Genomic DNA, 72089 nt, shown 5'->3' with positions numbered 1-72089 from the left:
ATTTGCAGGCGTGTACGGCAGGTTGCCTGCGTGCGCGAATTGATGCTGGAGGCGGCAATGAGGCTGATGGGTGGCAGGCGCTACGCCTGACGTCACCTTACACTCTAAAAGAATGTAAATCCTACACTTCCTTTCTACGGAATATCGTATCTAGATGTTTACAAATCTATGCGATACAGTACTAATGCTTCATAAAACGTGATATCCCATTTCATGTCAACAGTTCAAAGTAAGTACGTAGGTTGTAAAGCTCTATGCATCGCGTTATGCTTATCTGCTTCTACCCTTAAAAAGAATGTGAACACTACACTCCCTTGCAGAGGGATAGCGCTTTTAGATGTCTACTTGCCTAAGCAATAGAGTTCTATTGCTTCATTCAACGCGATGTCGCATCTCATTTCAATGTTTCATGATAGGTTGTAATATTCAATGCAACGCGTTATGTTATCTCCACCTGCACTTCAAAATAATGTAGATCCCACACTTCCTTGATACGAGATAGCGTTTCTAAATGTCTACGTATCGAAGTAATAGAGTTCTAATGCTTCATAACTCCAACGTTTCAAAGTAAGAAAGTTGTATTCTTCTATGCATAGAGTTATGCCTGTCTGCTTCTACGATTCGAAAGAATGTGAATTCTACAGTTCTATGCAACTAGATGGCGTTTTATAGTGCCTGCATGTCAAAGCAGTATATTTCTAATGCTCCATGCAATGCAATAGCACATCTCCTTTCAGCGTTTCAATGTAAGTAAGATGGAATCCTATATGCATAGCACTAAGCTTATCTGATATTATACTTCATTAGAATGTGAAGTCCGCCGTCCATGCAACATAATTGCGCTTTAATGGGTCTACTTGTCAATGCAATAGAGTTCGTAACCTGCATGCAATGCGATAGCGCATCTCTTTTTAACGTTTCAAGGTAAGTAACCTGTAACCTTATATGCATAGCAATATGCTTTTATATGCTTCTACACTTTTAATGAATGTCAATAGAAGGGATCCATAAAGCGGGATCGCGCTTCATAGTTTCTACGTGTCAAATAAACGTATTTCCTTGGTGGTATTCCGTATTCCGAAGGTGGTAAAGTATGTAACATGTTATCTTCTATTCATGTTATTATACTCGTGTGCTCCTACACAGCAACCGATTGTGAATTCTGCTGTTTCTTCCAGCGGAATGGGGTTTCATATTGTCTGCTTCTCAAAGCAACCTAAAGATACCTAAAGCATTACACCATGCGATTGCACATCTCATTTCAACGATTCAAATTAAATAAGCTGCAAGCAATTATGCAGGGCATTATACTTATCAGCTTCTATGCTTTATAATGCTTTGGGATGCGAGGAGAACCTCAACCCCCCCTTAATTACCTAAAGAGAAGTCAAAAATCCAGCGGCCCTGCAGGTGAGACACCCGAGTGGACGAGAAGAGATGATCGCCGAAATCCACTGATCGATGGCCCCGAACAATACCGAAGCGTACAGCCCGTCCCACCAAGGAGCCCAGAGGAGGATTCAGGAGACCTGAGGACCACCAGCGAATTCAAGGAAACTAAAGAAGAAAACGTGAGAGCCCATTCACTAAGTATCCCGCGACCCGAGTGTGTGTACACGGCTAGGCGTAATCGAGAGGAGTAGAATTACGAAGTTTCGAGCATTGTTTCGTCCCAAGTTTCCCGGGGTCGTGTAGTCTATTTCTTTGGTGCTTTCTGAGCAGCTGGCGCCCAAGAAAATATAGTTTCGCAGTTTCGAAATACCTCCCCGTTTCGGTGATTATTTTTGCGTTCGCGAGCCCGCGAAATGTTGTACGTGAGTGGATACATTGTAACGATAGATCGCTTTAGATTGAGGTACGTTTTACACCTTAATGCATTTGAAGAATTAACCGCTACGAGCTTCCCTGACTTACTGTAGATAGGTTTCCGTCACAACTGATAGGGACCATCACTTTACATAGATATGTAGAACACACATAGCTCTAAACGTAGAACTGAGAGTTTGAGAACTTCCTTCGAAACGTTGATAGTGAGGAGATCCATCGGATTTTATAGAACTTCAGAACTTACTTGCTATGAAATGTAGGCAGATAAGGGCCATCGCGTTACTTAGAACTTTAGAACTTGCTTACTTCAACAAAGATTTCTATTGGCTTCGTCCGTTCTTTTAGAAGAGTTTTTGATAAACCACTTACTTTTCACGTTTGCAATATTTTTAAAAGTATGTGAGGTGTAATCGTTTAAGTTTTAAAATGATTACTTAGTGTTGATTATTATTTAGTAACTCGGATATAAACGTGTCTGCATAAGATTTAATCTATATGTTTATAAGCCTGAAATTTATGCAGTTTTTTGTTAGTAACTTATTGCTCAAACGGCAAAGATTCAGACCACTTCAAAATGGTTGACTTTCATCAATTTTCTTAAAAATTGAAATAGTGTCCAACTACTTGCTTTAAAGACTGTAATTAATGTTTTCAGAATATTTTAACCCTTATAGATGAATTCTGGAATTGAAATTGAATGTTTGATTTATCTAACTCCTGTTTAGAACATCTTTCTTTCGGAATGTTCAAGTATTTTTCATATTCGTAATTATTGAAAATGTTTTGCTTCGTTCTCTAATTTAATATTTAGAATTTCCTCGGAAATATTTTTTATCGTAGTGAACTATATAATTGCAATTAGAATTCTTTATGAAATAATAATAACAGGGAGGTATGTATCCATTCTTGTAGTTTGGTAAAGAGTATTTAATCTTACTATTTAAAATGAAACATTGAGATTTGTTTACAATATAATGTAATTTAATTACCTTTTGATTTAAGTTCACAATGACAATCCCCCATATTTCAACAATTTTGTGAGCTGTCCTGAGGAATCCGCAGCTCAGTACTTAAAAAATGGACGACAAACGAACAACCTAACCAAACGTACTCAAATCGATTTTTCAATACTAATATTATCATGTTTAACTTATCCTGCAAACTACTAAAATGCCCTTCGAACAGTGTTTATTCACTTGCTTCCACCACTGTTTACAATACGTATGTTTAATTTACCATCAAAACTGTAAGTATTATCGTCTTCTTTATTTTTTGTAACCTTCAATGGCTTCATGTTACAGGTCGTTGAACTCATTTTAAAATGCTCTATCGTATTACGGAAGAATGAACATACCAATTCATTTTAAAAAATGAAGGTAACCATCAAATGTCCAACATACCTCCACTTACAAAAAAACTATTTTCATCAACGGATGGGCGCTTTGTTCTGTGCAATTTTATATCAACAAAAATTTCTATGAAACTTATAGCTTCAAGGATATCTGAGGTGCTAATTATTATTATCCCACGCAGCATATTGTTATGGATGTGTCCAACAAGGCAACGATGAACAAAGTTAGATTTAATATTATGATGTCTAATATATTCCTTATAATGTATTTGTTTTTCTCTAATTTAGCTATAAACAGTGTTCCCGTTGTCAGCAGATAAATATATTTGCTTTAGAATTACAAGAGCCGACAATATCGAAAGTAGAATATTTCCTTACTCCGCTGACCGAATCACTGGAAACGTTAAATAAAGTGCGTGCCTTTCAAAACAGTCAGATGCAAATTACGATACAACGTTTCGAAGAAATGGCACGTGTCACTCTTCTTTAATTTTCGTTTTTTTAATCAAAGGAAATTTAATTGAAGTATCCGCAAAATTTAAGGACAAAAAAGTTATTATAATCTTATGTAACATATATGATGGTGATAAACGATAAGTATATGGACCTGAGAATAGAAAGTAGTGAGCAGAAAAAGAAACTGATAGAACTGCAAAGTAGATCGATATATCTCACAAATGATGCTTCTACGTCCATAAAATCTGCTAAATAAAGACTTATTGCAAATACCAGGTATAATCAATATACTTCTGCTCAAAAACTATAACAGAATTGGACCGAAATGGATATAAAACAGGGATTTATATATTCAAAGAGAAAAAATGTATTACTTACAAATTACTTATGTTTGCAGAGATCTCACTAATTCAGGCTTCTTATCTTGCAGAACTAATCATTCATTTAACATGGGAAGGGGTCGAGGTATAGTAAAATATTCTCATATTTCATAGCCTCGTTCGATACGTCAATTGGATCATGTAAAACATCGGACACTAATTGCATCTACTACCTTCAGACCTTAAATATATAATTACAACATATTTAATACCGTTTTAATAACATTTTCCTATTATTTATATCTATGCCTAATAAATATATATTAATCGAATAAGTTGCTTTACCAAAGAATAAGAGAATCTGAGGATTATAAATCTGAGCATTACATAACAAACGTGCATTACATATATAATGTTACATATAAAAAAAGATGAAGACCAAAAAGATCGTACATATGTTGAATCCACAATACGGTAACAAAATTCAAAAAGGAGGGGGGGGTGAAAATCCATCTCCTTGACGATGATAAGAAACAAGTCTGCCACGTGCACTACAATATCTCAAACAGCCAGCGGTTGGCACGCCAATGACAACGGATAGAAAGAATTACGTGGCAGAATAGTAAGTGAATAATAAGAAAAACATATTTATTTGTTAGATGTTTATAAATTCAAATTTAAAAGTCCAAGTCGCATTTAATATACTATTGTTTAACAAGATGATTTAATGTTGATTCAAATAGGCGTGGAGAACTAGCTGGTACTTCTGTCAATGTAATTTCATTTCTGCTGGATACAGTAAAAACACATTTGCTATTTAAGCAAGGTTTCACTAGATCTGGCGAATTTTCCAAATTTTAGAATGGGATGATGGCAGTAGTAGTTGGTTCAGCGCCATGCGATAAACATATACAACAAGCAAAGTAACGTAAACGGTTTAAGATGTTCAAGATTATATAAATGAAACTATTACACTTTTATAATCCATGTACCGTTTCTGTTCTTTGTAACTTACAAAGAGTCTTAAGAATGTAACGCAACGTAAAGAAGATTGGAAACAGAGAAAGCAGGCCTTAAAGGATAAAGGAACCTTGGATCTGTTAGGTATCGTGGTTACTGGCGTGCTATGTTAAGGGATATGTCATTCAGTTTTAATTTTCTGAACGAGAACAATTCAAATAAATTTGGAGTCGACACATTGGAAAAAAATTTCTTCCAGTGAAAAATGCTGTATGCAGTGCAATAGCAACTTAACATCCCCTTGATATTCTACAGAAAACTTTATGTCATTTTCCTCGATTTACTAGAATCGAAACTATGAAATCTATTATGTAGTTTTTCTGCAACTGCTACCATACACACACACGCACGCGCGCATACACACACACGCGCACGTACATACGAAATCCATCAAGATTAAAGATACTCTATATCTATTGGCTATTGCATGGATAAATTGTAGAATTCCATTTGTAATTGATAATTAGATTATAAACATTTATATGCTTTTATCAGAAATTTAAATACGTCAAAATTGCAGCGCGCAGATGTGTAAATATCACTTTGCGATCTCATTTCATTTTGGCAGTTATACTTATATATGAGGATCCATCCAGGCATAAAGCTTGATAATCTTTCAACTATAAAATAATTATGGAGCATTAGACTTTTTACTAGCGTTGGTCCATTTTATCATTTTCGGAACTTATGAAGCAGCTAGAACTATAATAACAATGTACTTTATATCTTTTCTCATTGTTTCCAAAGAAAATATTAGATATGAATAACTATGTTCATTTTATTATAAATGTATGAGTAAAGTTCAATCTACATAAATAAACGTTTTCAAACGTATTTATTTAATTTTTATCATTTAGCGTTACAAAATGTATTACAAAAATATATAAAAATATATTTCACTTTAGTTTTTTCTATTATTTTAAATATTTTATATTATCATATCAAATTTTACAAAAAGTAACAAAATTTTTAAAAGTAGGAATAATTTTTCCTTAATTAGTTAATATGTCGGTTCTTTTTAAGAAGACGGTATTTAATTTTTCAAAGAAAGTTTCGACTTTAAATTGACCATTAATTTCTCTAATTTCATTACTTTTCGTAGATCACCGCTAATTTTCAACTTTTCCATTACAGCTTTGTCCATGCAAGTTTTAATTCTCCGAAAGATATATAATATTATGTTATTAGTAAAATTATTTTGCATTTCTAATTAATTTAAACGTAAAAAATATATTTTTTTTTATAAGAAAGCATTGCGAGAAAATTTTGGGAATCCATTGCTAATGTTGTACCTAGTGGTTGACTAGGTTCTCCCCTCGCTGCCACACCCTTTACTATTTTTAAGATCCAAAAACCGTGTACCAACTTTGTCACCTTTAAAATTTACGAAATTTACATATTGCGAATTTTGCAAAAGTGATGTTAATTAACTCTTGAATTATGGTTGCTTGCGCGATTAATCAGACTGATCTATGAGAAGCTGTAATGTACGAGGACTAATAAATTTTCTTTTAACATAATGAACAATACAGTATTTGAGCTTACACTTTTGTTAACAAACTCGCTGTTCAAATTAGTTTGGATGACAATTAATATTTGCATGATCTTTTCCTCTGATTTATCTGTATAATTTGTTCGTTCTTTTCAATTGTCATATATAATTATTAAAATCTATATGTTCTAGGAAGGAATCAGGCAACAAGTTAACTTATCAATAATATTTATATTCTGTAAAATAAATTGATTTGTTTACTAAAATATAAATTATACATTCATGTATTAATTGTAAACCTTTAGTTAATTATTCACACCTGGATTACATGCATAATGGGTAAAATCAGACATTCCTTCAGTTTTTCAATATTGTCTCATAGAATAAAGACTTATTAGTAACAAATTTACTGTCTTTGCAAAATAAAAGTGTACATTGCTTCGCCCATTATTTCCAGCTTCCTACTATAATTTTGTGATTCTGGCTGGTGTTACTTGTTGTTAATAATCCATGAATAATCGACGACTGGAGTTACCAACAACCGATAACGTATGATATCACACACGAGTGGTGTAACCAATAGTAGGTAACTCAAGACTTATCAGCGACTGGAGTTTCCTGCGGTCGAAAACTCACGACATATGGACAGTAGGTTATGCATGAGGTCGATAACTCATGATATTATAACGGCCGGTATTACCAATAGTCGGTAATTCAAGAACTATCGACGGATGACATTGCCAATTATCGATAATCCCTCTCTTACTTGGCATAACTTAATCTAACATCATCTAAACTTAATTTGAACCAAGCTAACCTCAGTTACACCTAATCGGACTTAACCTGCCTTCACTCAAATCTAGCCCAACCTAGCACAATCTAACTTTACCTCTTTTAAACATAAACCAATCAAACCAACGCTTTCTTAAATCTAATCCAACATAACTGAGCTACATGCAAACATTCCCAAATATAACCCAACCTAACCTAACCTAGCGTAACCGAACTAAATCAAACATAATCACACTTCCATCTCGTTTCAGAAGCAACCTCCGCAACTTTCCCAGGGATAAGGCTATGCAGTAAGCCTTCCGCAGTAACGGAGTGATTGAGATCCGCTCCGATTGAACGCTCCGTTTATTCACGTAATGTAATGTAATTATCAGCGGGTTCAATCGGAGCGGGTCCGCATCCGCATACAGGAGCGCCTTTGGCGAAATGAAAACGAACAGACTGAAAAGAATAAAACTTTACTAAAAAATCGTACGGAAATCCGATATATCTACGCGTATCTAATAGACATCTAACTAAAACATAATTCGAAAAATACAAACGATAAGAGGGAACATTCTCCAATATATGACATATATAAATCAACGGATGCAAAAGAGAACACTCGATCTCGGGGTAGCGAGACCGGGGCGCTATCCTGAAGTAATCGTATAACGTCGTTTTCGGGATGGTGCAGTGAAGAAATGTGGAGGGTAGAGAGCATAAAGTAACAACAACGTAACTAAAGAGAAGGGAAAGGAAAATTTGTGGAAACATTGCATTCATTAAGAGGAAATCCTAGAAATTTCAGACAACAGATTATATACCATACTGTAAGGGCCTTGACGTTGTACCTTGGTACAAAGAAATATGGCAGTATCGTAGGAGAAATTAAAAAATCGAGAAACTAAAAAAGAATTATATTGGTCGCAAAAGGATATATATATAAACTTTATATTGATACTTAGATATTTTCATTTCACCAACATTTTCACGGCAATGACTGGACCGTTTGTATAAACTCAGAATTATTGTTAACGAAATTTGCCACACTTTCAAAATTACTGTTAACCTCTGCAAAAATATTGCAATCGACGAAACCATGGTTTTGTGGCGAAGACGCCTTAGTTTTTGCCAATATATCCCAGGAAAGGGCATAAATATGGTATAAGACATTGTAAACTGTACCTTCCGGATGGATACACCAACAACATTCTTATTTACGCCGGAAAAAATGCAACCAGAATAGTTAGAGCACATGTGCATGCTGTAGTTATGACCTTGAAGGTTGAATTATCATTTGGACGCCGCGTATTATGCGCAGATAATTTTGATAGTAGTGTCCCATTGGCAAAGAACTTTTGCATGAAGGAAAATTTATTTGTGGTACAGTAAAAATTAATAAAAAATTTCTCCCGCTGCAGGCCAAATGGAAACAGCAACGGGGTGGCTTTATGTATTTTCAAAATGGGAACGGATTTAAATTCTTAAAATGAACGGATAAGAGGCCGGTATGCATGCTAGCCACTTCTGAAAACCACAAATGTGTTATTGTCCAGGGTAATAATAATAAGTTAATGCCGGTCACAGTGTTCCTTTATAACAAAGCTACGAAGGGGTTTGACCATCCGACCAGATGTCTTCTTATCACAGTTGATTACGCAGAACAGTAAAGTGGTATAGAAAAATAGTTATCAAATTAGTTTGCGCGACTTCTCTCGTTAATTCCTATTGTATACATAGAAAATGAATTGCCAAAGGTATGAAAATATTGAACATTTTCTGCTGTCGTTTCAAGAACGCACGATAAAAACGAGACAGTGATGTAAAGAATGTTTTAAACATATATCTAGAATAAATCGTGGGCAGTATGCCGCGAATAAGATGACAAAAGCAAAAACCTATTGCAACAAATGTAAGGGTCAACCGGAACTCCACCCAACATGTTTTGAAAAATTACATAAAAAAATTAAATAATTATGTTAGGTTTACAATATTGAATTGTTATATTTTAAAGATTGAATGTCTGCTTATAATGTTGGAAACTATTTTCTGAAATACAAGTGCGACACAACATGATGCACACCGGATCACAAAATAGACGCGTGTGACCAACCAGTGATGCAAGCCGCCCCAAAAATCAGATGCGAGTGACCCACCGATGATGCACACCGCCCCACGGAACACACACGTGTGACACACCTGTGATGCACGCAGGCGTCAATGTGCTAAAAGTAGAAATTGGATGTGCCATCGTATCGCGTGGAGCATGAGATCACTACGGCTTTGACAAGCAGACAATATGAAAACCCATCACGTTGCAAGGAACAGTGGAATTCTCAATCTTTTGAAGCGTAGAAGTAGGTAAGGTAAGTAGGTAACGTAAATTCAAGGATAATGCGATACATAGAACATTACAACGTTATTGCTTCCGAACGTTGAAATGAAATACACCACTGCACCGCATGCAGCATTAGAACTCTATTACTTTTACACGTAGACACTATGAAACGCCGTCCCGATGCATATGTCTGTAGAATTCATATTCTTTTGAAGTGTAGATGCAGATAAGCATAATGCTATGCACAGAAGATTATAGCTCACTTACTTTGAAATGTTGAAATGAGAAGTGCTATTGCATTGCGTGGAGTAGTAAACTCTTCTGCTTTGACACACAGACACTATGAAGCACTATTCCCTTCCATGGAAATGTATAATTCACAATCTTTGAAAATGTAGAAGCAGATAAGCATAATGCTTTGCTTAGAAGTTTTAGCTTACTTACTTTGAAAATTTGGAATGAAATGCGCCTTTGAATTGCACAGAGTATTAGACCTCTTCGGTTTTGACAAGCAGACTCTGTGCAGTGTCATCCCGTTGCATGGAACAGTAGAATTTACAATCATTAGGCATAATATTATCTTTTGGTCATGATTTCTGTTGCCCTTCCAAGATTTTTCATCAAACATGGTTTTTCGGGTTTTATCATGAACATAAGCTGTGGAACCGAAAATTCGTAAATACTTTACTTTTGGCTTTTTATCAAGCCACATTTCAAATGGCGTTTTACTTTGTTTTAAAGCCTTTGTTGGGCTCAAGTTTATTAAATACGTCGCAGTTAAAGCTGCTTCCCCCTCAAAACACTTTATTCAAACTGGCACCACTTATAATCGTGCGTGCCTTTTCTGTTATAGTTCTGACCATTCTCTCAGAAACACCAATTGGGAGGTTCGCCGAACTGTTAGATGGTAACTAGTACCTTTTTCTACACAATAATCTTTCATCTCGTTTGACAGATATTCTCTGCCATTATCGCTATACAAGTGAACAACTTTTAAATTAAAATGAGCCTCGCTTCTACTTACATAATCTTTAAATGCAGAAAATACTTCTGATTTATATGTAATCAGATATGTTACACAGTAAAGTGTATATTCGTCCACAAATAGGAGAAAATAATTTTTTCCGTTAATAGTTGAAGGAATAATAAAACCACATACATCTGAATAAATAATAAGCAATGGTCACTTTACATGCTCCATATTCTTTACCTTTTCGAGTGATAATCGTGCTTTCTTACCTTTAATGCGAGCCTCACATAAATTATCATTCGGCACTATCATTTCAATATGACTTACATCACTGACCACATTTTTGTTCTTCAATTCTACGAATTTTGATCTTCCAATGTGGCCCAAACGCTGATGCCATAGTTCGTAGTCATTATTTACTGCACTATGAATCTGGTGATTAATCAATGTTTCACCATTTTCCATTTGAAAAACAGTAATAGATAAGTTATTTTTTCCCTTACCTTTCATTATTTTCTGACCAGTTTTCATTACCTCAGCGTTTCCATCTATCACAAATACGATGTACATTCCTGCTTCTTGCATCCTTCTAACGGATAGCACCTTTTTGCCATCAAAATCTTCAAGGGTGTACTCAATTCCTCGAATGTCGGAAAGACATTGTCACGTTTGATAATGTGATCCGACGCTCCGCAATCCAACAGAAACTTTAATTTCTTTTTATGGTCTTCCCCATTTTCATTGTACCCCGTCATAAAGGCAAACGAGGATGTCCCAGCCTTTTCAATATCCAATTCTTCTGTTTTTCGAGCTGCCTGGGCGAATACCTTTTTCTTTCCCGCGTGCTCAACCGTTCTTAATAATAAAAACGTTCTTTTATTTTATGCCCTTTCGTCCACAATGATGGCATTTTATATTTATCGTTTCTTTGGCCATTTAAATTATCCCATTTTGTCGTTTCTATTGGTTTGTCTTTTATGTACTTTTGGATTAAAATTGTCTCTATCTGTATGTATCTTCTGAGTATGTAATACATTCTCGCTTGTCGAGCAGCCTGTTCGTAATTTTACATCGTGGACCATTAAACGAGTTTTTATAAACGCTGATGTTAGGTTGTATTCGGAAAACGTTCTATCGCCGTAATTACTCGCCATAGCACGTTGGAAGGGTTAGCAGTAAATGGAAAGCTTTATCCGTTTCTTCTAATTTTACACACGCTGCTAAGAGTTCCGTGATTATATCGTTGAGTGTTGTAAAACATTTGATCAAGGGCTTCTCTGCCTGTAGTTTTAAGCTTAATAGTTTTTTTCTAACAGCCAATTGCGTGGCTAAACTCTCCCTTTCATATATGCCATCCAATTTCTGCAAAATTTCAGCTGCAGTCTTCGCATTATTTGCGAAGCTCAAAAAGGAATCTGCCAAACATTCAGCAATGACACCTTTCGCAATCCTCTCTGCTTTCCTCCAATCTTCAGATATTCTTACTGGAAGGGGTTCATCAATAATTATTCAATTAGCTTAACCGTGCACCAATTCTCAATTGCCACATACTGTAGCAATCACCATCAAATTGTTTAATGTTTCTCTTGGTTTTTGCACTTTCCAGATTTCTCCTTTTTCTTCTTAAAGAAAGGTTTATATTCACTAACAATGTTTCTTCTACAATTTAATCACTTATTTATACTTCTGATATTACACATATAATCACATAGTCACATACAGAAAAGTTATCATTGAAAAGAATATCTACTAAAGTGTTACTACTATTAAAATACGTAAACTAGGCCCATAACCTATTGAATTATGGGTAAATATAAATGAAAAGCTGTCCAAAGTTTTTTATAGTCTGCAACTTTATTCTTAAGGTTTGAAGGTACGTCTTTACGTTTTAAAAACTCTAATAATTGTGTGGACTCCGCATAGGAAATATAGTGTCCCCCTAAAGAAATAGACGACGCAAACTCTGCACGTGCTTTCCTTTCAGGCCACAAGGTATAAACAGTCGTGAACCCTACTCGAACCGACAGAACTCTTTCATAGTTTATATACTGGATTCTATTTCCTAACTCAAGATTCATTTTTGTTTCTCTGTTGACATGTGAAATAATCCAACGGTAGTAAGCTGTTATGCATAGCATTATACTCATCTACCACTACACTTCAAAAAAATGTTAATTCTACATGTTCATGCAACAAGATGGCCCTTCATACAGTCTGCCTGTTGGAACAACAGAGTCTTAATGCTTCATGACATGCGGTGGCGAATCTCACATCAATGTTTCCGAGTAGTGTTCCGAGTAGTAGTAGTGTTTCTGTTCCATGCAACAGGAAGGAGCTTCATAATGTCTACGTGTCAAATGAGGAGAGTCCTAATGCTCCATGCAATGCGATGTCGCATCTCATGTCAACGTTTTAAAGTAAGGTGTAATCGTGTATGCGTAGCATTATTCTCATCTGCTTCTACACTTCATAAGGTTGTGAATTCTACACTTCCATGCAACAGGGTGGCGTTTTATAGTGTCTACTTGTCAAAGCAATGGAGTTCTAATGCTTCATGCAATGCGACTGTGCATTTCATTTGTACGTATCGAATTTAGTAAGCTGCAATCTTCTGTGCATAACGTAGGAAACTCATTAATCAAAGACAATTACAAGGTTTTGTAAATCATTAAATAGTTCCTTTCAACTGAGATATTACTCCATGGACTGCTAATGAACAACTGCTTCATCGTTTTAAAACGTACACACGAAATCTCATTTTTTTCGCACATTCGCTCTTGCTCGCATTCTAGAATATTCCACGTACATAACATTGACATTAAACCTGAGTTATTGATTAACTTTTAAATTAAGATTATTTCATTATCCTTCAATAACATTATGCTTGCCTGCTACTACACATTAAAGGAATGTAAACTCTGCAGTTCCTTGGAACGGGATGGTGCTTCACAGTATCTGCGTGTGAAAACCATGAAGTTCTAATGCTCCACGCAACGCCATAATTCATCTCATTTCAACGTTTCAAAGTAAGTAACCTGTAATCTTCTAAGCATATCATTATGCTCATCTGCTCATTCACTTCAAACGAATGTGAATTTTACAGTTCCTTGCGGGTAAGTATAGTGCTGTGCACAGAAGGTTACAGCTCACTTACTTTGAAATGTTAAAATAGTATGCGCCATCGCATTGCATTGAACGTTAGAAATCTGTTTTGACACGCAGACACTATGAAACACTATCCTGCTGCATGGAACTGTATAATTCACATTTTTGGTAGAGTTGAAGCAGATAAGCAAAATGCAGTGCATTGAAGATTACAGTATCCTTATGTGGAAACATTGAAACGAAATGAGCCATCGCATTGCACGGAGCATCAAAATTGTACTGCTTTGACGCGCTGATACTGCAGAGGAGACATTTCGTTACATAGTACTGTAGAATTCACATACTTTTGAAATGTAGGCGCAGATAAGCATTATGCTATGTATAGAAGATTACAGCTTATCTAATTTGAAGCGTTAGAATGAGATGTCACTTCGTATTGCATGTAGCAGAAGGATTCAACTGTATTGCCACGCAGACACTGTTAAGCGCCATCTCGTTGAATTGAACTGTAGATTTCAGATTCTTTAGAAATGTAGCAGAAGATAAGCATAATGCTATGCGTAGAGCATTACAACTTACTTACTTTGAAACGTTGAAATGATGTGCGCCTTCGCAGAGAAAACAGCATCAGAAAACCATTGCTTTTACATGTGGAGACAATGAAGCGGCTTCTTGTTGCAAGCAAACGTAGGATTAACATTCTTTTCAAGCTTAGAAGCAGATAATAATAATGTGATGAGTAGAACATTACAACCTACATACTTTGAAACGACGAAATGATATGCGTTATCCTGTTGCAAGGACCTTACTTACTTTGAAATGCTGATATGAGATGCGTCATCCCAATGCATGGAACTGTAAAATGTACATTCTTTTGAACGTGTCAAAGCAATAGAATTCCAAAATTTTATGCAACGCACGGGTGCTTCTCAGTCCTCCGTTTGAAGGAAATGAGTTGTTAGTTTGTATACAACTCAATTATGCACACTGAGATCCACGTTACAAAGTATGCAATTTCTACAGATCCATGTAACAGGACATTGTTTCTAAGTGGCATCTTATCAAAGCAATTGAATTCCAAAGCTACGTGCAACGCGATGACTCTTCTTAGATTTACGTTACAAGGTAAGTAATTTTGAAGGTTTTATACAAAGCAAATATGCTTATTTGGTTGTACGTTATAAGGCACGTAATTTGTACAGATCAATGTAACTATATAGTGCTTCTAAGTGTCAACTTGACACAATAAGCGCTATGTAGATACACGAGTCTGTATAAATTACACACATTGTAATGTAGTATGTATTCACATTCTTTTGAAGTGTAGAAGCTAATAAACATATCGCGTTGCACTGAATATTACATCATATAATGACACATTGGAATGAGCTGCGACACCGCTTTGAATGAAGTATTAGAAATCCATTGCTTCACACGTAGACGTCTAGAAATGCCATACCTTTGCAAATCAGTTTATGATCCACAATCTGTTGAAGTCTGAAAGCAGATAAACATAATGCGTTGCATTGAATATTATAACTTGTCATGAATCACTGAAATGAGATGTGACATTGCGTTGAATGAAGTATTGGAACTCCATTTCCTCGACACGTAGACATCTAGAAACGCTATTCCGTTAAAGGTCAGTTTAGGATTCACATTCTGTTCACGTTTAAAAGCAGATAGACATAACGCGTCGCATTGAAATTACATCCTACCATGAAACCTTGTAATGAGACGCAACATTGCGTTGAATGGAGCAGTAGAAGTATATTTCATTGGCATGCAGATAATATGGAGCGCTATCTTGAATTGTATATTTCTCATTCTTTTGAAGAGCTCCAGCAGATAAGCATAATGCTATGCATTGAAGGCTATAGCTTTCTCACTTTGAAACGTTGAAATGAGAAATACCATCGCATTGCATGTAGAACTAGCACTATACTGCTTTGAGACGCAGACACTACGAAGCGCCGTCTCGTTGCATGAAACTATAGAATCCACATTCATTGGAAGTGCAGAAGCATATAAGCATAATGCTATAGATAGAAGATTAGGCCTTAAATACTTTGAAACGTTGAAACTAGATACCCCATCGATTTACATGGAACATTCTAATGCTACTGCTTTGACACATAGACAATACGCAGCGCCATCCCGTTGCATGAAGCTGTATAATTCACATTCATTTGATGACTAGAAGCAGTTAAGCATAATGCTATGCATAGGGGATTACAGCTTGCTTACATTGAAACGTTGAAATGCGTTGCGCCAACGCATTGCATAGAGCATCGGAACTCTCTTGCTCTGACACGTAAACACTATAAAGCGCCATTTCGTTTCAAGGAATTGTAAAATTCACATTCTTTTGAAGTGCAGAAGTAGATAAGTATAATGCGATGCACAGAACGGTGCAGCTTTCATACTCTGAAACTTATACGATTCTGAAGAATATGAATTTGCAGTTCGCTGCAACCAGATGGCGCTTCATAATATCTGTGTCTCATTGCAATAGAGATCTACTGCTCCAAGTAATGCAATGGCGCATTTTAATTCAACGTTTCAAAGTTAGTAAGCTATTAATTTATATGATTAGCATTATGTTTATCTGCTTCAGCGCATCATAAGAATGTGAATTCTTCAGTTCCAAGCAACGGGATGGCGGTTCGTATTGCCTGCGTGTCAAAGTAATTGATGCCTAATGATCCATGCAATCTGATGGCGCATTTCATTTCAATGGTTCAATCCAACGAGACTGTAATCTTTTGTGCGTAGCATTATTCTTGTCTGTTTGTACACTTGAAAAGAATGTAAACTCTACAGTTCCTTGCTATGGGATCTCGCTATATTGTGTCTTCATGTCAAAGCCATTGAGATCTAAATGCTCCATGTGTCTCGATGGCGCGACTCATTTCAACGATTCAAACTAAGTAAGTTTTAAGGATCTATACATCGCATTATACTTATCAGCTTTTACACTTCAAAATAATAGGAATTCCAAATTTCCTTGCCACTGGTTAGTACTTCATGTTGTCTACCTGTAAAACCAATGGAGTTCAAAATCTTATATGCATCACGATCGTTCGTCGCATTTCAAAGTTTCAATGTATGTTACCTGTAACTCTCAATGCTTCTTCAAATACCTATCTGTTTATACACTTGAAAAGAATGTGACTTCCACAGTTCCATGTAATGGGAAGCTGCATCATAGCTTTGGCCTGTCAAAGCAATGCAGTTCTAGTGCTAATGTATGGTGTTGGCTCATCTCTTTTCAACGTTCTAAAGTATGTGCGTAATGTTCTATACATCTTATTATCCATATAAGCTTCTGTGCGTCAAATGAATGTGAATCGTAATGTCGTTACAAGCGACTGTACGATTCATGATTGTGTCTTCGTGTCAATACAATAGAGTTCTAATGCTTTATGCAATGCGATAGCGCAAATCATTTCAACGATTCATAGTAAGTTAGCTGTAACTTTGTACCCTTTGCATTTTGTTGATCTGTTTCTACATTTCAGAAGAATGCGAATTCTACAGATAAATGCATCGGGATGGCGTTTCATAGTGTCTACGTGTATAAGCAATAGAGTTCTAATGCTATATGCTGTGTGGTGGGCTGTCTCATTTCAACGTTCGAAAGCAAGAATGTTGTAATGTTCTCTGTATCGCATTATCCTTACCTACCTCTACACTTCAAACGAATGGAAATTCGACTGTTGCTTGCACGGGGCTGGGGTTTCGTATTGTCTGCTTGCCAAAGCTGTAATGATCTAATGCTCCACGCAATGCGATGGCACATCTAATTTCTACGTTTAGCACGTTGACGCCGGCGTGCATCACATGTGAGTCACACGTGTCTGTTCCGTGAGGCAGTGTGCATCTCCGGTGGGTCACACGCGTCTATTTCGTGGGCCGGCATGCATCACGATGGGTCGAACTTATATTTCACAAAGTAGATAGTACAAAATAGGTTTATTTTTCAATTCTCAGCATAATAAACAGACATTCTATATTTAAAACATAACAAACCAATATTATAAACCTAACTAAATTATTTAATTTTTGAAATCATGTTGGGTAGAGTTCCGGTTGGCCCTTACATCAGTTAGAACAGATTTTTACGTTTATCGCCTTACTCGCGGCATACTGTTTACCATTTATTCTAGACATACGTTTATAACATTCTTTACATGTCTAGTTTTTCTGGCGCGTCCTTGGAACGACCGCAGAAAATGTGTACGCTTCTTGGGCACTGCTTCAGTTTCAGATGACGTTTGTTCACCGTGGTGATTCACTGTACTGAGGAGATAATCAATAATTTTTTCGCGGAAGTTTAATATTTTCATACCTTTGGTACTCCATTTTCTATGCATATAATAGACATTGACGAGAGAATTCCAGCATACTAATTCGATAACTATTTTCCTATACCACTTTACTGTTCTGCGTAATCAACTGTGATAAGAAGACATCTGGTCGGATGGTCAAATCCCTTCTTAGCATTGTTATAAAGGGACACTGTGTCCGGCTTTAACTTATTATTTCTGCACGGGACAATAACACATTTGCGGTTTTCAGAAGTGGCTAGCATGCATACCGGCTTCTTATACGTCCACTTTAAAAACTTAAAGCCGCTCCGATTTTGAAAATACATGAAGCTACCCCGTTGCAGTTTCCGTTTAGCCTACAGCGGAAGAAATTGTGTATTAACTTTTACTGTACCATAAATAGATGTTACTTTTTGCAGAAGTTTCTCGGCCAAAGGGACACAAGTATATAAACTATTTGCCTGTAATATGCGGCTTTCAAATAATAATTCACCCTCCAACATCATAACTACAGCATGCGCATGTGCTTTCGCTATTCTCGTTGCATTATTTCCGGCATAAATAAGAATATTATGTGCGTATCCTTCCGGAAGGCACAGTTTACAATGTTTTATACCATATTTATGCCGCTTTCCTGGGATATATTGACAAAAACTGTAGCGTCCTCGCCATGGAACCATGATTTCGTCCATTACAATATTTTTACCGGGCTTAACACGTTGAGTGCTACGTCAGTCCCCAGGAACTAACAGTGAACTTTCCGTTCAAGCGGCGTCAGTCCCCAGGGACTGACAATCGACTTTTCGTTTGGATAACGTGGATTCTAGGGACTGACAGCGAACTTCTTGTTTGGTCGACATCGGTGCATCAGACCGGCATTGTAAGGGGTTAAATTATTAATGACAATTAACAAATTTATACTAATTTTTAATGAAGTTTATTAAAACATTTTAAGCAAAGATGTGACTGCGATTTGCACATTTTACAGCTATAAAACTGAATTCTCTTTGCTGCAATAGGTCTTCATACTCCCGTGGCTTTTTCAGAATGACCCTCACCTTGTATTTGCTCTTTCGCCTCTCTGGAATTCCCCATCTCATTATCTTATGTTTATACATTGTATACAAATGTATTGCTTGTATCAATTTCAAAGTCCGAACGCCACGAATACAGTGTATTAAAGTTATCGTTGGTTTATACCCATCAGCATGTAACATTGGAATGAGATGAGACATTGCGCTGAATGAAATACTAGAACACATTGTTTTGAAGTGTAGAAGTAGATAAGCATAATCCATTGCAAAATACGTTACAACTCACCTACTTTGAAACGTTGAAATAAAATGCACTATCGCGATCTATGACGCGTTCGTTATTCGTAATCTGGTTCTTCTGAAGAGGACTAGCAGACGAGCATATTGCATTGCGTTGGACATTGCAAACTTACTTGCTTTGAAACGTTGAAATAAAATGTGTCATTGCGATACATGAAACGTTAGAACTCTATTTCTTCCATACTTACGAATTCTATGAATCCTACGGTTGCATGCAATGTAATGGCGCTTCATAGTGTCTACGTGCCAATGCATGAGAGTTCTAATGCTTCATACAACCCGATAGCCCATCTCATTTTAACGTTTCAATGTAAGTTATTTGTAATGTTCTGTGCATTGCATTTTGCTTATCTGCTTCTGCTCTTGATGGAATGTGAGTTCCGTAAATTCATGCAACAAATTCAAGTAACGTCGTGCTTAGCGCCTGCCACCCATTCCACACATGAGCCTTCTCGCACTTCGATCATCAACCCCTGGACTCAGGCAATCCGCCGCGCTCGCCTACAGCACCGGCAACCGGCAGCGTTCATGCGCGCACATCTGCACGCGCTTACAGACACCAAGTACCGCTGCGTCACTCGAACCAACCGGAATATATAGCTCGTTTATACCAGGCATCGCTGTTTTAATCTCACCGAGGAGCACTACTGTCTCACTCCCACTAACGAGTATATATCTGCCTCGCTCGCACCAAAGACGAACACCCTCGTCTACCTCGCACCGGTGATTTCATCCTGCTGAAAGGCGCAGTCGCAGCTCATCACCTCAATGGGGACTCCTCCAGTTCAGGGATCCGACATTACCAGAACCTGTATTCTACTTTTAAGCCTCTTACATACAAATATATACTATATCCGGACTAATGTATTGCTGCATATAAGAATTTATAAATCCAAGTTACACACATTAAGCCGCATGCTCCTCGCACGATCCGTTAATCTCCCACTCGCTGGACCACATGCTTTGATGATTTTTCAAGTAAATATTTCAAATTAGTATAAATATTAATACATATTTAATATTTTAGTTATTTCTAAATACAATATCTCCTTCAAATACTCCATTACATCTGAAACCCTATCTAATTTCATATCATTTCATGATGTTTTAATTAAATATTTCAAATTGGTTTATATAATTACACTTATCATATATTTTAATTACGTAAAAATAGATCATCCCTTCTAGATAAAAATAAACATCTTTATTGTATAAGTCGATTATTTATTTGCTTGGCTCCAGTTCGCTTTGTTTCCATCGAGGCTTGCAAATCCCTCTTCGTTATTCTTGTAATTCGTACTTTGGAATGTATGTAGTACGTATTGACAGTCCGACGCTGAAAATATCTCAACCAATTCTGCTTTACGCAACTTAACATATATGCAACCTCCTATCAACATTATGTCTACTTTCGATTTGTTTCGGTTCTCAAAGTATGTATAGCCTTCCTTCGGATTCGTCGCGATTAGGTCGTTTCTTACAGCCATTTTGATGATCTCTTCCTCTCTATGGTTGTTCTTCTTGCTACCCCAGATTACCGATCTTCCGTTCAGGTCACCTGCGATTATTACTCTGTTTGCTTTCTCTACCTTTTCTATGCTAACCTCAATTTGGTTTATATATTCTTCGATTTCTTCCCGTTCCTATTCGGCGAGAAGTAGCAGCTTATAGCTTTTGTTACTTCGATCATTGCATGAAAGGTTCCGGTCAAGGAATATGTGGTGTCATATGTGAATCATTTTCGATTAACGCCTGTTATCCATATCGCAGCGTCACCGTTCGCGTCTTACAGTCAGTAAACTTTCATCTTGTGTGCTTCTGATATTATTACCACGGCTGTCTCTTGATCATTCGCATTTGCTCCATGATATCTTGCGCGATTCGGCATCTGTTCAGATCGATTTGTAGGACTTTCAGCTCCATATTCCTTTCTCGATCTTTTCTATTAACACCTTTCTATAGGCCGGACAATTAAAGCTCCGGCAACGTGTCTGATATACGGATTCCTTCTTCCTGCCTCGCTGCAGATAATACATTTCGATTTATTTGCGATGCAACCGACCATCGTATAAATCTGGGACCCGCATCTTCTGCATTAGACATCGAAACGAAATGCGATGTCGCGTTTTATGAAGAATTAGAACTCTACTGCTTCATTACGTAGACAACTAGAAACGCTATTCCGGAGCAAGGAAATGTGGGATTTGAATTCCTTTGAAGTGCTGACAAGAATATACATAACGCGTTGCATTGAATGTTACATCTTATCATGAGACATAGAAGGGAGAAGCGATATCGCGTTTTATGAAGCATTAGGACTCTATTGCTTCGATACGTCGACATGCAGAAACGCTATCCCGTAGGATGGATATGTCGTATTTTTATTCTTTTGAAGTGTAGACGATATATACATATATACATATATATATATATGTATATAACGCCTTTCATTGAATATTACATCTTATCATGAGACATGGAAACGAGATGCGATATCGCGTTTTATGATGCAGATGGCGTATACGTACCGCGTTGTATTGAATATTACATCCTATCATGAAACATAGAAATGAGATGCGATTTTGCGTTTGCGAAGCATTAGAATCCCACTATTTCGATATATAAACATATAGTGACGCTATTCCGTAGCGTGGAAGTGTGGGATTTACATTCTTGTGGAGTGTTGATGTGATATACATAACGCGTTGCACTGAATTACATCATATCATGAAACATAGAATTCAGATGGAATATCGCGTTTTATGAAGAATCAGAACTGTAATGCTTCGATAAGTAGACATCGAGACGCGCTGTTGCATAGCAAGGAATTGTTGGCTGTACACGAGGAATTAGAACTCTACTGCTTCGATATGTAGACATCTAGAAACGCTATTCCGTCGCAAGGAAGTGTGCGATTTACATTCCATAGATCTGTTGACGAGATACAATTCACGCTATATAGTTCACACTTCAAATGAATGTGAATCCCACACTTCCTTGCAACCGAGTAGCGCTTCCAGATGTCTATATATCGGAGCAAAGGCACTCTAATGCTTCACAAAATGCGATGTCGCATCTTATTTGTAAGTCTCATGATAAGATGTATTATTCAATGCAACGCGTTATGTATATCACGTCTACACCTCAAAAGAATGTAAATCCCACACTTCATTGCGATGGAATAGCGTTCCTAGACGTCTTCGCATCGAAGCAACAGTGTTCTAATGCTTCCTAGAACGCGATATCGCATCTAATTTTTATGGCGCATGATAAGATGTAATATTCAATGCAACGCTTTATATGTATCTCGCCAATACGTTAAAAGAATGTAAATCTCACACTTCCTTGCTACGGAATGGCTCTTCTAGGTGTCTACGTATCGAAACAATAGAGATTCAATGCTTCATAGGACGCGATATCGCATCTCATTTCTAAGTACCACGATAAGATGTAATATTCAATGCAATGAGTTATGTATATTTCGTCAACACCGCAAAAGAGCGTAAACGCCACTCTTCCTACCTACCGAATAGAGCTTCTAGATGCCTACGTTTCGAAGCAATAGAGCTTTAATGTTTCATAAAACGCAATATCGCATCTCATTTATATGTTTCATGATAAGATATAATATTCATTGTGGAGTGTTATGTATACCTCGTATTCACATCAAAAGAATGTAAATGCGACACTTCCTTGCTGGGAAATAGCGTTTCCAGATGCCTACGAATCGTAGCAATAGATTTCTAACGCTTCTTAAAACGCGAAATCACATCTCATTTCTATATTTCATGATAAGATATAATGTTCATGGCGATGTGTCATGTATACCTCGTATTCACTTCAAGTGAATGTAAATGCGACACTTCCTTGCTAGGAAGTAGCCTTTGCAGATGTGTACGTATCGTAGCAATAGAGTTCTAATGCTTCTCAAAACGCGATATCGCATCTCATTCCAATTTTCATGATAAAATATAATATTCATTGTGCAGTGTTATGTATATCTCATATTCACATCAAAAGAATGTTAATGCGACACTTCCTTGCTAGGAAATAGCGTTTGCAGATGTCTACGTATCGAAGCAACAGGGTTCTACTGCTTTCTAAATCGCGATATCGCATTTCACTTCTATGTTTCGTGATAAGATATAATATCATTGCGATGTGTCACTTATATCTCGCATACACTTCAAATGAATGTAATTGCGACACTTCCTTGCTAGGAAATAGCGTTTCAGATGTCTACGCATCGAAGCAATATAGTTTTAATGCTTCTTCAAACGAGATGTCGCATTTCATTTCTATGTTCGTGATAAGATATAATATTCATTGCGAAGTGTCATGTATGCCTCGTATTCACTTCAAAAGAATGAAAATGCGACACTTCCTTCATATTAAATAGCGTTTGCAGGTGTCTCCGTATCGAAGCAATAGAGTTCTAATGCTTCTTAAATCCCTATATAGCATTTCGTTTCTATGTTTCATGATAAGATATAATATTCATTGTGCAGTGTCATGTATACCTCGCATACACTTCAGGTGAATGTAAATGCGACACTTCCTTGCTAGGAAATAGCGTTTGCAGATGTCCACGTTATCGTAGCATTAGGGTTCTAATGCTTCTCAAAACGACGATATCGCTTCGCATTTCTATGTTTCATGATAATATATAATATACACTGCGAAGTGTCATGTATACCTCGTACTCACAACAGAAGAATGTAAACGCGACATTTCCATGCTTGGAAATAGTGTTTGCAGATGTCTACGTATCGTAGCAATAGAGTCCTAATGCTTCTTCAAACGAGATGTCGCATTTCATTTCTATGTTCGTGATAAGATATAATATTCATTGCGAAGTGTCATGTGTACCTCGGATTCACTTCAAAAGAATGAAAATGCCACACTTCCTTCATATTAAATGGCGTTTGCCGGTGTCTCCGTATCGAAGCAATAGAGTTCTAATGCTTCTTAAATCGCGATATCGAATCTCATTTCTATGTTTCGTGATAAGATATAATATTCATTGCAAAGTGTCATGTATACCTCGTATTCACTACAAAAGAATGAAAATGCGACACTTCCTTCATATTAAATAGCGTTTGCAGATGTCTCCGTATCGAAGCAATAGAGTTCCAATGCTTTCTTAAATCCGATATCGCATTTTCGTTTCTATGTTTCGTGATAAGTATATAATATTCATTGCGAAGTGTTATGTATACCTCGTATTCACTTCAAAGAATGTAAATGCGACGTTTCCATCCTAAGAAGTAGCTTTTGCAGATGTCTATGTATCGTAGCCATAGAGACCTAATGCTTCTTCAAACGAGATGTAGCATTTCAATTTCTATGTTTCGTGATAAGATATAATATTCATTGCGAAGTGTCATGTATGCCTCGTATTCACATCAAAAGAATGTAAATGCGACACTTCCTTGCTGGTAAATAGCGTTTGCAGATGTCTATGTATCGTACCAATAGAGTCCTAATGCTTCTCAAAACGAGATGTCATATTTCATTTCTATATTTCGTGATAAGGTATAATATTCATTGCGAAGTGTCATGTACGCCACGTATTCGCTTCAAAGAATGTAAATGCGACTATTCCCTGTTAGGAAATAGCGTTTGCAGATGTCTACTTATTGTTGCAATAGATTTCTAATGCTACTGAAGTCGCGACATCACATCTCATTTCTATGATTCGTGATAAGGTATAATATTCATGGTAAGTGCCATGTATACCTCGCATTCACTTCCAAAGTAAGTAAATGCGACGTTTCCGTCCTAGGAAATAGCGTTGGCAGCTATCTATGTATCGTAGCCATAGAGACCTAATGCTTCTTCAAACGAGATGTAGCATTTCATTTCTATGTTTCGTGATAAGATATAATATTCATTGCGAAGTGTCATGTATGCCTCGTATTCACATCAAAAGAATGTAAATGCGATACTTCCTTGCTGGTAAATAGCGTTTGCAGATGTCTAGGTATCGTAGCAATGGAGTCCTAATGCTTCTTAAAACGAGATGTCGCTTTTCATTTCTATATTTCGTGATAGGATATAATATTCATTGCGAAGTGTCATGTATGCCTCGCATTCATTTCAAAAGAATGTAAATGCGACACTTCCTTGCTGGTAAGTAGCGTTTGCAGATTTCTACGTATCGTTGCAATAGATTTCTAATGCTACTGAAATCGCGGCATCGCATCTCACTACTATGTTTCATGATAAGATATAATATTCATTGCGAAGTGTCATGTATACGTCGTATTCACTTCAAAAGAGTGTAAATGCGTCTATTCCTTGCTAGGTAATAGCGTTTGCAGATGTCTATGTATTGTAGCAATAGAGTCCTAATGCTTCTTCAAACGAGATGTAGCATTTCATTTCTATGTTCGTGATAAGATACAATATTCATTGCGAAGTGTCATGTATCCCTCGTATTCACTTCAAAAGAATGAAAATGCGACACTTCCTTCATATTAAATAGCGTTTGCAGGTGTCTCCGTATCGAAGCAATAGAGTTCTAATGCTTCTTAAATCCCGATATCGCATGTCGTTTCCATGTTTCATGATAAGTATATAATTTTCATTGCGAAGTGTTATGTATACCTCGTATTCACTTCAAAAAATGTATGTTCGACTATTCCCTGCTAGGAAATAGCGTTTGCAGATGTCTACATATTGTAGCAATCGATTTCTAATGCTACTGAAATCGCGACATCACATCTCATTTCTATGTTTCGTGATAAGGTATAATATTCATGGGAAGTGTCATGTATACCTCGTATTCACTTCAGAAGAAAGTAAATGCGACGTTTCCGTCCTAGGAAATAGCGTTGGCAGCTGTCTATGTATCGTAGCAATACAGTCCTAATGCTTCTTCAAACGAAATGTCGCATTTCATTTCTATGTTCGTGATTGATATTATAATATTCATTGCGAAGTGCCATGTATACCTCGTATTCGGTTCAAAAGAATGTAAATGCGACACTTCCTTGGTAGGAGATAGCGATTGCAGATTTCTTCGTATCGTAGCAATAGTGTTCTAATGCTTCTTAAATCGCGATATCGCATCTCATTTCTATGTTTCATGATGAGATATAAAATTCATTGCGAAGTGTAATGTATACCTCGTATTCACAACAGAAGAATGTAAACGCGACACTTCCATGCTAGGGTATAGCGTTTGCAGATTTCTACGTATCGTGGTAATGGAGTTCTAATGCTTCTTAAAACGCGATATTGCATCTCACTACTATGTTTCATGATAAGATATAATATTCATTGCGAAGTGTCATGTATGCCTCTTACTCACTTCAAAAGAATGTAAATGCGACTATTACCTTCTAGGAAATAAAGTTTGCAGATGTCTACTTATTGTAGCAATAGATTTCTAATGCTACTGAAATCGCGACATCACATCTCATATCTATGTTTCGTGATAGGGTATAATATTCATGGGAAGTGTCATTTATACCTCGTATTCACTTCAAAAGAAAGTAAATGCGACGTTTCCGTCCTAGGAAATAACGTTGGCAGCTGTCTACGTATCGTAGCAATAGAGTCCTAATGCTTCTTCAAACGAGATGTCGCATTTCATTCCTATGTTCGTGGTAAGATATAATATTCATTTCGAAGTGTCATGTATACCTCGTATTCACTTCAAAAGAATGAAAATGCGACACTTCCTTCATATTAAATAGCGTTTGCAGATGTCTCCGTATCGAAGCAATAGAGTTCCAATGCTTCTTAAATCCCGATATCGCATTTCGTTTCTATGTTTCGTGATAAGTATGTAATATTCATTGCGAAGTGTTATGTATACCTCGTATCCACTTCAAAGAATGTAAATACGACTATTACCTTCTAGGAAATAGCGTTTGCAGATGTCTACTTATTGTAGCAATAGATTTCTAATGCTACTGAAATCGCGACATCACATCTCATATCTATGTTTGGTGATAAGATATAATATTCATTGAGATGTGTCATGTATACCTCGTATTCACTTCAAAGAATGTAAATTGCGACTATTACCTTCTAGGAAATAGCGTTTGCAGATGTCTACTTATTGTAGCAATAGATTTCTAATGCTACTGAAATCGCGACATCACATCTCATATCTATGTTTCGTGATAGGTTATAATATTCATTGCGATGTGCCATGTATACCTCGTATTCACTTCAAAGAATGTAAATGCGACTATTACCTTCTAGGAAATAGCGTTTGCAGATGTCTACTTATTGTAGCAATAGATTTCTAATGCTACTGAAATCGCGACATCACATCTCATATCTATGTTTCGTGATAGGGTATAATATTCATTGCGATGTGCCATGTATACCTCGTATTCACTTGAAAGAATGTAAATGCGACGTTTCCATCCTAAGAAGTAGCTTTTGCAGATGTCCATGTATCGTAGCCATAGAGACCTAATGCTTCTTCAAACGAGATGTCGCATCTCATTTCTATGTTTCGTGATAAGGTATAGTATTCATGGGAAGTGTCATGTATACCTCGTATTCACTTCAAAAGAATGTAAATGCGGCACTTCCTTGCTCGGAAATAGCGTTTGCAAATGTCTACGTATCGTAGCAATAGAGTTCTAATGCTACTGAAATCGCGACATCACATCTCATATCTATGTTTCGTGATAGGGTATAATATTCATTGCGATGTGCCATGTATACCTCGTATTCACTTCAAAGAATGTAAATGCGACGTTTCCATCCTAAGAAGTAGCTTTTGCAGATGTCTATGTATCGTAGCCATAGAGACCTAATGCTTCTTCAAACAAGATGTCGCATTTCATTTCTATGTTTCGTGATAAGATATAATATTCATTGCGAAGTGTCATGTATGCCTCGTATTCACTTCAAAAGAATGTAAATGCGACACTTCCTTCCTGGTAAATAGCGTTTGCAGATGTCTACGTATCGTAGCAATAGATTTCTAATGCTACTGAAGTCGCAGCATCGCATCTCACTACTATGTTTCATGATAAGATATAATATTCCTTGCGAAGTGTCATGTATACCTCGTATTCACTTCAAAAGAATGTAAATGCGACTATTCCTTGCTAGGAAATAGCGTTTGCGGATGTCTATGTATCGTACCAATAGTGTCCTAATGCTTCTTAAAACGAGATGTCATATTTCATTTCTATATTTCGTGATAAGATATAATTTTCATTGCGAAGTGTCATGTATGCCACGTATTCACTTCAAAGAATGTAAATGCGACTATTCCCAGTTAGGAAATAGCCTTTGCTGATGTCTACGTATCGTAGGAATAGAGTCCTAATGCTTCTTAAAACGAGATGTCCCATTTCATTTCTATGATTCGTGATAAGGTATAATATTCATTGCGAAGTGTCATGTATGCCTCGTATTCACTTCAAAAGAATGTAAATGCGACACTTCCTTGCTGGTAAATAGCGTTTGCAGATGTCTACGTATCGTAGCAATAGATTTATAATGCTCCTCAAAACGCGATATCGCATCTGATTTCTATGTTTCATGATAAGATATAATATACAATGAGAAGTTTTATGTATTCCACGTCTACACATCAAATGAATGTAAGTGCGACACTTCCTTTCGAGTAAATAGCGTTTGCAGATTTCTACGTATCATACCAGCAGAGCTCTAATGCTTCTTAAATCACGATATCGCATCTCACTGCAATGTTTCATGAAAAGATACAATATTCATAGCGAAGTGTTATGTAAACCTCGAATACACTTCAAATGAATGTAAATGCGACACTTCCTTGCTAGGAAATAGCGTTGGCAGATGTCTACGTATCGAAGCAATAGAGATCTAACGCTTCTTAAAACGAGATATCGCATCTCATTTCTATGTTTCATGATAAGATATAATAATCATTGCGAAGTGTTATGTATTCTTCGTCTACACTTCAAATGAATGTAAATGCGACACTTCCTTGCTAGGAAATAGCGTTTGCACATGTCTCCGTATCGAAGCAGCATAGCTCTAATGCTTCTTAAAGCGCGATATCGAATCCCACTGCAATGTTTCATGAAAAGATACAATATTTATTGGGAAGTGTCATGTAAACCTCGAATACACTTCAAATGAATGTAAATGCGACACTTCCTTGCTAGGAAATAGCGTTTGCAGATATCTACGTATCGGTGCAATAGAGTTCTAATACTTCTTAAAACGTGATATCGCATCACATTTCTATGTTTCATGAAAGGATATAATATTCATTGCGAAGTGTTATGTAAACCTCGAATACACTTCAAATGAATGTAAATGTGACACTTCCTTGCCAGGAAACAGCGTTTGCAGATGTCTACGTATCGACGAAATAGACATCTAATGCTTCATAAATCGCCATATCGCATCTCATTTCTATGTTTCATGATAAGATATAATATTCATTGTGCAGTGTTATGTATACCTCGTATTCACTTCAAAAGAATGCAATTGCGACACTTCCTTGCTAGGAAATAGCGTTTGCAGATGTCCACGTATCGAAGCAATAGAGTTCTAATGCTTCTTAAACCGTCATATCGCATCTCATATCTATGTTTCATGATAAGATATAATATTCATTGCGAAGTGTCATTTACACCTCGTATTCCTTTCAGAAGAATGTAAATGCGATACTTCCTTGCTAGGAAATAGCGTTTGCAGATGTCTACGTATCGTGGCATTAGAGTTCTAATGCTTCTCAAAACACGATATCGCTTCTCATTTCTATGTTTCATGAAAGTATATAATATTCATTGCGAAGTGTCATGTATACCTCGCATACACTTCAACTGAATGTACATGCGACACTTCCTTGCTAGGAAATGGCGTTTGCAGATGTCTACGTATCGAAGCAATAGAATTCTAATGCTCCTTAAATCGTCATATATCATCTCATTTCTATGTTTCATGATAAGATATAATTTTCATTGCGAAGCGTCATACCTCGTATTCCTTTCAGAAGAATGTAAATGCGACACTTCCTTGCGAGGAAGTAGCGTTTGCAGGTGTCTACGTATCGTAGCAATAGAGTTCTAATGCTCCTTAAATCGCCATATCGCATATCATTTCTATGTTTCATGATAAGATATAATATTCATTGTGGAGTGTTATGTATACCTCGTATTCACTTCAAAAGAATGTAAACGCGACACTTCCTTGCTAGGAAATAGCGTTTGCAGATGTCTACGTACCGTAGCATTAGAGTTCTAATGCTTCTCAAAACGCGATATCACTACTCATTACTATGTTTCATGATAATTTATAATATTCATTGTGGAGTGTTATGTATACCTCGTATTCACCTCAAAAGAATGTAAATGCGACACTTCCTTGCTAGGAAATAGCGTTTGCAGATGTCTACGTATCGAAGCAATAGGCATCTAATGTTTCATAAATCGCCATATCGCATCTCGTGTCTATGTTTCATGATAAGATATAATATTCATTGCGAAGTGTCATGTATATCTCGCATACACTTCAATTGAATGTACATGCGACACTTCCTTGCTAGGAAATAGCGTTTGCAGATTTCTATGTACCGAAGCATTAGAGTCCTAATGCTTCTTAAAACGAAATATCTCATCTCACTGCTTTGCTTCATGATTAGATTCAATATTCATTGCGATGTGTCCTGTGTACCTCGCATAGGCCTCAAATGAATGAAAATGCGACACATCCTTGGTAGGAAATAGCGTTGGCAGATTTCTGTGTATCGAAGCATTAGAGTTCTAATGCTTCTTAAAACGAAATATCTCATATCACTGCTTTGCTTCATGATAAAATATAATATTCATTGCGATGTGTCATGTGTACCTCGCAAAAAAGTTCAAATGAATGTAAATGCGACACATCCTTGCTAGGAAGTAGCGTTTGCAGATGTCTCCGTATCGAAGCAATAGATATCTAATGCTTCTTGAAACGCGATGTCGCACCGCATTTCTATGTTTCATGATAAGATATAATATTCATTGCGAAGTGTCATGTATACCCCGTATTCACATCTGAAGAATGTAAATGCTACACTTGCTTGCTAGGAAATAGCGTTTGCAGATGTCTTCGTATCGTAGCAATAGAGTTCTAATGCTTCTTAAAACGAAATATCTCATCTCACTGCTTTGCTTCATGATAAGATATAATATTCATTGCGATGTGTCATGTGTACCTCGCATAAGCTTCAAATGAATGTAAATGTGACACATCCTTGCTAGGAAATAGCGTTTGCAGATGTCTCCGTATCGTAGCAATAGAGTTCTAATGCTTCTAAAAACGCGATATCGCATCCCATTTCTATGTTCCGCGATGAGATATAATTTTTATTGCGAAGTGTCATGGATACCTCCTATTCACTTCTGAAGAATGTAAATGCGACACTTCCTTGCTAGGAAATAAAGTTTGCAGATGTCTACGAATGGAAGCAATAGAGTTCTAAAGCTTGCTAATTCGCGATATCGCATCTCATTTCTATGTTTCATGATAAGATATAATATTCATTGCGAAGTGCCATGTATACCTAGCATACACTTCAAATGAATGTAAACACGACACTTCCTTGCTAGGAAATAGCGTTTGCAGATGTCTACGTATCGTAGCAATAGAGTTCTAATGCTTCTTAAATCGTCATATCGCAGCTCATTTCTATGTTTCGTGATAAGGTATAATATTCATTGTGAAATGTCATGTATACCTCGCATTCCTTTCAAAAGAATATAAATGCGACACTTCCTTGCTAGGAAGTAGCGTTTGCAGATATCTACGTATCGTAGCAATAGAGTTCCAATGCTACTTAAAACGCGGAATCCCATCTCATTTCTATGTTTCATGATAAGATATAATATTCATTGTGCAGTGTTATGTATATCTCGTCTATACTTCAAATGAATGTAAATGCGACACTTTCTTGTTAGGAAATACCGTTTGCAGATGTCTACGTATATTGGCATTAGAGATCCAAAGCTTCCCAAAACGCGATATCGCTTCTCATTTCTATGTTTCATGATAATATATAATATTCATTGCGAAGTGTCATGTATACCTCGCATACACTTCAAATGAATGTAAATGCGACACATCCTTGCTAGGAAATAGCGTTTGCAGATGTCTACGTATCGAAGCAATGGAATTCTAATGCTTCTTAAATCGTCATATCGCATCTCATTTCTATGTTTCATGATAAGATATAATGTTAATTGCGAAGTATCATGCTCACATCGTATTCACTTCAAAAGAATGTAACTGCGACACTTCTTTGCTAGGAAGTAGCGTTTCCAGATGTCTACGTACCGAAACAACAGAGTTCTAATGCTTCTTAAATCGCGATATCGCATCTCATTTCCATGTTTCATGATAAGATATCATATTCATTGTGCAGTGTAATGAATACCTCGTATTCAGCACAAAAGAATGTAATTGCGACAATTCCTTGCTAGGAAATATCGTTTGCAGATGTCTACGAATCGAAGCAATAGATTTCTAAAGCTTGCTAGTTCGGGATATCGCATCTCATACCTGTGTTACATGATAAGATACAATATTCATTGTGGAGTGTTATGTATACCTCGTATTCACTTCAAAAGGATGTAAACGCGACACTACCTTGCTAGGAAGTAGCGTTTGCAGATGTCTACGAATCGAAGCAATAGAGTTCTAATGCTCCTTAAATCGCCATATCGCATCTCATTTCTATGTTTCATGATAAGATATAATATTCATTGTGGAGTGGTATGTATACCTCGTATTCACTTCAAAAGAATGTAAACGCGACACTTCCTTGCTAGGAAATAGCGTTTGCAGATGTCTACGTACCGTAGCATTAGAGTTCTAATGCTTCTCAAAACGCGACATCGTGTCTCATTTCTATGTTTCATGATAGTATATAATATACATTGCGTAGTGTTATGTATACCTCGCATACACTTCAAATGAATGTAAATGCGACACTTCTTTGCTAGGAAATAGCGTTTGCAGATGTCTACGTACCGTAGCATTAGAGTTCTAATGCTTCTCAAAACGCGATATCACTACTCATTACTATGTTTCATGATAATTTATAATATTCATTGTGGAGTGTTATGTATACCTCGTATTCACTTCAAAAGAATGAAAATGCGACACTTCCTTGCTAGGAAACAGCGTTCGCAGATGTCTACGTATCGAATTAGTAGAGTTCTAAAGCTTGCTAATTCGCGATATCGCATCTCATTTCTATGTTTCATGATAATATATAATATTCATTGCGAAGTGTCATGTATACCACGCATACACTTCAAATGAATGTGAATGCGACAGTGCCTTGCTAGGAAATAGCGTTGGCAGATGTCTACGTATCGAAGCAATACAGTTCTAATCCTTGTTAAAACGCGATATCGCATCTCATTTCTATGTTTCATGATAAGATATAATATCCATTGTGCAGTGTTATGTATACCTCGTATTCACCTCAAAAGAATGTAAATGCGACACTTCCTTGCTAGGAAATAGCGTTTGCAGATGTCTACGTATCGAAACAGTAGATTTCTAATGCTTCTTAAATCGTCATATCGCATCTCATATCTACGTTTCCTGATAAGATATAATATTCATTGCGAAGTGTCATGTATACCTCGTATTCGTTTCAAAAGAATGTAAATGCGACACTTCCTTGCTAGGAAATAGCGTTTGCAGATGTCTACGTATCGAAGCAATAGGCATCTAATGTTTCATAAATCGCCATATCGCATCTCGTGTCTATGTTTCATGATAAGATATAATATTCATTGCGAAGTGTCATGTATATCTCGCATACACTTCAATTGAATGTACATGCGACACTTCCTTGCTAGGAAATAGCGTTTGCAGATTTCTATGTACCGAAGCATTAGAGTCCTAATGCTTCTTAAAACGAAATATCTCATCTCACTGCTTTGCTTCATGATTAGATTCAATATTCATTGCGATGTGTCCTGTGTACCTCGCATACGCCTCAAATGAATGAAAATGCGACACATCCTTGGTAGGAAATAGCGTTGGCAGATTTCTGTGTATCGAAGCATTAGAGTTCTAATGCTTCCTAAAACGAAATATCTCATATCACTGCTTTGCTTCATGATAAAATATAATATTCTTTGCGATGTGTCATGTGTACCTCGCAAAAAAGTTCAAATGAATGTAAATGCGACACATCCTTGCTAGGAAATAGCGTTTGCAGATGTCTCCGTATCGAAGCAATAGATATCTAATGCTTCTTGAAACGCGATGTCGCACCGCATTTCTATGTTTCATGATAAGATATAATATTCATTGCGAAGTGTCATGTATACCCCGTATTCACATCTAAAGAATGTAAATGCTACACTTGCTTGCTAGGAAATAGCGTTTGCAGATGTCTTCGTATCGTAGCAATAGAGTTCTAATGCTTCTTAAAACGAAATATCTCATCTCACTGCTTTGCTTCATGATAAGATATAATATTCATTGCGATGTGTCATGTGTACCTCGCATAAGCTTCAAATGAATGTAAATGTGACACATCCTTGCTAGGAAATAGCGTTTGCAGATGTCTCCGTATCGTAGCAATAGAGTTCTAATGCTTCTAAAAACGCGATATCGCATCCCATTTCTATGTTCCGCGATGAGATATAATTTTTATTGCGAAGTGTCATGGATACCTCCTATTCACTTCTGAAGAATGTAAATGCGACACTTCCTTGCTAGGAAATAAAGTTTGCAGATGTCTACGAATGGAAGCAATAGAGTTCTAAAGCTTGCTAATTCGCGATATCGCATCTCATTTCTATGTTTCATGATAAGATATAATATTCATTGCGAAGTGCCATGTATACCTAGCATACACTTCAAATGAATGTAAACACGACACTTCCTTGCTAGGAAATAGCGTTTGCAGATGTCTACGTATCGTAGCAATAGAGTTCTAATGCTTCTTAAATCGTCATATCGCAGCTCATTTCTATGTTTCGTGATAAGGTATAATATTCATTGTGAAATGTCATGTATACCTCGCATTCCTTTCAAAAGAATATAAATGCGACACTTCCTTGCTAGGAAGTAGCGTTTGCAGATATCTACGTATCGTAGCAATAGAGTTCCAATGCTACTTAAAACGCGGAATCCCATCTCATTTCTATGTTTCATGATAAGATATAATATTCATTGTGCAGTGTTATGTATATCTCGTCTATACTTCAAATGAATGTAAATGCGACACTTTCTTGTTAGGAAATACCGTTTGCAGATGTCTACGTATATTGGCATTAGAGATCCAAAGCTTCCCAAAACGCGATATCGCTTCTCATTTCTATGTTTCATGATAATATATAATATTCATTGCGAAGTGTCATGTATACCTCGCATACACTTCAAATGAATGTAAATGCGACACATCCTTGCTAGGAAATAGCGTTTGCAGATGTCTACGTATCGAAGCAATGGAATTCTAATGCTTCTTAAATCGTCATATCGCATCTCATTTCTATGTTTCATGATAAGATATAATGTTAATTGCGAAGTATCATGCTCACATCGTATTCACTTCAAAAGAATGTAACTGCGACACTTCTTTGCTAGGAAGTAGCGTTTCCAGATGTCTACGTACCGAAACAACAGAGTTCTAATGCTTCTTAAATCGCGATATCGCATCTCATTTCCATGTTTCATGATAAGATATCATATTCATTGTGCAGTGTAATGAATACCTCGTATTCAGCACAAAAGAATGTAATTGCGACAATTCCTTGCTAGGAAATATCGTTTGCAGATGTCTACGAATCGAAGCAATAGATTTCTAAAGCTTGCTAGTTCGGGATATCGCATCTCATACCTGTGTTACATGATAAGATACAATATTCATTGTGGAGTGTTATGTATACCTCGTATTCACTTCAAAAGGATGTAAACGCGACACTACCTTGCTAGGAAGTAGCGTTTGCAGATGTCTACGAATCGAAGCAATAGAGTTCTAATGCTCCTTAAATCGCCATATCGCATCTCATTTCTATGTTTCATGATAAGATATAATATTCATTGTGCAGTGTTATGTATACCTCGTATTCACTTCAAAAGAATGCAATTGCGACACTTCCTTGCTAGGAAATAGCGTTTGCAGATGTCCACGTATCGAAGCAATAGAGTTCTAATGCTTCTTAAACCGTCATATCGCATCTCATATCTATGTTTCATGATAAGATATAATATTCATTGCGAAGTGTCATTTACACCTCGTATTCCTTTCAGAAGAATGTAAATGCGATACTTCCTTGCTAGGAAATAGCGTTTGCAGATGTCTACGTATCGTGGCATTAGAGTTCTAATGCTTCTCAAAACACGATATCGTTTCTCATTTCTATGTTTCATGAAAGTATATAATATTCATTGCGAAGTGTCATGTATACCTCGCATACACTTCAACTGAATGTACATGCGACACTTCCTTGCTAGGAAATGGCGTTTGCAGATGTCTACGTATCGAAGCAATAGAATTCTAATGCTCCTTAAATCGTCATATATCATCTCATTTCTATGTTTCATGATAAGATATAATTTTCATTGCGAAGCGTCATACCTCGTATTCCTTTCAGAAGAATGTAAATGCGACACTTCCTTGCGAGGAAGTAGCGTTTGCAGGTGTCTACGTATCGTAGCAATAGAGTTCTAATGCTCCTTAAATCGCCATATCGCATATCATTTCTATGTTTCATGATAAGATATAATATTCATTGTGGAGTGTTATGTATACCTCGTATTCACTTCAAAAGAATGTAAACGCGACACTTCCTTGCTAGGAAATAGCGTTTGCAGATGTCTACGTACCGTAGCATTAGAGTTCTAATGCTTCTCAAAACGTGATATCACTACTCATTACTATGTTTCATGATAATTTATAATATTCATTGTGGAGTGTTATGTATACCTCGTATTCACCTCAAAAGAATGTAAATGCGACACTTCCTTGCTAGGAAATAGCGTTTGCAGATGTCTACGTATCGAAGCAATAGGCATCTAATGTTTCATAAATCGCCATATCGCATCTCGTGTCTATGTTTCATGATAAGATATAATATTCATTGCGAAGTGTCATGTATATCTCGCATACACTTCAATGGAATGTACATGCGACACTTCCTTGCGAGGAAATAGCGTTTGCAGATTTCTATGTACCGAAGCATTAGAGTCCTAATGCTTCTTAAAACGAAATATCTCATCTCACTGCTTTGCTTCATGATTAGATTCAATATTCATTGCGATGTGTCCTGTGTACCTCGCATACGCCTCAAATGAATGAAAATGCGACACATCCTTGGTAGGAAATAGCGTTGGCAGATTTCTGTGTATCGAAGCATTAGAGTTCTAATGCTTCCTAAAACGAAATATCTCATATCACTGCTTTGCTTCATGATAAAATATAATATTCATTGCGATGTGTCATGTGTACCTCGCAAAAAAGTTCAAATGAATGTAAATGCGACACATCCTTGCTAGGAAATAGCGTTTGCAGATGTCTCCGTATCGAAGCAATAGATATCTAATGCTTCTTGAAACGCGATGTCGCACCGCATTTCTATGTTTCATGATAAGATATAATATTCATTGCGAAGTGTCATGTATACCCCGTATTCACATCTAAAGAATGTAAATGCTACACTTGCTTGCTAGGAAATAGCGTTTGCAGATGTCTTCGTATCGTAGCAATAGAGTTCTAATGCTTCTTAAAACGAAATATCTCATCTCACTGCTTTGCTTCATGATAAGATATAATATTCATTGCGATGTGTCATGTGTACCTCGCATAAGCTTCAAATGAATGTAAATGTGACACATCCTTGCTAGGAAATAGCGTTTGCAGATGTCTCCGTATCGTAGCAATAGAGTTCTAATGCTTCTCAAAACGCGATATCGCATCCCATTTCTATGTTCCACGATGAGATATAATTTTTATTGCGAAGTGTCATGGATACCTCCTATTCACATCTGAAGAATGTAAATGCGACACTTCCTTGCTAGGAAATAAAGTTTGCAGATGTCTACGAATGGAAGCAATAGAGTTCTAAAGCTTGCTAATTCGCGATATCGCATCTCATTTCTATGTTTCATGATAAGATATAATATTCATTGCGAAGTGCCATGTATACCTAGCATACACTTCAAATGAATGTAAACACGACACTTCCTTGCTAGGAAATAGCGTTTGCAGATGTCTACGTATCGTAGCAATAGAGTTCTAATGCTTCTTAAATCGTCATATCGCAGCTCATTTCTATGTTTCATGATAAGGTATAATATTCATTGTGAAATGTCATGTATACCTCGCATTCCTTTCAAAAGAATATAAATGCGACACTTCCTTGCTAGGAAGTAGCGTTTGCAGATATCTACGTATCGTAGCAATAGAGTTCCAATGCTACTTAAAACGCGGAATCCCATCTCATTTCTATGTTTCATGATAAGATATAATATTCATTGTGCAGTGTTATGTATATCTCGTCTATACTTCAAATGAATGTAAATGCGACACTTTCTTGTTAGGAAATACCGTTTGCAGATGTCTACGTATATTGGCATTAGAGATCCAAAGCTTCCCAAAACGCGATATCGCTTCTCATTTCTATGTTTCATGATAATATATAATATTCATTGCGAAGTGTCATGTATACCTCGCATACACTTCAAATGAATGTAAATGCGACACATCCTTGCTAGGAAATAGCGTTTGCAGATGTCTACGTATCGAAGCAATGGAATTCTAATGCTTCTTAAATCGTCATATCGCATCTCATTTCTATGTTTCATGATAAGATATAATGTTAATTGCGAAGTGTCATGCTCACATCGTATTCACTTCAAAAGAATGTAACTGCGACACTTCTTTGCTAGGAAGTAGCGTTTCCAGATGTCTACGTACCGAAACAACAGAGTTCTAATGCTTCTTAAATCGCGATATCGCATCTCATTTCCATGTTTCATGACAAGATATCATATTCATTGTGCAGTGTAATGAATACCTCGTATTCAGCACAAAAGAATGTAATTGCGACAATTCCTTGCTAGGAAATAGCGTTTGCAGATGTCTACGAATCGAAGCAATAGATTTCTAAAGCTTGCTAGTTCGGGATATCGCATCTCATACCTGTGTTACATGATAAGATACAATATTCATTGTGGAGTGTTATGTATACCTCGTATTCACTTCAAAAGGATGTAAACGCGACACTACCTTGCTAGGAAGTAGCGTTTGCAGATGTCTACGAATCGAAGCAATAGAGTTCTAATGCTCCTTAAATCGCCATATCGCATCTCATTTCTATGTTTCATGATAAGATATAATATTCATTGTGGAGTGGTATGTATACCTCGTATTCACTTCAAAAGAATGTAAACGCGACACTTCCTTGCTAGGAAATAGCGTTTGCAGATGTCTACGTACCGTAGCATTAGAGTTCTAATGCTTCTCAAAACGCGACATCGTGTCTCATTTCTATGTTTCATGATAGTATATAATATACATTGCGTAGTGTTATGTATACCTCGCATACACTTCAAATGAATGTAAATGCGACACTTCCTTGCTAGGAAATAGCGTTTGCAGATGTCTACGTACCGTAGCATTAGAGTTCTAATGCTTCTCAAAACGCGATATCACTACTCATTACTATGTTTCATGATAATTTATAATATTCATTGTGGAGTGTTGTGTATACCTCGTATTCACTTCAAAAGAATGAAAATGCGACACTTCCTTGCTAGGAAACAGCGTTTGCAGATGTCTACGTATCGAATTAGTGGAGTTCTAAAGCTTGCTAATTCGCGATATCGCATCTCATTTCTATGTTTCATGATAATATATAATATTCATTGCGAAGTGTCATGTATACCACGCATACACTTCAAATGAATGTGAATGCGACAGTTCCTTGCTAGGAAATAGCGTTGGCAGATGTCTACGTATCGAAGCAATACAGTTCTAATCCTTGTTAAAACGCGATATCGCATCTCATTTCTATGTTTCATGATAAGATATAATATCCATTGTGCAGTGTTATGTATACCTCGTATTGACCTCAAAAGAATGTAAATGCGACACTTCCTTGCTAGGAAATAGCGTTTGCAGATGTCTACGTATCGAAGCAATAGGCATCTAATGTTTCATAAATCGCCATATCGCATCTCGTGTCTATGTTTCATGATAAGATATAATATTCATTGCGAAGTGTCATGTATATCTCGCATACACTTCAATTGAATGTACATGCGACACTTCCTTGCTAGGAAATAGCGTTTGCAGATTTCTATGTACCGAAGCATTAGAGTCCTAATGCTTCTTAAAACGAAATATCTCATCTCACTGCTTTGCTTCATGATTAGATTCAATATTCATTGCGATGTGTCCTGTGTACCTCGCATACGCCTCAAATGAATGAAAATGCGACACATCCTTGGTAGGAAATAGCGTTGGCAGATTTCTGTGTATCGAAGCATTAGAGTTCTAATGCTTCTTAAAACGAAATATCTCATATCACTGCTTTGCTTCATGATAAAATATAATATTCATTGCGATGTGTCATGTGTACCTCGCAAAAAAGTTCAAATGAATGTAAATGCGACACATCCTTGCTAGGAAATAGCGTTTGCAGATGTCTCCGTATCGAAGCAATAGATATCTAATGCTTCTTGAAACGCGATGTCGCACCGCATTTCTATGTTTCATGATAAGATATAATATTCATTGCGAAGTGTCATGTATACCCCGTATTCACATCTAAAGAATGTAAATGCTACACTTGCTTGCTAGGAAATAGCGTTTGCAGATGTCTTCGTATCGTAGCAATAGAGTTCTAATGCTTCTTAAAACGAAATATCTCATCTCACTGCTTTGCTTCATGATAAGATATAATATTCATTGCGATGTGTCATGTGTACCTCGCATAAGCTTCAAATGAATGTAAATGTGACACATCCTTGCTAGGAAATAGCGTTTGCAGATGTCTCCGTATCGTAGCAATAGAGTTCTAATGCTTCTCAAAACGCGATATCGCATCCCATTTCTATGTTCCACGATGAGATATAATTTATATTGCGAAGTGTCATGGATACCTCCTATTCACATCTGAAGAATGTAAATGCGACACTTCCTTGCTAGGAAATAAAGTTTGCAGATGTCTACGAATGGAAGCAATAGAGTTCTAAAGCTTGCTAATTCGCGATATCGCATCTCATTTCTATGTTTCATGATAAGATATAATATTCATTGCGAAGTGCCATGTATACCTAGCATACACTTCAAATGAATGTAAACACGACACTTCCTTGCTAGGAAATAGCGTTTGCAGATGTCTACGTATCGTAGCAATAGAGTTCTAATGCTTCTTAAATCGTCATATCGCAGCTCATTTCTATGTTTCATGATAAGGTATAATATTCATTGTGAAATGTCATGTATACCTCGCATTCCTTTCAAAAGAATATAAATGCGACACTTCCTTGCTAGGAAGTAGCGTTTGCAGATATCTACGTATCGTAGCAATAGAGTTCCAATGCTACTTAAAACGCGGAATCCCATCTCATTTCTATGTTTCATGATAAGATATAATATTCATTGTGCAGTGTTATGTATATCTCGTCTATACTTCAAATGAATGTAAATGCGACACTTTCTTGTTAGGAAATACCGTTTGCAGATGTCTACGTATATTGGCATTAGAGATCCAAAGCTTCCCAAAACGCGATATCGCTTCTCATTTCTATGTTTCATGATAATATATAATATTCATTGCGAAGTGTCATGTATACCTCGCATACACTTCAAATGAATGTAAATGCGACACATCCTTGCTAGGAAATAGCGTTTGCAGATGTCTACGTATCGAAGCAATGGAATTCTAATGCTTCTTAAATCGTCATATCGCATCTCATTTCTATGTTTCATGATAAGATATAATGTTAATTGCGAAGTGTCATGCTCACATCGTATTCACTTCAAAAGAATGTAACTGCGACACTTCTTTGCTAGGAAGTAGCGTTTCCAGATGTCTACGTACCGAAACAACAGAGTTCTAATGCTTCTTAAATCGCGATATCGCATCTCATTTCCATGTTTCATGATAAGATATCATATTCATTGTGCAGTGTAATGAATACCTCGTATTCAGCACAAAAGAATGTAATTGCGACAATTCCTTGCTAGGAAATAGCGTTTGCAGATGTCTACGAATCGAAGCAATAGATTTCTAAAGCTTGCTAGTTCGGGATATCGCATCTCATACCTGTGTTACATGATAAGATACAATATTCATTGTGGAGTGTTATGTATACCTCGTATTCACTTCAAAAGGATGTAAACGCGACACTACCTTGCTAGGAAGTAGCGTTTGCAGATGTCTACGAATCGAAGCAATAGAGTTCTAATGCTCCTTAAATCGCCATATCGCATCTCATTTCTATGTTTCATGATAAGATATAATATTCATTGTGGAGTGGTATGTATACCTCGTATTCACTTCAAAAGAATGTAAACGCGACACTTCCTTGATAGGAAATAGCGTTTGCAGATGTCTACGTACCGTAGCATTAGAGTTCTAATGCTTCTCAAAACGCGACATCGTGTCTCATTTCTATGTTTCATGATAGTATATAATATACATTGCGTAGTGTTATGTATACCTCGCATACACTTCAAATGAATGTAAATGCGACACTTCCTTGCTAGGAAATAGCGTTTGCAGATGACTACGTACCGTAGCATTAGAGTTCTAATGCTTCTCAAAACGCGATATCACTACTCATTACTATGTTTCATGATAATTTATAATATTCATTGTGGAGTGTTATGTATACCTCGTATTCACTTCAAAAGAATGAAAATGCGACACTTCCTTGCTAGGAAACAGCGTTTGCAGATGTCTACGTATCGAATTAGTAGAGTTCTAAAGCTTGCTAATTCGCGATATCGCATCACATTTCTATGTTTCATGATAATATATAATATTCATTGCGAAGTGTCATGTATATCTCGCATACACTTCAATTGAATGTACATGCGACACTTCCTTGCTAGGAAATAGCGTTTGCAGATGTCTACGTATCGTAGGATTAGTGCTCTAATGCTTCTCAAAACGCGACGTCGTTTCTCATTTCTATGTATCATGATAGTATGTAATATTCATTGCGTAGTGTCATGTATACCTCGCATACACTTCAAATGAATGTAAATGCGACACTTCCTTGCTAGGAAATAGCGTTTGCAGATGTCTACGTATCGAAGCAATAGACATCTAATGCTTCATAAATCGCCATATCGCATCTCATGTCTATCTATCATGATAAGATATAATATTCATTGCGAAGTGTCATGTACATCTCGCATACAATTCAATTGAATGTACATGCGACACTTCCTTGCTAGGAAATAGCGTTTGCAGATGTCTACGTATCGTAGCATTAGAGTTCTAATGCTCCTCTGTACGCGATATCGATACTCATTACTATGTTTCATGATAATATATAATATTCATTGCGAAGTGTCATGTATACCTCGTATTCACTTCAAATGAATGTAAGTGCGACACTCCCTTTCTATGAACTAGCGTTTGCAGATGTCTGCGTATTGAAGCAGCAGTGTTCTAATGCTTCTTGAAACGCGATATCCCATCTCATTTCTATGCTTCATGATAAGATATAATATTCATTGTGGAGTGTTATGTATACCTCGTATTCACCTCAAAAGAATGTAAATTTGACACTTCCTTGCTAGGAAGTAGCGTTTGCAAATGCCTACGTATCGTAGCAATAGTGTTCTAATGCATCTTAAATCGTGATATCACATCTCATTTCTATGTTTCATAATAAGATATAATATTCATTGTGGAGTGTTATGTATACCTCGTATTCACCTCCATAGAATGTAAATGCGCAAGTTCCTTGCTAGGAAATAGCGTTTGCAGATGTCTACGTATCGTAGCAAAAGGGTACTAATGCTTCTCAAGACGCGATATCGCATGACATTTCTATGTTTCATGATAAGATATAATATTCATTGTGAAGTGCATGTATACCTCGTATTCACTTCAAAAGAATGTAAATGCTACAATACCTTGCTAGGAAATTGCGATTTCAGATGTCTACGTATCGTAGCAACAGAGTCAAATGCTTCTAAAACGCGATATCGCATCTCATTCCTCTGTTTCCTAATAAGATATAATATTCAATGCGAAGTGTCATGTATACCACGCATACACTTCAAATGAATGTAATTGCGACATTTCCTTGCTAGGAAGTAGCGTTTGCAGATGTCTACTTATCGAAGCAATAAAATTCTAATGCTTCTTAAAATGCGATATCGCATCTCATTTCTATGTCTCATGATAAGATATAGCATTCATTGTGCAGTGTTATGTATATGTCGTATTCACCTCAAAAGAATGTAATTTTGACACTTCCTTCCTAGCAAATATCGTTTGCGGATGTCTACGTATCGTAGCAAAAGTGTTCTAATGCTTCTCAAGACGCTATATCGCATGTCATTCTTTGTTGCATGATAAGATATAATATACATTGCGAAGTGTCACGTATACCTCTTGTTCACTTCAAAAGAATGTAAATGCGCCACTTCCCTGCGAGGAAATATCGTTTCCAGATGTCTACGTATCGTAGCAATAGAGGTCTAATGCTTCTTAAATCGCGATATCGCATCTCTTTTCTATGTTTCATGATAACATATAATATTCATTGCGAAGTGCCATGCTTACCTCGTATTCATTTCAAAAGAATGTAAATGCGACACTTCATGGCTAGGAAGTAGCGATTGCAGATGTCTCCGTATCGAAGCAGTAGAGTTCTGATATTTCTTAAAGCACGATATCTCATCTCATTTCTATGTTTCAAGATAAGATATAATATTCATGGTGGAGTGTTATTTATACATAGTATTCACATCAAGCGAATGTAAATGCGACACTTCCTTGCTAGGAAGTAGCGTTTGCAGATGTCTACGTATCGAAGCAAAAGAGTTCTAAAGCTTCTTAAATCGCGATATCGCATCTCATTTTTATCTTTCATGATAAGATATAATATTCATTGTGCAGTGTTATGTATACCTCGTATTCACTTCAAGAGAATGTAAATGCGACACTTCCTTGCTAGGAAATATCGTTTGCAGATATCTACGTATCTAAGCAAAAGATTTCTAAAGCCTCTTAAATCGCGATATCGCATCTCATTTCTATGTTTCATGATAAGATATAATATTCATTGTGCAGTGTTATGTATACCTCGTATTCACTTCAAAAGAATGTAAATACGACACTTCCTTGCTTGGAAATAGCGTTTGCAGATGTCTACGTGTCGAAGCAATAGAGTTCTAATGCTTCTTATAACGCGATATCGCATCTCATTTCTATGTTTCATGATAAGATATAATATTCATTGCGGAGTGTCATGTATACCTCGTATTCACTTCAAAAGAATGTAAATGCGACACTTCCTTGCTAGGAAATAGCGCTTGCAGATGTCTACGTATCGAAACAATAGAGTTATAATGCTTCTTAAATCGCGATATCGCATCTCGTTTCTGTTTCAAGATAAGATATAATATTCATTGCGAAGTGTCATGTATACATCGTATTCACTTCAAATGAATGTAAGTGCGACACTTCCTTGCTAGGAAATATCGTTTCCAGATGTCAACGTATCGAAACAATAGAGTTCTAATGCTTATTAAAACGACATGTCGCATATCATTTCTATGTCTCATGATAAGATAAAATACTCATTGCGGAGTGTCATGTATACCTCGTATTCACTTCAAAAGAATGTAAATGCGACACTTCCCTGCTAGGACATAGCGTTTGCAGATGTCTACGTATCGTAGTAACAGTGTTCTAATACGGCTTAAAACGCGATATCGCATCTCATTTCTATGTTTCATGATAAGATGTAATATCCATTGCGAAGTGTCGTGTATAGCTCGTATTTACTTCAAAAGAATGTAAATGCGACTCTTCCTTGCTAGGAAATAGCGTTTCCAGATGTCTACGTATCGAAATAATAGTGTTCTATTGCATCTGAAAACAAGATGTCGCATATCATTTCTATGTTTCATGATAAGATATAATATTCAAAGCGAAGTGTCATATATACCTCGTATTCACTTCAAAGGAATGTAAATTCGACACTTCCTTCCTAGGAAATAGCGTTTGCTGATGCCTACGTACCGTAGCTATAGAGATCTAATGCATCTTTAAACGAGATGTCGCATTCCATTTCTATGTTTCGTGATAAGAAATAGTATTCATTGCGAAGTGTCACGTATACCTCGTATTCACTTCAAAAGAATGTAAATGCGACTCTTCCTTGATAGGAAATAGCGTTTTCAGATGTCGACGTATCGAAGCAATAGAGTTCTAATGCTTCTTAAGGCGCGATATCGCAGCTCTTTTCTATGTTTGATGGTAAGATATAATATTCATTACGAAGTGTTATGTATACCTTGTCTAGACTTCAAAAGAATGTAAATGCCACTCTTCCTTGCGACGGAATAGCGTTTCTAGATGTCTACGCATCGAAGCAATAGATTTCTAACTCTTTATAAAACGCGATATCGCATATCAGTTCTGTGTCACATGATAAGATGTAATTTCAGTGCATCGCGTTATGTATATCTCCTCTACACTTCAAATGAATGTAAATGCATCACTTCCTTGCTACGGAATATCGTTTCTATATCTGAAGGTTTAGAAGCAATAGAGTTCTAATGCTTCGTAAAACGCGGCTGCGCATCTTACTTCTATATTTCATGATAAGATGTAATATTCATGGCATGGCATTATGTTTATCTGCTTCTGCACATGAATTGAGTGTAAACCCTACAATTTCTTGCCCGGGGATAGCGTTTCTAGATGTCCAGGTGCCGCAGCATTTAGTTTGTCATGCTTCATGCACCGCAATATCATATAAACCGCATTTCATATAAACAGTTCAAAGTTAGTTAGAAGGTTGTAAAGCTCTATGCATCGCATTATGCTTATCTGCTTCTGTGCTTTATAATGCTCTGGGATGTGAGAAGGTCCTCAACCATCCTTAACCCCCTAAAGGGAAGTCAAAAGTCCAGCGGCCTTGCAGGTGGGAGCGCGGCGCGCGCGGCGCTACGCAATTTAAATGTTCAGGAGGATCCCCCCAGGGACACCCAAGAATGTGAGAAGAGGAAATCGCCGAAGTCCACTGATCGATGGACCCGAACAATACCGAAGCCTACAGCCCACTCCACCAAGGAGCCCCGAGGAGGATCCAGGAGACCCGAGGACCACCAGCGAATTCAAGGACCTGAGTGTGTGTACTTGGCTAGGCATAGTCGAGAGGAGGAGCATTTCGAAGTTTCAAGGGTTGTTCCGCCCCAGGGTTCCCGGGGTCGTGTAGTCTATCCCTTTGCTACTTTCTGAGCAGCTGGCGCCCAAGAAAAGTTGTACGTGAGCGGATACCTTGGAACGATAGATCGCTTTAGATTAAAGTACGTTTTACACCTTAAAGCATTTAGATAATTAACCCCTTCGAGCTTCCCTGACTTACTATATATAGGATACCGTCACAACTAATAGGAACCATCACTTTACATAGATATATAGAACACACATAGTTTTAAACGTAGAACTGAGAATTTTAGAACTTACTTTGAAACGTTAGTAGTGAGGAATTCCATCGGATTTCATAGAAATTCAGAACTTACTTGCTATGAAACATAGGCAGATAAGGGCCATCGCGTTGCTTAGAACTTTAGAACTTGCTTACTTCAACAAAGATTTCTATTGGCTTCGTCCGTTCTTTTAGAAGAGTTTTTGATAAACCACATACTTTTCACGCTTCTGATATCTTCGAAAGTTCGCGAGATGTAATGGTTTAAGTTTTAAAATGATTACTTAATGTGGATTATTATTTAGTAACTCGCTCATAAACGAGTCTTCATAGGATTTAATCCATAAGTTTTTAAGCCTGGAATTTATGCAGTTATTTGTTATTCACTTATTGCTCAAACGACAAAGATTCTGACCACTTCAAAATGGTTGACTTTCATCAATATTCGTGAAAATTGAAATACTGCCCAACTGCTTGCATTAGAGACTGTAATTAAAGCTTTCAAAACATTTTACCTTTTATAGATGAATTCTGGAATTGAAATTGAATGTTTGACTTTTCTAACTCCTGTTTAGACATCTTTCTATTGGAATGTTCAAGTATTTTTCATATTCGTAATTATTAAAAATGTTTTACTTGATTCTTTAATTTAATATTTAGAATTTTCTGAGAAATATTTTTTATCGTAATGAACTATATAATTGCAATTATAATTCTTTATGAAATAATAATAACAGAAAGGTATGTATCCATTCTTGTTGTTTTGTCAAGAGTATTTAATCTTACTATCTAAAATGAAACATTGAGATCTGTTTACAATCTAATGGAATTTAATTACCTGTTGACTCAAATTCACAATGATAATCTTCCATAGTTCAACAATTTTGTGAGCTGTCCTCAGGAATCCGCAGCTCAGTACTTATAAAATGAACGACAGAAAGAACAGCCTAACCATACGTATTCGAACCGATTTTTCAATACTAATCTTATCATGTTTAACTTATGCTGCAAACTATTGAAATGCCTTTCGAAAAGTGTTTATTCACAGTGAAGTAAGCGGTAAGTATTACGCCTTCCACCACTGTTTACAATACGTATGTTTCATTTACTATCAAAACCGTGAGTATTATCGCCTTTCTTTACTTTTTGTAACCTTCAATGCCTTCATGTTACAGATCGTTAAACTTGCTTTAAAATGCTCTATCGTATTACGGAAGAATGGACATACCAATTCATTTTAAAAAATGAAGGTAACCTTCACATGTCCAACATAACTCCACTTACAAAAAAACCGTTTTCATCAACGGATGGCCCCTTTGTACTATGCAATTTTATATTAGCAAAAACCAACAAGGCAACGATGAACAGAGTTAAATTTAATATTATGATGTTTATTATTTTACTCATAGTATATTTGTTTTTCTGAAATTTTGCCAAAAAACAATGTTCACGATGTCGACAGATGAATATATTTGCCTTAGAATTACAAGAGCCAACAATTTCGAAAGTAGAATATTTCTTTACTTCGCTAACCGAATCATTGCAAACGTTAAGTAAAGTGTGTGCCTTTCAAAACAGTCAGATGCAAATTACGATACAACGTTTCCAAGAAATGGTACGTGCCACTGTTTTTTAATTTCCGTTTATTTAATCAAAGGAAATTTAATTGAAATATCCGCAAAATTTGAGGACAAAAAGTTATTGTAATTTTACGCAACATATATGATGATGATAAAGGATAAGTATACGGAACTGAAAATGGAAAGTAGCGAGCAGAAAAAGAAACTGATGGAGCTACAAAGTAGATTGATACATCCGTCAAATGATGATTCTAGTTTAATAAAATCTGTTAATCAAAGAACTATTGCAAAAATCAAGTATAATCAATATTACTTCTGCTCAAATGCTATAATAGAATTGGACCGAAATGGGTACAAAACAGGCAATTATATCTATACGTTCTATTCTATGCAAAGGCAAATATTTCGAAGAGAAAAGATGTGTTACTTACAAATTACTTATGTTCCTAGATATCTCACTAATTCAGGCTTCTTGTCTTGCAGAACTAATCATTCATTTAACATGTAAAGGGGTCGAAGAATAGTAAAAGATTTTTATATTTCATAGCCTCACTCGATACGTCAATTCGATCACGTAAAATATCGGACATTAATTGCATCTACATCTTCAGACCTTAAATATATGATTGCAACAACATATTTAATAGGGTTTTAATAACATTTTTCTAATTGTTTATATCTATGTCTAATAAATATATATTAATCGAATAAGTTGCTTTACCAAAGAATAAAAATATCTGAGGCTTACAAATCGGAGCATTACATAACAAACGTGCATCACATATATAATATTACATGTAACAAAAGATGAAGACCAAAAAGATCATACATAAGTTGAATCCACAATGCGGTCATAGAGGTACAGAAACGGCAAAAATTCCAAACAATAATTTAAAAAATTCAAAAAGGGGGGAGTTAAAATCCATCTCCTTGACGATGATAAGGAACAAGTCTGCCTCATGCACTACAATATCCCAAACAGCCAGCGATTGGCACGCCAATGACAATGGATGGAACGAATTCCGTGACAGAACTGTGCTAACAAAGTGCTCCTACTCAGCTTTCGAAATGACATACTGTTAGTGCTGGGGCGGCATTCGTATCACGGCACATTAAAGCACCGAGATACAGCACACGGGCTACACGGCCGTGACAATGACACTATCAGCTCACCATAGCTACACGCGTGGTTGTGGCGTAGGCTGACATTTACTAATGGGGAAGCTGTTTCCATAAAAATTATAAGCAAATATGAAAAATGACTAAACTGCGCAATTTATTTATTTTGATTCCAAAATAGATACACCGGCACAAAACAAAGATATAAGAACTCGATTTTATTATTTTCTATAAACTAGCTGGATAGGGCGATTTTTTCCACTAAATCGATAATTACTTTGTCATAAAAATATATACACTTATTTTATATATATTTTCTTCAATTTATTGTTACAAATTCATGCAATTGAGGGTTACATTAAATACGATGAGAGCATGTTATTTCAAAAATTACACAAGGCGAAGTTAGGGACGCAACAGCATGAATTTTTGTTTTATAAGTAATATTTTTTTTTATAAATAATATTTTTAGTCTATGATGGATTGAAAGAAATATATACGACTCGCTCAATAACTATAAATATAGGAAAACGACCATCAAAATGTCTATCAATAGCCATATGCTGAACATCTACTGACATCTAACGGTTCTAATTTGTATGAAAGCACAGGTTCCCCATTGCCAAATGTGATCCTGCGTCATTGCTGAGGAGATTCATGAATGGAGCGATGATACGCGTGTCACCATGGTGCTGGTGCTGCGCGATTCGCTTGTCTAGAACGTGCTGGTAACACGTTCTGGCATTTTAGTTTACGAATCCGGTCACAGATGACTACGAATCAGTTGACACTCCTCGGAAGTAGCAATATAGTGCCGGCATGGTGTCGCTACCATCTTGCCGTTTGTTATCTGGGATGCTTTTTAGTGCATTATTCGGAATTTAATTTGAACACATAGCTACTTAATCGCGAATTTGTATGTACATAATTATACATGACTGCATAAAAAGGATATCATATACTTTTATAATCAGTGCGATATAAGAATATAAAACGAAGAACTATCCACTACCATCAGGAGTAAAAACAATGTTTGGTACGGAAAGTTCATTGTAAAATATAATCAAGCAGTTAATATATCAAATCACAGCACACAATAAATCACCGAATGTATAACGATATGAATAGTAAGAAAAACATATTTACCTGTTAGATGTTTATAAATTCAAATTTAAAAGTCCAAGTCACATTTAGTATATTATTGTTTAACAAGGTGATTTAATGTTGTTTCAAATAGGCGTGCAGAACTAACTCGTACTTCTGTCAATGTAATTTCATTCGAAAAATACAAAGGATAAGAGGAAATATTCTCCAATATATAACATATATAAATCAACGGATGCAAGAGAGAACACTCGACCTCGGTATAACGAGACCGGGGCGTCATCCTGCAGTAATCGTATAACGCCTGTTCCGAGATGGTATAGAGAGGGAATGTGTAGGGTGAAAAGCATAAAATAACAACAATGTAACTAAAGAGAAAGAGAAAGAAAATATGTGGAAGCATTGCATTTATTAAGAGGAAATCCTAGAAATATCAAACAGCAGATTATATACCATACTGTAAGGGTAAGGTACAACGAAATAGACGATATCGTGAGAGAAACTAAAAAAATCGAGAAACTTAAAAAGAAAATAATAATTTAGATTGAGCGAATCAATATCACTGATCCCGGTAAGCTTAATGGAAATTTCATAACGATGAATCGGTTAGAGTATAAGATAGATGTTGGTCGCGGTTTGAGTGGCCCTGGGAATCCTTTGCCCGCATCAGGGCAGGCAGTAGGATGGTGGAGGGCCTGCCCTCCTGTTGCTTGGATCTATAGAATTCACATTCTATTGTAGAGTAGAAGCAGATAATTATAATGCTTTTCATAGAAGATTACAGCTTACTTAATTCGAAACGTTGAAATGAGATGAGTCATCGCATTGTATAATGCATTAGTACTCTATTGTCTCGACATGTAGACACTACGAAGGGCAGTCCTGTTGCATGGAGCTGTAGAATTTACATTCTTATGAAGTTTTAAAGCAGATAAGCATAGAGCTATGCATAAGAGATTACAGCATTCTTACTTTAAAACGATGAAATGGGATGCGCCAGCGCATTGCATGGAGAATTCTAGCTCGATTGCTTTAACAAACAGACACTACGGAGCGCCATGCCGTTGCATGGAATTATATAGTTCACATTCTATTGAAGTCCTCTAACAGTTAAGCATAATGTTATGGATATATGATTACAGATTCTTTGCTTTGAAACGTTGAAATGAGATGCGACATCGCGCTGCATGAAGTATTATAAATGTCTTGCTTGGACACGTAGAGATCTGGAAAAGATATTCTGTTGCAAGTAAGTATAGGATTCACATCCTTCTAAGGTCTAGATACAGACAAATGTAACATATTGCATAGAACAATGCAATTTACCATGAATCATTGAAATGACTTGCGACATCGTGTTGAATGAAGCAATAGAACTCTATTGCTTCGAAAAGTAGACATCTAGGAACGCAATTCCCTTGCAAGGAAGTGTAGAAATCACAGTCTTTTGGCGTGTATATGCAGACAAGCATAACGAGATGTGTAGAGTATTTTGATCTACTTACATACTTCGAACAGTTGATATCAAATGCGATATCGCGTTTTATATAGCATTAGAAATCTATTGCTTCAATACGTGCACATCTAGAAACGCTACCTCCTGGCAAGATATTGTAGGATTTGTATACTGTTGACGTGTAGAAGCAGATAAACGTAACGCGTTTGATTGAATATTAAATCTCAACACGCGGCATTGAAATGAGATGCGACATCGATCTGAATAAAGTAATAGAACTTTATTGCTTCGACAAGTAGATATCTAAAAACGCTATTCCCCTGCAAGGGAGTGTAGGGTGCACATTCGCTAGAAGTGTTGAAGAGTTGAACGTAACGCGCTGCATTGAATATTACATCTTACATTACACATTGAAATGTGATGCGAGATCGCGATGAATGATGTATTAGAACTCTATTGCTTCGACACATTTACAACCAGAATCGCTATCCTGTTGTCAGGAAGTGTGGAAACCACAATTTTGGGGCGCAGAAGCAGATGAGCATAATGATATATATAATGCATTAAAATCTACATACATACTTCGAACTCTTGATGTGAAATGCTATATCGCGTTTAACGAAGCATTACAACTCTATTGCCCCGACACGTAGACATCTGCAAGCTATATTCCGTAGCAAGGAAGTGTGGGATTTACACTCATTTGAAGTGTAGAAAAGATAACCGTAACGTGTTGCTTTGACTATTACATCTCATCATGAAACATAGAAATGGGATGCGATATCGCGTTTTAAGGAGCATTAGAACTCCATTGCTTCAATACCTAGACATCTGCAAACGCTACGTCCTAGCAAGGAACTGTCGCATTTACATTCTTTTGAAGTGAATACGAGGTACACATGACACTTCGCAGTGAATATTATATCTTATCATGCAACATAGAAATGAGATGCGATATCGCGTTTTAAGAAGCATTAGAACTCTACTGCTTCGATACGTAGGCATCTGTAAACGCTATTTCCTAGCCAGGAAGTGTGGCATTTCCATTCTTTTGATGTGTAGACGAGTTATACATAACAATTCGCAATGAATATTATATCTTATCATGAAACATGGAAATGAGATGCTATATCGCGTTATAAGAAGCATCAGAAATCCATTGCTTCGATACGCAGATATCTGCAAACACTATTTCGTAGCAAGGAAGTGTCGCATTTACATTCATTTGAAGTGTATGCGAGGTATACATGACACTTCGCAATGAATATTATATCTCAACATGAAACATTGAAATGAGATGCGGTTTCCCGTTTTAAGAAGCATCAGCACTCTATTGCTTGGATACGTAGACATCAGTAAACAATATTTCCTAGCAAGGAAATGTTGCATTTACATTCATTTGATGTATAGACGAGGAACAGATAACACTTCGCAATGAATATTATACCTTATCATGAATCATAGAAATGAGATGCGACATCTCGTTTTAAGAACCATCAGAACTCTATTGCTTCGATACGTAGACATCTGCAAACACTATTTCCTAGCATGAAAGTGTCGCATTCACATTCTTTTGAAGTGAATACGAGGTATATATAACACATCGCAATGAATATTATACCTTATCATGAATCATAGAAATGAGATGCGATATCGCTATTTAAGAAGCTTTAGAACTCTTTTGCTTCGATACGTAGATATCTGCAAACGCTATTTCCTAGCAAGGAACTGTCGCATTTACATTCATTTGAAGTGTATGCGAGGTATACATGACACTTCGCAATGAATATTATATCTTATCATGAAACATAGGAATGAGATGCGATATCGCGAATTAACAAGCTTTAGAACTCTATTGCTTCGATACGTAGACATCTGCAAACGCTATTTCCTTCCAAGGAAGTGTCGCATGTACATTCAATTAAAGTGAATGCGAGGTATACATGACACTCCGCAACGAATATTATATATTAACATGAGACATAGAAATGAGAAGCGGTATCGCGAATTAGCAAGCTTTAGAACTCTATTGCTTCGATACGTAGACATCTGCAAACGCTATTTCCTAGCAAGGAAATGCCGCATTTACGTTCATTTGAAGTGTATGCGAGGTATACAAAACACTTCGCAATGAATATTATATATTATCATGAAACATAGAAATGATATACGATATCGCGATTTAAAAAGCATTAGAACTCTATTGCTACGATACGCAGGCATATGCAAGCGCTATTTCCTAGCATGGAAGTGTCGTACTTACATTCTCTTGAAGTGAATACGAGGTATACATGACACTTCGCTATGAATATTACATGTTATCGTGAAACATATAAAACAGATGCTATATCCCATTTTAAGAAGCATTAGAACTCTATTGATTGGATACGTAGCCATCAACAAACGCTATTTCCTAGCAAGCATCTGTCGCATTTACATTCCATTGAAGTGCATGCGAGGTATACATCACAATTCGCAATAAATATTATATCTTATCATGAAACATAGAAATGAGATGCGATATCGCGTTTTAAGAAGCATTAGAACTCTATTCCTACGATACGTAGGCAGCTGCAAACGCTATTTTCTAGCATGGAAGTGTCGCATTTACATTCTTTAGAAGTGAATACGAGGTATACATGACACTTCGCTATGAATATTATATCTTATCATGAAACATAAATAAGATGCGATATCGCGTTTTAAGAAGCATTAGAACTCTACTCCTACGATACGTAGCCATATGCGAACGCTATTTCCTAGCATGGACGTGTCGCATTTACATTCCTTTGAAGTGAATACGAGGTATACATTACACTCCACAATAAATATTATATCTTATCATGAAAAATAGAAATGGGGATCGATTTCGCGTTTTAAGAATCATTAGAACTCCTTTGCTGCGATACGTAGACATCTGCAAACGCTATTTCCTAGCAACGGAGTGTCGTATTTATATTCCTTTCAAGTGAATACGAGGTATACAGGGCACATCGCAATGAATATTGTATCTTATCAAGAAACATAGAATTGAGATGCGATACCATGTTTTAAGAAGCACTAGAACACTATTGCTTCGATACGTCGATATCTGCAAACGCTATTTCCTAGCAAGGAACTGTCGCACTCACATTCATTTGAGGTGTACGCGAGGTATACATGACACATCGCAATGAATATTATATCTTATCATGAAACATAGAAATGAGATGCAATATCGCGTTTTAAGCAGCATTAGAACTCTATTGCTACCATACGTAGATATCTGGAAACGATATATCCTAGCATGGGAGTGACGCATTTACATTCCTTTGAAGTGAATACGGTGTATACATAACACTCCACAATGAATATTATATCTTATCATGGAACATAGAAATGAGATGCCGTATAGCGTTTTAAGGAGCATTAGAACTCTATTGCGTCGATACGCAGACATCTGCAAACGCTATTTCCTAGCAAGGAAATGTCGCATTTACATTCCTTTGAAGTGTATGCGAGGTATACGTGACACTTCGCAATGAATATTATATCTCATCATGAAACATAGAAATGAGATGCGATATCGCGTTTTAAGAAGCATTAGAACTCTATTCCTACGATACGTAGGCATCTGCAAACGCTATTTTCTAGCATGGAAGTGTCGCATTTACATTCTTTTGAAGTGAATACGAGGTATACATGACACTTCGATATGAATATTATATCTTATCATGAAAAATAGATATGACATGCGATATTGCGTTTTAAGAAGCATTAGAACTCTATTGCTACGGTACGTAGACTTCTGCAAACGCTATTTCCTAGCTAGGATGTGTCGCATTTACATTCATTTGAAGTGAATACGAAGTTTACATGACACTTCGCAACGAATATTACATGTTATCATGAAACATAGGAATCAAATGCGATATCGCGTTTTAAGAAGCATTAGAACTCTATTCCTACGATACGTAGGCATCTGCAAACGCTATTCCCCTAGCATGTAAGTGTCGCATTTACATTCTTTAGAAGGGAATACGAGGTGTACATGACACTTCGCTATGAATATTATATCTTATCATGAAACATATAAATAAGATGCGATATCGCGTTTTAAGAAGCATTAGAACTCTACTCCTACGATACGTAGCCATATGCGAACGCTATTTCCTAGCATGGACGTGTCGCATTTACATTCCTTTGAAGTAAATACGAGGTATACATTACACACCACAATAAATATTATATCTTATCATGAAAAATAGAAATGGGGATCGATTTCGCGTTTTAAGAATCATTAGAACTCCTTTGCTGCGATACGTAGACAACTGCAAACGCTATTTCCTAGCAACGGAGTGTAGTATTTATATTTTTTTCAAGTGAATACGAGGTATACAGGGCACTTCGCATTGAATATTGTATCTTATCAAGAAACATAGAATTGAGATGCGATACCATGTTTTAAGAAGCACTAGAACACTATTGCTTCGATACGTCGATATCTGCAAACGCTATTTCCTAGCAAGCAACTGTCGCACTCACATTCATTTGAGGTGTATGCGAGGTATACATGACACATCGCAATGAATATTATATCTTATCATGAAACATAGAAATGAGATGCAATATCGCGATTTAAGAAGCATTAGAACACTATTGCTTCGATACGTAGTCATCTGCAAACGCTATTTACTAGCAAGGAAATGTCGCATTTACATTCTTTTCAAGTGAATACGAGGTATACATAACACTGCACAATGAAAATTATATCTTATCATGAAACATAGAAATGAGATGCGATATCGCGAATTAAGAAGCATTAGAACACTATTGCCTCGATACGTAGACATCTGCAAACGCTATTTCCCAGCAACGAAGTGTCGCAGTTATATTCTTTTGAAAGGAATACGAGGTATACATGACACATCGCAATGAATATTATATCATATCAAGAAACGTAGATATGAGATGCGATATGACGATTTAAGAAGCATTAGAACCCTATTGCTTCGATACGTAGACATCTGCAAACGCTACTTCCTAGCAAGGAAGTGTCGCGTTTACATTCTTTTGAAGTGAATACGAGGTATACATAACACTGCACAACGAATATTATATCTTATCGTGAAACATAGAAATGAGATGCGATATCGAGATTTTAGAAGCATTAGGACACTATTGCTTCGATACGTGGATATCTGCAAACGCTATTTCCTAGCAAGGAAGTGTCGCATTTACATTCTCTTGAGGTGAATACGAGGTATACATAACACTGCACAATGAATATTATATCTTATCATGAAACATAGAAATGAGATGCGATATGACGATTTAAGAAGCATCAGAACACTATTGCTTCGACACGTAGACATCTGCAAACGCTACTACCTAACAAGGAAGTGTCGCTTTTACATTCTTTTCAGGTGAACACGAAGTATACATAACACTGCACAATGAGCATTATATCTTATCATGAAACATAGAAATGAGATGCGATATCGCGATTTAAGAAGCTTTAGAACTCCAATGCTACGATACGTAGACATCTGCAAACGCTATTTCCTAGCAAAGAACTGTCGCAATTACATTCATTTGAAGTGTATGCGAGGTATACATGACACTTCGCAATTAGTATTATATCTTATCATGAAACATAGAAATGAGATGCGATATGACGATTTAAGAAGCAATAGGAATCTCTTGCTTCGATACGTAGACATCTGCAAACGCTACTTCCTATGAAGGAAGTGTCGCATTTACATTCTTTTCAAATGAATACGAGGTATACATAACACTGCACAATGAAAATTATATCTTATCATGAAACATAGAAATGAGATGCGATATCGCGAATTAAGAAGCATTAGAACTCTATTGCCTCGATACGTAGACATCTGCAAACGCTATTTCCCAGCAACGAAGTGTCGCAGTTATATTCTTTTGCAAGGAATACGAGGTATACATAACACTCCACAATGTATATTATATATTATCATGAATCATAGATATGAGATGCGACATGGCTATTTAAGAAGCATTAGAACTCTATTGCTTCGAGACGTAGACATCTGCAAACGCTACTTCCTAGCATGGAAGTGTCGCATTTACATTCACTTGATGTATAGACGAAATATACATAACACTGCATAATGAATATAATATCTTATCATGAAACATAGGAATGAGATCCGATATGACGATTTAAGAAGCATTAGAATTCTATTGCCTCGATACGTAGACATCTGCAAACGCTATTTCCTAGCAAGGAAGTGTCGCATTTACATTCGTTTGAAGTGAATACGAGGAATACATAACAACGCACAATGAATATTATATCTTATCATGAAACATAGAAATGAGATGCGATATGACGATTTAAGAAGCATTAGAAAACAATTGCTTCGATACGTAGACATCTGCAAACGCTATATCCAAGCAAGGTAGTGTCGCATTTACATTCTTTTGAAAGGAATACGAGGTATACATGACACGTCGCAATGAATATTATATCTTGTCGTGAAACGTAGATATGAAGTGCGATATGACGATTTAAGAAGAAATAGAACTCTATTGCTTCGATACGTAGACATCTGCAAACGCTATTTCCTAGCAAGGAACTGTCGCATTTACATTCATTTGAAGTGTATGCGAGGTATACATGACACTTCGCAATGAATATTATATCTTATCATGAAACATAGGAATGAGATGCGATATCGCGAATTAACAAGCTTTAGAACTCTATTGCTTCGATACGTAGACATCTGCAAACGCTATTTCCTTCCAAGGAAGTGTCGCATGTACATTCAATTAAAGTGAATGCGAGGTATACATGACACTTCGCAACGAATATTATATATTAACATGAGACATAGAAATGAGAAGCGGTATCGCGAATTAGCAAGCTTTAGAACTCTATTGCTTCGATACGTAGACATCTGCAAACGCTATTTCCTAGCAAGGAAATGCCGCATTTACGTTCATTTGAAGTGTATGCGAGGTATACAAAACACTTCGCAATGAATATTATATATTATCATGAAACATAGAAATGATATACGATATCGCGATTTAAAAAGCATTAGAACTCTATTGCTACGATACGCAGGCATATGCAAGCGCTATTTCCTAGCATGGAAGTGTCGTACTTACATTCTCTTGAAGTGAATACGAGGTATACATGACACTTCGCTATGAATATTACATGTTATCGTGAAACATATAAAACAGATGCTATATCCCATTTTAAGAAGCATTAGAACTCTATTGATTGGATACGTAGCCATCAACAAACGCTATTTCCTAGCAAGCATCTGTCGCATTTACATTCCATTGAAGTGCATGCGAGGTATACATCACAATTCGCAATAAATATTATATCTTATCATGAAACATAGAAATGAGATGCGATATCGCGTTTTAAGAAGCATTAGAACTCTATTCCTACGATACGTAGGCAGCTGCAAACGCTATTTTCTAGCATGGAAGTGTCGCATTTACATTCTTTAGAAGTGAATACGAGGTATACATGACACTTCGCTATGAATATTATATCTTATCATGAAACATATAAATAAGATGCGATATCGCGTTTTAAGAAGCATTAGAACTCTACTCCTACGATACGTAGCCATATGCGAACGCTATTTCCTAGCATGGACGTGTCGCATTTACATTCCTTTGAAGTGAATACGAGGTATACATTACACTCCACAATAAATATTATATCTTATCATGAAAAATAGAAATGGGGATCGATTTCGCGTTTTAAGAATCATTAGAACTCCTTTGCTGCGATACGTAGACATCTGCAAACGCTATTTCCTAGCAACGGAGTGTCGTATTTATATTCCTTTCAAGTGAATACGAGGTATACAGGGCACATCGCAATGAATATTGTATCTTATCAAGAAACATAGAATTGAGATGCGATACCATGTTTTAAGAAGCACTAGAACACTATTGCTTCGATACGTCGATATCTGCAAACGCTATTTCCTAGCAAGGAACTGTCGCACTCACATTCATTTGAGGTGTACGCGAGGTATACATGACACATCGCAATGAATATTATATCTTATCATGAAACATAGAAATGAGATGCAATATCGCGTTTTAAGCAGCATTAGAACTCTATTGCTACCATACGTAGATATCTGGAAACGATATATCCTAGCATGGGAGTGACGCATTTACATTCCTTTGAAGTGAATACGGTGTATACATAACACTCCACAATGAATATTATATCTTATCATGGAACATAGAAATGAGATGCCGTATAGCGTTTTAAGGAGCATTAGAACTCTATTGCGTCGATACGCAGACATCTGCAAACGCTATTTCCTAGCAAGGAAATGTCGCATTTACATTCCTTTGAAGTGTATGCGAGGTATACGTGACACTTCGCAATGAATATTATATCTCATCATGAAACATAGAAATGAGATGCGATATCGCGTTTTAAGAAGCATTAGAACTCTATTCCTACGATACGTAGGCATCTGCAAACGCTATTTTCTAGCATGGAAGTGTCGCATTTACATTCTTTTGAAGTGAATACGAGGTATACATGACACTTCGATATGAATATTATATCTTATCATGAAAAATAGATATGACATGCGATATTGCGTTTTAAGAAGCATTAGAACTCTATTGCTACGGTACGTAGACTTCTGCAAACGCTATTTCCTAGCTAGGATGTGTCGCATTTACATTCATTTGAAGTGAATACGAAGTTTACATGACACTTCGCAACGAATATTACATGTTATCATGAAACATAGGAATCAAATGCGATATCGCGTTTTAAGAAGCATTAGAACTCTATTCCTACGATACGTAGGCATCTGCAAACGCTATTCCCTAGCATGTAAGTGTCGCATTTACATTCTTTAGAAGGGAATACGAGGTGTACATGACACTTCGCTATGAATATTATATCTTATCATGAAACATATAAATAAGATGCGATATCGCGTTTTAAGAAGCATTAGAACTCTACTCCTACGATACGTAGCCATATGCGAACGCTATTTCCTAGCATGGACGTGTCGCATTTACATTCCTTTGAAGTAAATACGAGGTATACATTACACACCACAATAAATATTATATCTTATCATGAAAAATAGAAATGGGGATCGATTTCGCGTTTTAAGAATCATTAGAACTCCTTTGCTGCGATACGTAGACAACTGCAAACGCTATTTCCTAGCAACGGAGTGTAGTATTTATATTTTTTTCAAGTGAATACGAGGTATACAGGGCACTTCGCATTGAATATTGTATCTTATCAAGAAACATAGAATTGAGATGCGATACCATGTTTTAAGAAGCACTAGAACACTATTGCTTCGATACGTCGATATCTGCAAACGCTATTTCCTAGCAAGCAACTGTCGCACTCACATTCATTTGAGGTGTATGCGAGGTATACATGACACATCGCAATGAATATTATATCTTATCATGAAACATAGAAATGAGATGCAATATCGCGATTTAAGAAGCATTAGAACACTATTGCTTCGATACGTAGTCATCTGCAAACGCTATTTACTAGCAAGGAAATGTCGCATTTACATTCTTTTCAAGTGAATACGAGGTATACATAACACTGCACAATGAAAATTATATCTTATCATGAAACATAGAAATGAGATGCGATATCGCGAATTAAGAAGCATTAGAACACTATTGCCTCGATACGTAGACATCTGCAAACGCTATTTCCCAGCAACGAAGTGTCGCAGTTATATTCTTTTGAAAGGAATACGAGGTATACATGACACATCGCAATGAATATTATATCATATCAAGAAACGTAGATATGAGATGCGATATGACGATTTAAGAAGCATTAGAACCCTATTGCTTCGATACGTAGACATCTGCAAACGCTACTTCCTAGCAAGGAAGTGTCGCGCTTACATTCTTTTGAAGTGAATACGAGGTATACATAACACTGCACAACGAATATTATATCTTATCGTGAAACATAGAAATGAGATGCGATATCGAGATTTTAGAAGCATTAGGACACTATTGCTTCGATACGTGGATATCTGCAAACGCTATTTCCTAGCAAGGAAGTGTCGCATTTACATTCTCTTGAGGTGAATACGAGGTATACATAACACTGCACAATGAATATTATATCTTATCATGAAACATAGAAATGAGATGCGATATGACGATTTAAGAAGCATCAGAACACTATTGCTTCGACACGTAGACATCTGCAAACGCTACTACCTAACAAGGAAGTGTCGCTTTTACATTCTTTTCAGGTGAACACGAAGTATACATAACACTGCACAATGAGCATTATATCTTATCATGAAACATAGAAATGAGATGCGATATCGCGATTTAAGAAGCTTTAGAACTCCAATGCTACGATACGTAGACATCTGCAAACGCTATTTCCTAGCAAAGAACTGTCGCAATTACATTCATTTGAAGTGTATGCGAGGTATACATGACACTTCGCAATTAGTATTATATCTTATCATGAAACATAGAAATGAGATGCGATATGACGATTTAAGAAGCAATAGGAATCTCTTGCTTCGATACGTAGACATCTGCAAACGCTACTTCCTATGAAGGAAGTGTCGCATTTACATTCTTTTCAAATGAATACGAGGTATACATAACACTGCACAATGAAAATTATATCTTATCATGAAACATAGAAATGAGATGCGATATCGCGAATTAAGAAGCATTAGAACTCTATTGCCTCGATACGTAGACATCTGCAAACGCTATTTCCCAGCAACGAAGTGTCGCAGTTATATTCTTTTGCAAGGAATACGAGGTATACATAACACTCCACAATGTATATTATATATTATCATGAATCATAGATATGAGATGCGACATGGCTATTTAAGAAGCATTAGAACTCTATTGCTTCGAGACGTAGACATCTGCAAACGCTACTTCCTAGCATGGAAGTGTCGCATTTACATTCATTTGATGTATAGACGAAATAAACATAACACTGCATAATGAATATAATATCTTATCATGAAACATAGGAATGAGATCCGATATGACGATTTAAGAAGCATTAGAATTCTATTGCCTCGATACGTAGACATCTGCAAACGCTATTTCCTAGCAAGGAAGTGTCGCATTTACATTCGTTTGAAGTGAATACGAGGAATACATAACAACGCACAATGAATATTATATCTTATCATGAAACATAGAAATGAGATGCGATATGACGATTTAAGAAGCATTAGAAAACAATTGCTTCGATACGTAGACATCTGCAAACGCTATATCCAAGCAAGGTAGTGTCGCATTTACATTCTTTTGAAAGGAATACGAGGTATACATGACACGTCGCAATGAATATTATATCTTGTCGTGAAACGTAGATATGAAGTGCGATATGACGATTTAAGAAGAAATAGAACTCTATTGCTTCGATACGTAGACATCTGCAAACGTTACTGCCTAGCAAGCAAGTGTCGCATTTACATTCTTTTCAAGTGGATACGAGGTATACATAACACTGCACAATGAATATTATATCTTATCATGAAACATAGAAATGAGATGCGATATGGCGATCTAAGAAGCACTAGAACTCTATTGCTTCGATACGTAGACATCTGCAAACCGTATTTCCTAGCAAGGAAGTGTCGCATTTACTTTTTTTTTATGTGAATACGAGGAGTACATAGCACTGCACAATGAATATTATATCTTATCATGAAACATAGAAATGGAATGCGATATCGCGTTTTAAGAAGCATTAGAACACTATTGCTTCGATACGTAGACATCTGCAAACGCTACTTCCTAGCAAGGGAGTGTCGCATTTACATTCTTTTCAAGTGAATACGAGGTATACACAACACTGCACAATGAATACTATATCTTATCATGAAACATAGAAATGAGATGCGATATCGCGATTTAAGAAGCATTAAAACACTGTTGCTTCGATACGTAGACATCTGCAAACACTATTTCCTAGCAAGGAAGTGTTGCATTTACATTCATTTGAAGTGTATGCGAGGTATACTTGACACTTCGCAGTGAATATTATATATTATCATGAAACATAGAAACGAGATACGATATCGCGATTTAAGAAGCATTAGAACACAATTGCTTCGACACGAAGACATCTGCAAACGCTATTTCCTAGCAAGGAACTGTCGCAGTCACATTCATTTGAAGTGTATGCCAGGTATACATGACACTTCGCAATGAATATTATATATTGTCATTAAACATAAATATGAGATGGGATATCGCGAATTAGCGAGCTTTAGAAATCTATTGCTTCGTTACGTAGACGTTTGCAAACGCTATTTCCTAGCAAGGAAGTGTCGCATTTACATTCATTTTAAGCGTATGCGAGGTATACATGACACTTCGCAATGAATATTATATATTGTCATGAAACAAAGAAATGAGATGCGATCTCTCGTTTTGAGAAGCATTAGAACCCTATTGCTACGATACGTAGATATCTGTAAGCGCTATTTCCTAGCAAGGACGTGTCGCATTTATATTCTTATGAGAGGAATACGAGGTAAGCATGACACTTCATAATGAATATTATATCTTATCATGAAACACAGAAATGAGGTGCGATATCGCGATTTAAGAAGCATTAGGACTCTAATGCCACGATACGTAGACATCTGAAAACGCTATTTCCTAGCAAGTAATTGTCGCATTTACATTAATTTGAAGTGTATGCTAGGTTTACATGACACTTCGCAGTGAATATTATATATTATCATGAAACACAGTAATGAGTAGCGATATCGCGTTTTGAGAAGCATTAGAACTCTAATGCTACGATACGTAGACATCTGCAAATGCTATTTCCTGGCAAGGAAGTGTCGCGTTTGCATTCTTTCGAGTGAATACGTGGTATACATAACACTCCGCAATGAATATTATATCTTATCATGAAACGTAGGAATGAGATGCGATATCGTGAATTAGCAAGCTATAGAACACTATTGCTTCTATACGTAGACATCTGCAAGCGCTATTTCCTAGCAAGGAAGTGTCGCATTCACATTCTTTTGAAGTGAATACGAGGTATACATAACACTCCACAATGAATATTATATATTATCATGAAACATAGTAATGAGTAGCGATATCGCGTTTTGACAAGCATTAGAACTCTAATGCTACGATACGTAGACATCTGCAAACGCTATTTCCTGGCAAGGAAGTGTCGCGTTTACATCCTTTTGAAGTGAATACGAGGTATACATAACACTTCACAATGAATATTATATATTATCATGAAACACAGATATGAGATGCGATATCGCGAACTAGCAAGCATTAGAAATCTATTGCTTCGATACGTAGACATCTGCAAACGCTATTTCCTAGCAAGGGAGTGTAGCATTTACATTCTTTTGAAGTGAATACGAGGTATACATGACACTTCGCAGTGAATATTATATATTATCATGAAACATAGAAATGAGAAGCGATATGGCGATTTAAGAAGTATTAGGTCCCTATTGCTTCGATACGTAGACATCTGCAATCGCTACTTCCTAGCAAGGAAGTGTCGCATTTACATTCTTTTGAAAGGAATACGAGGTATACATGACACTTCGCAATGAATATTAAATCATATCATGAAACGTAGATTTGAGATGCGATATCACGATTTAAGAAGCATTAGAACACTATTGCTTCGATACGTAGACATCTGCAAACGCTGCTTCCTAGCAAGGAAGTGTCGCGTTTACATTCTTTTGAAGTCAATACGAGGTATACATAACACTCCACAATGTATATTATATCTTATCTTGAAACATAGGAATGAGATGCGATATGGCGATTTATGAAGCATTAGATGTCTATTGCTTCGATACGTAGATATCTGCAAACGCTATTTCCTAGCAAGGAACTGTCGCATTCACATTCATTTGAAGAGTATGCGAGGTATACATGAGACTTCGCAATGAATATTATAAATTATCATGAAACATAGATATGGGATGCGATATCGCGAATTAGCAAGCTTTAGAAATCTATTGCTTCGATACGTAGACATCTGCAAACGCTATTTCCAAGCAAGGAAGTGTCGTATTTACAATCATTTGAAGTGAATACGAGGCATACGTAACACTCCACAATGAATATAATAAATTATCATGAAACATAGTAATGAGTAGCGATATCGCGTTTTGAGAAGCATTACAAATCTAATGCTACGATACGTAGACATCTGCAAACGCTATTTCCTGGCAAGGAAGTGTCGCGTTTACATTCTTTCGAAGTGAATACGAGGTATACATAACACTCCACATTGAATATTATATCTTGTCATGAAACATAGAAATGTGAAGCGATATCGCGATTTAAGAAGATTTAGAACTCTATTGCTTCGATACGCAGATATCTGCAAACACTATTTCCCAGCAAGGAACTGTCGCATTCACATTCACTTGAAGTGTATGCGAGGCATACATAACACTCCACAATGAATATTATATATTATCATGAAACATAATAATGAGTAGTGATATCGCGTTTTGAGAAGCATTACAACTCTAATGCTACGATACGTAGACATCTGCAAACGCTATTTCCTGGCAAGGAAGTGTCGCGTTTACATTCTTTGAAGTGAATACGAGGTATACATAACACTCCACAATGAATATTATATCTTATCATGAAACATAGAAATGAGATGCGATATGGCGATTTAAGAAGCATTAGAAATCTATTGGTTCGATACGTAGACATCTGCAAACGCTACTTCCTAGCAAGGAAGTGTCGCATTTACATTCATTTGAAGTGAATACGATGTACACATGACACTTCGCAATGGATATTATATCCTGTCATGAAACATAGAAATGAGAAGCGATATGGCGATTTAAGAAGCATTAGGTCCTAATTGCTTCGATACGTAGACATCTGCAACAGCTACTTCCTAGCAAGGAAGTGTCGCATTTACATTCTTTTGAAATGAATACGAGGTATACATGACACTTCGCAATGAATATTATATCTTATCATGAAACGTAGATATGATATGCGATATAACGATTTAAGAAGCATTAGAAAACTATTGCTTCGATACGCAGACATCAACAAACGCTATTTCCTAGCAAGGAAGTATCGCATTTACATTCTTTTGAAGTGAATACGAGGTATACATGACACTTCGCAATGAATATTATAAATTATCATGAAACGTATATATGAGATTCGATATCGCGAATTAGCAAGATTTAGAAATCTATTGCTTCGATACGTAGACATCTGCAAACGCTATTTCCTAGCAAGGAAGTGTCGCATTTACATTATTTTGAAAGGAATACGAGGTATACATGACACTTCGCAGTGAATATTATATATTATCATGAAACATAGAAATGAGAAGCGATATGGCGACTTAAGAAGCACTAAATCCCTATTGCTTCGATACGTAGACATCTGCAAACGCTACTTCCTAGGAAGGAAGTGTCGCATTTACATTCATTTGAAGTGAATACGAGGTATACATAACACTCCGCAATGAATATTGTATATTATCATGAAACATAGAAATGAGAAGCGATATGGCGATTTAAGAAGCACTAAATCCCTATTGCTTCGATACGTAGACATCTGCAAACGCTACTTCCTAGGAAGGAAGTGTCGTACTTACATACTTTTGAAGTGAATACGAGGTATACATAACACTCCACAATGAATATTATATCTTTTCATGAAACATAGTAATGAGAAGCGCTATGGCGATTTAAGAAGCATTAGAAATCTATTGCTTCGATACGTAGATATCTGCAAACACTATTTCCTAGCAAGGAAATGTCGCATTCACATTCATTTGAAGTGTATGCGAGGTATACATGACACTTCGCAATGAATATTATATATTATCATGAAACATAGATATGAGATGCGATATCGCGAATTAGCAAGCTTTAGAAATCTATTTCATCGATACGTAGACATCTGCAAACGCTACTTCCTAGCAAGGAAGTGTCGCGTTTACATTCTTTTGAAGTGAATACGAGGTATACATAACACTCCACAATGAATATTATATCTTATCATGAAACATAGAAATGAGATGCAATATGGCGATTTAAGAAGCATTAGAACCCTATTGCTTCGATACGTAGACATCTGCAAACGCTACTTCCTAGCAAGGAAGTGTCGCGTTTACATTCTTTTGAAGTGAATACGAGGTATACATAACACTGCACAACGAATATTATATCTTATCGTGAAACATAGAAATGAGATGCGATATCGCGATTTTAGAAGCATTAGGACACTATTGCTTCGATACGTAGATATCTGCAAACGCTATTTCCTAGCAAGGAAGTGTCGCATTTACATTCTCTTGAGGTGAATACGAGGTATACATAACACTGCACAATGAATATTATATCTTATCATGAAACATAGAAATGAGATGCGATATGACGATTTAAGAAGCATTAGAACCCTATTGCTTCGATACGTAGACATCTGCAAACGCTACTTCCTAGCAAGGAAGTGTCGCGTTTACATTCTTTTGAAGTGAATACGAGGTATACATAACACTGCACAACGAATATTATATCTTATCGTGAAACATAGAAATGAGATGCGATATCGCGATTTTAGAAGCATTAGGACACTATTGCTTCGATACGTAGATATCTGCAAACGCTATTCCCTAGCAAGGAAGTGTCGCATTTACATTCTCTTGAGGTGAATACGAGGTATACATAACACTGCACAATGAATATTATATCTTATCGTGAAACATAGAAATGAGATGCGATATCGCGATTTTAGAAGCATTAGGACACTATTGCTTCGATACGTAGATATCTGCAAACGCTATTTCCTAGCAAGGAAGTGTCGCATTTACATTCTCTTGAGGTGAATACGAGGTATACATAACACTGCACAATGAATATTATATCTTATCATGAAACATAGAAATGAGATGCGATATGACGATTTAAGAAGCATTAGAACCCTATTGCTTCGATACGTAGACATCTGCAAACGCTACTTCCTAGCAAGGAAGTGTCGCGTTTACATTCTTTTGAAGTGAATACGAGGTATACATAACACTGCACATCGAATATTATATCTTATCGTGAAACATAGAAATGAGATGCGATATCGCGATTTTAGAAGCATTAGGACACTATTGCTTCGATACGTAGATATCTGCAAACGCTATTCCCTAGCAAGGAAGTGTCGCATTTACATTCTCTTGAGGTGAATACGAGGTATACATAACACTGCACAATGAATATTATATCTTATCATGAAACATAGAAATGAGATGCGATATCGCGAATTAGAAAGCTTTAGAAATCTATTGCTTCGATACGGAGACATCTGCAAACGCTGTTTCCTAACAAGGATGTGTCGCATTTACATTCATTTGAAGAGTATGCGAGGTATACATGAGACTTCGCAATGAATATTATAAATTATCATGAAACATAGATATGGGATGCGATATCGCGAATTAGCAAGCTTTAGAAATCTATTGCTTCGATACGTAGACATCTGCAAACGCTATTTCCAAGCAAGGAAGTGTCGTATTTACATTCATTTGAAGTGAATACGAGGCATACATAACACTCCACAATGAATATAATATATTATCATGAAACATAGTAATGAGTAGCGATATCGCGTTTTGAGAAGCATTACAAATCTAATGCTACGATACGTAGTCATCTGCAAACGCTATTTCCTGGCAAGGAAGTGTCGCGTTTACATTCTTTCGAAGTGAATACGAGGTATACATAAACTCCACATTGAATATTATATCTTGTCATGAAACATAGAAATGTGAAGCGATATCGCGATTTAAGAAGCTTTAGAAATCTATTGCTTCGATACGTAGACATCTGCAACAGCTACTTCCTAGCAAGGAAGTGTAGCATTTACATTCTTTTGAAAGGAATACGAGGTATACATGACACTTCGCAATGAATATTATATCTTATCATGAAACGTAGATATGATATGCGATATGACGATTCAAGAAGCATTAGAAAACTATTGCTTCGATACGTAGACATCTACAAACGCTATTTCCTAGCAAGGAAGTGTCGCATTTACATTCTTTTGAAGTGAATACGAGGTATACATGACACTTCGCAATGAATATTATAAATTATCATGAAACATAGATATGAGATTCGATATCGCGAATTAGCAAGATTTAGAAATCTATTGCTTCGATACGTAGACATCTGCAAACGCTATTTCCTAGCAAGGAAGTGTCGCATTTACATTTTTTTGAAGTGAATACGAAGTATACATAACACTTCGCAATGAATATTATATGTTATCATGAAACATAGAAATGTGATGCGATATGGCGATTTATGAAGCATTAGATGTCTATTGCTTCGATATGTAGACATCTGCAAACGCTATTTCCAAGCAAGGAAGTGTCGCGTTTACATTCATTTCAAGTGTATGCGAAGTGTACATGACACTACGCAATGAATACTATATGCTATCATGAAACATAGAAAGGAGGAACGATGTCGCGTTATGAGAAGCATTGGAGCACTATTGCTACGATACGTAAACACCTGCAAACGCTATTTCTTAGCAAGGATGTGTCGCATTTACATTCTTTTCAAGTGAATACGAGGTATACATAACACTGCACAATGAATATTGTATCTTATGATGAAACATAGAAACGAGATGCGACATGGCGATTTAAGAAGTATTAGAAACCTATTGGTTTGATACGTAGACATATGCAAACGCTACTTCCTAGCAAGGAAGTGTCGCATTTACATTATTTTGAAAGGAATACGAGGTATACATGACACTTCGCAGTGAATATTATATATTATCATGAATCATAGAAATGAGAAGCGATATGGCGACTTAAGAAGCACTAAATCCC

The sequence above is a fragment of the Xylocopa sonorina genome, unplaced genomic scaffold (genome assembly GCF_050948175.1).
Source record: "Xylocopa sonorina isolate GNS202 unplaced genomic scaffold, iyXylSono1_principal scaffold0319, whole genome shotgun sequence".
NCBI classification, from domain to species: domain Eukaryota; kingdom Metazoa; phylum Arthropoda; class Insecta; order Hymenoptera; family Apidae; genus Xylocopa; species Xylocopa sonorina.
This window is presented reverse-complemented; position numbering follows the sequence as displayed.